Here is a 72,089-nt window from a genome sequence, read left to right as displayed (position 1 = left end):
CCCACACACTGCTAGAAGCCGAAATATTTTTTCAGAGCTAGATGCAGATAAAAATTATATTGAATTTGCAACCTGATGGAGGTCAGTATAGATGGACTAATAGAACATGTCCCACACACTGCTAGAAGCCTAAATATTTTTTCAGAGCTAGATGCAGAGAAAAAATTATATTGAATTTGCAACCTGATGGAGGTCAGTATAGATGGATTAATAGAATAAGTCCCACACACTGCTAGAAGCATAAATATTTTTTCAGAGCTAGATACAGATAAAAATTATTTTTAATTTGCAACCTGGTGGAGGTTAGTATAGATGGACTAATAGACCAAGTCCCACACACTGCTAGAAGCCTAAATATTTTTTCAGAGCTTGATGCAGAAAAAAATTATATTGAATTTGCAACCTGATGGAGGTCAGTATAGATGGACTAATAGAACAAGTCCCACACACTGCTAGAAGCCGAAATATTTTTTCAGAGCTAGATGCAGATAAAAATTATATTGAATTTGCAACCTGATGGAGGTCAGTATAGATGGACTAATAGAACAAATCCCACACACTGCTAGAAGCTGAAATATTTTTTCAGAGCTAGATGCAGAAAAAAATTATATTGAATTTGCAACCTGATGGAGGTCAGTATAGATGGACTAATAGAACAAGTCCCACACACTACTAGAGGCCTAAATATTTTTTCAGAGACAGATGCAGATAAAAATCATTTTTAATTTGCAACCTGGTGGAGGTTAGTATAGGTGGACTAATAGACCAGGTCCCACATTCTGCTAGAAGCCTAAATATTTTTTCAGAGCTAGATGCAGAAAAAAATTAGATTGAATTTGCAACCTGATGGAGCTCAGTATAGATGGACGAATAGAACAAGTCCCACACACTGCTAGAAGCCTAAATATTTTTTCAGAGCTAGATGCAGATAAAAATTATTTTTAATTTGCAACCTGGTGGAGGTTAGTATAGATGGACTAATAGACCAAGTCCCACACACTGCTAGAAGCCTAAATATTTTTTTCAGAGCTAGATGCAGAAAAAAATTATATTGAATTTGCAACCTGATGGAGGTCAGTATAGATGGACTAACAGAACAAGTCCCACACACTGCTAGAAGCTGAAATATTTTTTCAGAGCTAGATGCAGAAAAAAAATTATATTGAATTTGCAACCTGATGGAGGTCAGTATAGATGGACTAATAGAACATGTCCCACACACTGCTAGAAGCCTAAATATTTTTTCAGAGCTAGATGCAGAAAAAAAATGTATTGAATTTGCAACCTGATGGAGGTCAGTATAGATGGACAAATAGAACAAGTCCCACACACTGCTAGAAACATAAATATTTTTTCAGAGATAGATACAGTTAAAAAATATATTTAATTTGCAACCTGGTGGAGGTTAGTTAGATGGCCTAATAGACCAAGTCCCACACACTGCTAGAAGCCTAAATATTTTTTCAGAGCTTGATGCAGAAAAAAATTATATTGAGTTTGCAACCTAATGGAGGTCAGTATAGATGGACTAATAGAACAAGTCCTACACACTGCTGGAAGCTGAAATATTTTTTCAGAGCTAGATGCAGATAAAAAATATTTTTAATTTGCAACCTGGTGGAGATTAGTATAGATGGACTAATAGACCAAGTCCCACACACTGCTAGAAGCCTAAATATTTTTTCAGAGCTAGATGCAGAGAAAAAATTATATTGAATTTGCAACCTGATGGAGGTCAGTATAGATGGATTAATAGAATAAGTCCCACACACTGCTAGAAGCATAAATATTTTTTCAGAGCTAGATACAGATAAAAATTATTTTTAATTTGCAACCTGGTGGAGGTTAGTATAGATGGACTAATAGACCAAGTCCCACACACTGCTAGAAGCCTAAATATTTTTTCAGAGCTTGATGCAGAAAAAAATTATATTGAATTTGCAACCTGATGGAGGTCAGTATAGATGGACTAATAGAACAAGTCCCACACACTGCTAGAAGCCGAAATATTTTTTCAGAGCTAGATGCAGATAAAAATTATATTGAATTTGCAACCTGATGGAGGTCAGTATAGATGGACTAATAGAACAAGTCCCACACACTGCTAGAAGCTGAAATATTTTTTCAGAGCTAGATGCAGAAAAAAATTATATTGAATTTGCAACCTGATGGAGGTCAGTATAGATGGACTAATAGAACAAGTCCCACACACTACTAGAGGCCTAAATATTTTTTCAGAGACAGATGCAGATAAAAATCATTTTTAATTTGCAACCTGGTGGAGGTTAGTATAGGTGGACTAATAGACCAGGTCCCACATTCTGCTAGAAGCCTAAATATTTTTTCAGAGCTAGATGCAGAAAAAAATTAGATTGAATTTGCAACCTGATGGAGGTCAGTATAGATGGACGAATAGAACAAGTCCCACACACTGCTAGAAGCCTAAATATTTTTTCAGAGCTAGATGCAGATAAAAATTATTTTTAATTTGCAACCTGGTGGAGGTTAGTATAGATGGACTAATAGACCAAGTCCCACACACTGCTAGAAGCCTAAATATTTTTTTCAGAGCTAGATGCAGAAAAAAATTATATTGAATTTGCAACCTGATGGAGGTCAGTATAGATGGACTAATAGAACAAGTCCCACACACTGCTAGAAGCTGAAATATTTTTTCAGAGCTAGATGCAGAAAAAAAATTATATTGAATTTGCAACCTGATGGAGGTCAGTATAGATGGACTAATAGAACATGTCCCACACACTGCTAGAAGCCTAAATATTTTTTCAGAGCTAGATGCAGAAAAAAAATGTATTGAATTTGCAACCTGATGGAGGTCAGTATAGATGGACAAATAGAACAAGTCCCACACACTGCTAGAAACATAAATATTTTTTCAGAGATAGATACAGTTAAAAAATATTTTTAATTTGCAACCTGGTGGAGGTTAGTTAGATGGCCTAATAGACCAAGTCCCACACACTGCTAGAAGCCTAAATATTTTTTCAGAGCTTGATGCAGAAAAAAATTATATTGAGTTTGCAACCTGATGGAGGTCAGTATAGATGGACTAAAAGAACAAGTCCCACACACTGCTAGAAGCCTAAATATTTTTTCAGAGCTAGATGCAGAAAAAAATTATATTGAATTTGCAACCTGATGGAGGACAGTATAGATGGACTAATAGAACAAGTCCCACACACTGCTAGAAGCTGAAATATTTTTTCAGAGTTAGATGCAGAAAAAAAATTATATTGAATTTGCAACCTGATGGAGGTCAGTATAGATGGAATAATAGAACATGTCCCACACACTGCTAGAAGCCTAAATATTTTTTCAGAGCTAGATGCAGAAAACAATTATATTGCATTTGCAACCTGATGGAGGTCAGTATAGATGGAATAATAGAACAAGTCCCACACACTGCTAGAAGCTGAAATATTTTTTCAGAACTAGATGCAGAAAAAAATTATATTGAATTTGCAACCTGATGGAGGTCAGTATAGATGGACTAATAGAACAAGTCCCACACACTGCTAGAAGCCTAAATATTTTTTCAGAGCTAGATGCAGATAAAAATTATTTTTAATTTGCAACCTGGTGGAGGTTAGCATAGATCAACTAATAGACCAAGTCCCACACACTCCTAGAAGCCCAAATATTTTTTCAGAGCTAGATGCAGAAAAAAATTATATTGAATTTGCAACCTGATGGAGGTCAGTATAGATGGACTAATAGAACAAGTCCCACACACTGCTAGAAGCTGAAATATTTTTTCAGAGCTGGATGCAGATAAAAATTATTTTTAATTTGCAACCTGGTGGAGGTTAGTATAGATGGACTAATAGACCAAGTCCCACACACTGCTAGAAGCCTAAATATTTTTTTCAGAGCTAGATGCAGAAAAAAATTATATTGAATTTGCAACCTGATGGAGGTCAGTTTAGATGGACTAACAGAACAAGTCCCACACACTGCTAGAAGCTGAAATATTTTTTCAGAGCTAGATGCAGAAAAAAAATTATATTGAATTTGCAACCTGATGGAGGTCAGTATAGATGGACTAATAGAACAAGTCCCACACACTGCTAGAAGCCTAAATATTTTTTCAGAGCTAGATGCAGAAAAAAATTATATTGAATTTGCAACCTGATGGAGGTCAGTATAGATGGACTAATAGAACAAGTCCCACACACTGCTAGAAGCCTAAATATTTTTTCAGAGCTAGATGCAGATATAAATCATTTTAATTTGCAACCTTGTGGAGGTTAGTATAGATGGACTAATAGACGAAGTCCCACATTGTGCTAGAAGCCTAAATATTTTTTCAGAGTTAGATGCAGAAAAAAATTAGATTGAATTTGCAACCTGATGGAGGTCAGTATAGATTGACTAATAGAACAAGTCCCACACACTGCTAGAAGTCTAAATATTTTTTCAGAGCTAGATGCAGAAAAAAATTATATTGAATTTGCAACCTGATGGAGGTCAGTATAGATGGACTAATAGAACAAGTCCCACACACTGCTAGAAGCATAAATATTTTTTCAGAGCTAGATACAGATAAAAATTATTTTTAATTTGCAACCTGGTGGAGGTTAGTATAGATGGACTAATAGAACAAGTCCCACACAGTGCTAGAAGCCCAAATATTTTTTCACAGCTTGATGCAGAAAAAAATTATATTGAACTTGCAACCTGATGGAGGTCAGTATAGATGGACTAATAGAACAAGTCCCACACACTGCTAGAAGCTGAAATATTTTTTCAGAGCTAGATGCAGAAAAAAATTATATTGAATTTGCAACCTGATGGAGGTCAGTATAGATGGACTAATAGAACAAGTCCCACACACTGCTAGAAGCCTAAATATTTTTTCAGAGCTAGATGCAGATAAAAATCATTTTTAATTTGCTACATTGTGGAGGTTAGTATAGATGGACTAATAGACGAAGTCCCACATTGTGCTAGAAGCCTAAATATTTTTTCAGAGCTAGATGCAGAAAAAAATTATATTGAATTTGCAACCTGATGGAGGTCAGAATAGATGAACTAATAGAACAAGTCCTACACACTGCTAGAAGCTGAAATATTTTTTCAGAGCTAGATGCAGATAAAAATTATTTTTAATTTGCAACCTGGTGGAGGTTAGTATAGATAGACTAATAGACCAAGTCCCACACACTACTAGAAGCCTAAATATTTTTTTCAGAGCTAGATGCAGAAAAAAATTATATTGAATTTGCAACCTGATGGAGGTCAGTATAGATGGAGTAATAGAACAAGTCCCACACACTGCTAGAAGCTGAAATATTTTTTCAGAGCTAGATGCAGAAAAAAATTATATTGAATTTGCAACCTGATGGAGGTCAGTATAGATTGACTAATAGAACAAGTCCCACACACTGCTAGAAGCCTAAATATTTTTTCAGAGCTAGATGTAGAAAAAAAATTATATTGAATTTGCAACCTGATGGAGGTCAGTATAGATGGACTAATAGAACATGTCCCACACACTGCTAGAAGCCTAAATATTTTTTCAGAGCTAGATGCAGAAAAAAAATTATATTGAATTTGCAACCTGATGGAGGTCAGTATAGATGGACTAATAAAACAAGTCCCACACACTGCTAGAAGCATAAATATTTTTTCAGAGCTAGATACAGATAAAAATTATTTTTAATTTGCAACCTGGTGAAGGTTAGTATAGAAGGACTAATAGACCAAGTCCCACACACTGCTAGAAGCCTAAATATTTTTTCAGAGCTAGATGCAGAAAAAAATTATATTGAATTTGCAACCTGATGGAGGTCAGTATAGATGGACTAATAGAACAAGTCCCACACACTGCTAGAAGCTGAAATATTTTTTCAGAGCTAGATGAGGAAAAAAAATTATATTGAATTTGCAACCTGATGGAGGTCAGTATAGATGGACTAATAGAACATGTCCCACACACTGCTAGAAGCCTAAATATTTTTTCAGAGCTAGATGCAGAAAAAAAATATATTGAATTTGCAACCTGATGGAGGTCAGTATAGTTGGACTAATAGAACAAGTCACACACACTGCTAGAAGCATAAATATTTTTTCAGAGCTAGATACAGATAAAAATTATTTTTAATTTGCAACCTGGTGGAGGTTAGTATAGAAGGACTAATAGACCAAGTCCCACACACTGCTAGAATCCTAAATATTTTTTCAGAGCTTGATGCAGAAAAAAATTATATTGAATTTGCAACCTAATGGAGGTCAGTATAGATGGACTAAGAGAACAAGTCCTACACACTGCTGGAAGCTGAAATATTTTTTCAGAGCTAGATGCAGATAAAAATTACTTTTAATTTGCAACCTGGTGGAGGTTAGTATAGATGGACAAATAGACCCAGTCCCACACACTGCTAGAAACCTAAATATTTTTTCAGAGTTAGATGCAGAAAAAAATTATATTGAATTTGCAACCTGATGGAGGTCAGTATAGATGGAGTAATAGAACAAGTCCCACACACTGCTAGAAGCTGAAATATTTTTTCAGAGCTAGATGCAGAAAAAAATTATATTGAATTTGCAACCTGATGGAGGTCAGTATAGATTGACTGATAGAACAAGTCCCACACACTGCTAGAAGCCTAAATATTTTTTCAGAGCTAGATGCAGATAAAAAATATTTTTAATTTGCAACCTGGTGGAGATTAGTATAGATGGACTAATAGAACAAGTCCCACACACTGCTAGAAGCCTAAATATTTTTTCAGAGCTAGATGCAGAAAAAAATTATATTGAATTTGCAACCTGATGGAGGTCAGTATAGATGGACTAATAGAACAAGTCCCACACACTGCTAGAAGCCTAAATATTTTTTCAGAGCTAGATGCAGAAAAAAATTATATTGAATTTGCAACCTGATGGAGGTCAGTATAGATGGACTAATAGAACAAGTCCCACACACTGCTAGAAGCTGAAATATTTTTTCAGAGTTAGATGCCGAAAAAAAATTATATTGAATTTGCAACCTGATGGAGGTCAGTATAGATGGAATAATAGAACATGTCCCACACACTGGTAGAAGCCTAAATATTTTTTCAGAGCTAGATGCAGAAAACAATTATATTGCATTTGCAACCTGATGGAGGTCAGTATAGATGGAATAATAGAACAAGTCCCACACACTGCTAGAAGCTGAAATATTTTTTCAGAACTAGATGCAGAAAAAAATTATATTGAATTTGCAACCTGATGGAGGTCAGTATAGATGGACTAATAGAACAAGTCCCACACACTGCTAGAAGCCTAAATATTTTTTCAGAGCTAGATGCAGATAAAAATTATTTTTAATTTGCAACCTGGTGGAGGTTAGCATAGATCGAATAATAGACCAAGTCCCACACACTCCTAGAAGCCCAAATATTTTTTCAAAGCTAGATGCAGAAAAAAATTATATTGAATTTGCAACCTGATGGAGGTCAGTATAGATGGACTAATAGAACAAGTCCCACACACTGCTAGAAGCTGAAATATTTTTTCAGAGCTAGATGCAGATAAAAATTATTTTTAATTTGCAACCTGGTGGAGGTTAGTATAGATGGACTAATAGACCAAATCCCACACACTGCTAGAAGCCTAAATATTTTTTTCAGAGCTAGATGCAGAAAAAAATTACATTGAATTTGCAACCTGATGGAGGTCAGTTTAGATGGACTAATAGAATAAGTCCCACACACTGCTAGAAGCTGAATTATTTTTTCAGAGCTAGATGCAGAAAAAAAATTATATTGAATTTGAAACCTGATGGAGGTCAGTATAGAAGGACTAATAGAACAAGTCCCGCAAACTGCTAGAAGCCTAAATATTTTTTCAGAGCTAGATGCAGAAAAAAAATTATATTGAATTTGCAACCTGATGGAGGTCAGTATAGATGGACTAATAAAACAAGTCCCACACACTGCTAGAAGCATAAATATTTTTTCAGAGCTAGATACAGATAAAAATTATTTTTAATTTGCAACCTGGTGGAGGTTAGTATAGAAGGACTAATAGACCAAGTCCCACACACTGCTAGAAGCCTAAATATTTTTTCAGAGCTTGATGCAGAAAAAAATTATAATGAATTTGCAACCTGATGGAGGTCAGTATAGATGGACTAATAGAACAAGTCCCACACACTGCTAGAAGCCGAAATATTTTTTCAGAGCTAGATGCAGAAAAAAATTATATTGAATTTGCAACCTGATGGAGGTCAGTATCGATGGACTAATAGAACAAGTCCCACACACTGCTAGAAGCTGAAATATTTTTTCAGAGCTAGATGCAGAAAAAAAATTATATTGAATTTGCAACCTGATGGAGGTCAGTATAGATGGACTAATAGAACATGTCCCACACACTGCTAGAAGCCTAAATATTTTTTCAGAGCTAGATGCAGAAAAAAAATATATTGAATTTGCAACCTGATGGAGGTCAGTATAGATGGACTAATAGAACAAGTCACACACACTGCTAGAAGCATAAATATTTTTTCAGAGCTAGATAGAGATAAAAAATATTTTTAATTTGCAACCTTCGGGAGGTTAGTTAGATGGCCTAATAGACCAAGTCCCACACACTGCTAGAAGAATAAATATTTTTTCAGAGCTTGATGCAGAAAAAAATTATATTGAATTTGCAACCTAATGGAGGTCAGTATAGATGGACTAATAGAACAAGTCCTACACACTGCTGGAAGCTGAAATATTTTTTCAGAGCTAGATGCAGATAAAAATTACTTTTAATTTGCAACCTGGTGGAGGTTAGTATAGATGGACTAATAGACCCAGTCCCACACACTGCTAGAAACCTAAATATTTTTTCAGAGTTAGATGCAGAAAAAAATTATATTGAATTTGCAACCTGATGGAGGTCAGTATAGATGGAGTAATAGAACAAGTCCCACACACTGCTAGAAGCTGAAATATTTTTTCAGAGCTAGATGCAGAAAAAAATTATATTGAATTTGCAACCTGATGGAGGTCAGTATAGATTGACTAATAGAACAAGTCCCACACACTGCTAGAAGCCTAAATATTTTTTCAGAGCTAGATGCAGATAAAAATTATTTTTAATTTGCAACCTGGTGGAGGTTAGCATAGATGGACTAATAGACCAAGTCCCACACACTCCTAGAAGCCTAAATATTTTTTCAGAGCTAGATGCAGAAAAAAATTATATGGAATTTGCAACCTGATGGAGGTCAGTATAGATGAACTAATAGTACAAGTCCTACACACTGCTAGAAGCTGAAATATTTTTTCAGAGCTAGATGCAGATAAAAATTATTTTTAATTTGCAACCTGGTGGAGGTTAGTATAGATGGACTAATAAAACAAGTCCCACACACTGCTAGAAGCCTGAATATTTTTTTCAGAGCTAGATGCAGAAAAAAATTATATTGAATTTGCAACCTGATGGAGGTCAGTATAGATGGACTAATAGAACATGTCCCAAACACTGCTAGAAGCCTAAATATTTTTTCAGAGCTAGATGCAGAAAAAAATATATATTGAATTTGCAACCTGATGGAGGTCAGAATAGATGGACTAATAAAACAAGTCCCACACACTGCTAGAAGCATAAATATTTTTTCAGAGCTAGATACAAATAAAAATTATTTTTAATTTGCAACCTGGTGGAGGTTAGTATAGAAGGACTAATAGACCAAGTCCCACACACTGCTAGAAGCCTAAATATTTTTTCAGAGCTTGATGCAGAAAAAAATTATATTGAATTTGCAACCTGATGGAGGTCAGTATAGATGGACTAATAGAACATGTCCCACACACTGCTAGAAGCCGAAATATTTTTTCAGAGCTAGATGCAGAAAAAAATTATATTGAATTTGCAACCTGATGGAGGTCAGTATAGATGGACTAATAGAACATGTCCCACACACTGCTAGAAGCCTAAATATTTTTCAGAGCTTGATGCAGAAAAAAATTATATTGAATGTGCAACCTAATGGAGGTCAGAATAGATGGACTAATAGAACAAGTCCTACACACTGCTGGAAGCTGAAATATTTTTTCAGAGCTAGATGCAGATAAAAATTACTTTTAATTTGCAACCTGGTGGAGGTTAGTATAGATGGACTAATAGACCAAGTCCCACACACTGCTAGAAACCTAAATATTTTTTCAGAGTTAGATGCAGAAAAAAATTATATTGAATTTGCAACCTGATGGAGGTCAGTATAGATGGACTAATAGAACATGTCCCAAACACTGCTAGAAGCCTAAATATTTTTTCAGAGCTAGATGCAGAAAAAAATATATATTGAATTTGCAACCTGATGGAGGTCAGTATAGATGGACTAATAAAACAAGTCCCACACACTGCTAGAAGCATAAATATTTTTTCAGAGCTAGATACAAATAAAAATTATTTTTAATTTGCAACCTGGTGGAGGTTAGTATAGATGGACTAATAGACCAAGTCCCACACACTGCTAGAAGCCTAAATATTTTTTCAGAGTTAAATGCAGAAAAAAATTATATTGAATTTGCAACCTGATGGAGGTCAGTATAGATGGACTAATAGAACAAGTCCCACACACTGCTAGAAGCTGAAAGATTTTTTCAGAGCTAGATGCAGAAAAAAAATTATATTGAATTTGCAACCTGATGGAGGTCAGTATAGATGGACTAATAGAACATGTCCCACACACTGCTAGAAGCCTAAATATTTTTTCAGAGCTAGATGCAGAAAAAAATTATATTGAATTTGCAACCTGATGGAGGTCAGTATAGATGGACTAATAGAACAAGTCACACACACTGCTAGAAGCATAAATATTTTTTCAGAGCTAGATACAGATAAAAAATATTTTTAATTTGCAACCTGGTGGAGGTTAGTTAGATGTCCTAATAGACCAAGTCCCACACACTGCTAGAAGCCTAAATATTTTTTCAGAGCTTGATGCAGAAAAAAATTATATTGAATTTGCAACCTAATGGAGGTCAGTATAGATGGACTAATAGAACAAGTCCTACACACTGCTGGAAGCTGAAATATTTTTTCAGGGCTAGATGCAGATAAAAATTACTTTTAATTTGCAACCTGATGGAGGTTAGTATAGATGGACTAATAGACCCAGTCCCACACACTGCTAGAAACCTAAATATTTTTTCAGAGTTAGATGCAGAAAAAAATTATATTGAATTTGCAACCTGATGGAGGTCAGTATAGATGGAGTAATAGAACAAGTCCCACACACTGCTAGAAGCTGAAATATTTTTTCAGAGCTAGATGCAGAAAAAAATTATATTGAATTTGCAACCTGATGGAGGTCAGTATAGATGGACTAATAGAACAAGTCTCACACACTGCTAGAAGCCTAAATATTTTTTCAGAGCTAGATGCAGAAAAAAATTATATTGAATTTGCAACCTGATGGAGGTCAGCATAGATGGACTAATAGAACAAGTCCCACACACTGCTAGAAGCTGAAATATTTTTTCAGAGTTAGATGCAGAAAAAAAATTCTATTCAATTTGCAACCTGATGGAGGTCAGTATAGATGGACTAATAGAACATGTACCACACACTGCTAGAAGCCTAAATATTTTTTCAGAGCTAGATGCAGAAAAAAATTATATGGAATTTGCAACCTGATGGAGGTCAGTATAGATGAACTAATAGAACAAGTCCTACACACTGCTAGAAGCTGAAATATTTTTTCAGAGCTAGATGCAGATAAAAATTATTTTTAGTTTGCAACCTGGTGGAGGTTAGTATAGATGGACTAATAGACCGAGTCCCACACACTGCTAGAAGCCTAAATATTTTTTTCAGAGCTAGATGCAGAAAAAAATTATATTTAATTTGCAACCTGATGGAGGTCAGTATAGATGGACTAATAGAACAAGTCCCACACACTGCTAGAAGCCGAAATATTTTTTCAGAGCTAGATGCAGAAAAAAATTATATTGAATTTGCAACCTGATGAAGGTCAGTATAGATGGACTAATAGAACGTCCCACACACTGCTAGAAGCCTAAATATTTTTTCAGAGCTAGATGCAGAAAAAAATTATATTGAATTTGCAACCTGATGGAGGTCAGTATAGATTGACTAATAGAACAAGTCTCACACACTGCTAGAAGCCTAAATATTTTTTCAGAGCTAGATGCAGAAAAAAATTATATTGAATTTGCAACCTGATGGAGGTCAGCATAGATGGACTAATAGAACAAGTCCCACACACTGCTAGAAGCTGAAATATTTTTTCAGAGTTAGATGCAGAAAAAAAATTCTATTCAATTTGCAACCTGATGGAGGTCAGTATAGATGGACTAATAGAACATGTACCACACACTGCTAGAAGCCTAAATATTTTTTCAGAGCTAGATGCAGAAAAAAATTATATGGAATTTGCAACCTGATGGAGGTCAGTATAGATGAACTAATAGAACAAGTCCTACACACTGCTAGAAGCTGAAATATTTTTTCAGAGCTAGATGCAGATAAAAATTATTTTTAATTTGCAACCTGGTGGAGGTTAGTATAGATGGACTAATAGACCGAGTCCCACACACTGCTAGAAGCCTAAATATTTTTTTCAGAGCTAGATGCAGAAAAAAATTATATTTCATTTGCAACCTGATGGAGGTCAGTATAGATGGACTAATAGAACAAGTCCCACACACTGCTACAAGCCTAAATAGTTTTTCAGAGCTAGATGCAGATAAAAAATATTTTTAATTTGCAACCTGGTGGAGGTTAGTATAGATGGAGTAATAAACCAAGTCCCACACACTGCTAGAAGCCTAAATATTTTTTCAGAGCTAGATGCAGAAACAAATTATATTGAATTTGCAACCTGATGGAGGTCAGTATAGAAGGACTAATAGAACAAGTCCCACAAACTGCTAGAAGCCTAAATATTTTTTCAGAGCTAGATGCAGAAAAAAATTATATTGAATTTGCAACCTGATGAAGGTCAGTATAGATGGACTAATAGAACGTCCCACACACTGCTAGAAGCTGAAATATTTTTTCAGAGCTAGATGCAGAAAAAAATTATATTGAATTTGCAACCTGATGGAGGTCAGCATCGATGGACTAATAGAACAAGTCCCACACACTGCTAGAGGCCTAAATATTTTTTCAGAGCTAGATGCAGATAAAAATCATTTTTAATTTGCAACCTGGTGGAGGTTAGTATAGATGGACTAATAGACCAGGTCCCACATTCTGCTAGAAGCCTAAATATTTTTTCAAAGCTAGATGCAGAAAAAAATTAGATTGAATTTGCAACCTGATGGAGGTCAGTATAGATGGACTAATAGAACAAGTCCCACACACTGCTAGAAGCCTAAATATTTTTTCAGAGCTAGATGCAGATAAAAATTATTTTTAATTTGCAACCTGGTGGAGGTTAGTATAGATGGACTAATAGACCAAGTCCCACACACTGCTAGAAGCCTAAATATTTTTTCAGAGCTAGATGCAGAAAAAAATTATATTGAATTTGCAACCTGATGGAGGTCAGTAAAGATGGACTAATAGAACAAGTCACACACACTGCTAGAAGCTGAAATATTTTTTCAGAGCTAGATGCAGAAAAAAATTATATTGAATTTGCAACCTGATGGAGGTCAGTATAGATGGACTAATAGAACATGTCCCACACACTGCTAGAAGCCTAAATATTTTTTCAGAGCTAGATGCAGAAAAAAATTATATTGAATTTGCAACCTGATGGAGGTCAGTATAGATGGACTAATAGAACAAGTCACACACACTGCTAGAAGCATAAATATTTTTTCAGAGCTAGATACAGATAAAAAATATTTTTAATTTGCAACCTGGTGGAGGTTAGTTAGATGGCCTAATAGACCAAGTCCCACACACTGCTAGAAGCCTAAATATTTTTCAGAGCTTGATGCAGAAAAAAATTATATTGAATTTGCAACCTAATGGAGGCCAGAATAGATGGACTAATAGAACAAGTCCTACACACTGCTGGAAGCTGAAATATTTTTTCAGAGCTAGATGCAGATAAAAATTACTTTTAATTTGCAACCTGGTGGAGGTTAGTATAGATGGACTAATAGACCAAGTCCCACACACTGCTAGAAACCTAAATATTTTTTCAGAGTTAGATGCAGAAAAAAATTATATTGAATTTGCAACCTGATGGAGGTCAGTATAGATGGAGTAATAGAACAAGTCCCACACACTGCTAGAAGCTGAAATATTTTTTCAGAGCTAGATGCAGAAAAAAATTATATTAAATTTGCAACCTGATGGAGGTCAGTATAGATGGACTAATAGAACAAGTCCCACACACTGCTAGAAGCCTAAATATTTTTTCAGAGCTAGATGCAGAAAAAAATTATATTGAATTTGCAACCTGATTGAAGTCAGTATAGATGGACTAATAGAACAAGTCCCACACACTGCTAGAAGTCTAAATATTTTTTCAGAGCTTGATGCAGAAAAAAATTATATTGAATTTGCAACCTGATGGAGGTCAGTATAGATGGACTAATAGAGCAAGTCCCACACACTGCTAGAAGCTGAAATATTTTTTCAGAGCTAGATGCAGAAAAAAATTATTTTTGATTTGCAACCTGGTGGAGGTTAGTATGGATGGACTAATAGACCAAGTCCCACACACTGCTAAAAGCCTAAATATTTTTTCAGAGCTAGATGCAGAAAAAAATTATATTGAATTTTGCAACCTGATGGAGGTCAGTATAGATGGACTAATAGAACAAGTCCCACTTACTGCTAGAAGCTGAAATATTTTTTCAGAGCTAGATGCAGAAAAAAATTATATTGAATTTGCAACCTGATGGAGGTCAGTATAGATGGACTAATAGAACAAGTCCCACACACTGCTACAAGCCTAAATAGTTTTTCAGAGCTAGATGCAGATAAAAAATATTTTTAATTTGCAACCTGGTGGAGGTTAGTATAGATGGAGTAATAAACCAAGTCCCACACACTGCTAGAAGCCTAAATATTTTTTCAGAGCTAGATGCAGAAACAAATTATATTGAATTTGCAACCTGATGGAGGTCAGTATAGAAGGACTAATAGAACAAGTCCCACAAACTGCTAGAAGCCTAAATATTTTTTCAGAGCTAGATGCAGAAAAAAATTATATTGAATTTGCAACCTGATGAAGGTCAGTATAGATGGACTAATAGAACGTCCCACACACTGCTAGAAGCTGAAATATTTTTTCAGAGCTAGATGCAGAAAAAAATTATATTGAATTTGCAACCTGATGGAGGTCAGCATCGATGGACTAATAGAACAAGTCCCACACACTGCTAGAGGCCTAAATATTTTTTCAGAGCTAGATGCAGATAAAAATCATTTTTAATTTGCAACCTGGTGGAGGTTAGTATAGATGGACTAATAGACCAGGTCCCACATTCTGCTAGAAGCCTAAATATTTTTTCAAAGCTAGATGCAGAAAAAAATTAGATTGAATTTGCAACCTGATGGAGGTCAGTATAGATGGACTAATAGAACAAGTCCCACACACTGCTAGAAGCCTAAATATTTTTTCAGAGCTAGATGCAGATAAAAATTATTTTTAATTTGCAACCTGGTGGAGGTTAGTATAGATGGACTAATAGACCAAGTCCCACACACTGCTAGAAGCCTAAATATTTTTTCAGAGCTAGATGCAGAAAAAAATTATATTGAATTTGCAACCTGATGGAGGTCAGTAAAGATGGACTAATAGAACAAGTCACACACACTGCTAGAAGCTGAAATATTTTTTCAGAGCTAGATGCAGAAAAAAATTATATTGAATTTGCAACCTGATGGAGGTCAGTATAGATGGACTAATAGAACATGTCCCACACACTGCTAGAAGCCTAAATATTTTTTCAGAGCTAGATGCAGAAAAAAATTATATTGAATTTGCAACCTGATGGAGGTCAGTATAGATGGACTAATAGAACAAGTCACACACACTGCTAGAAGCATAAATATTTTTTCAGAGCTAGATACAGATAAAAAATATTTTTAATTTGCAACCTGGTGGAGGTTAGTTAGATGGCCTAATAGACCAAGTCCCACACACTGCTAGAAGCCTAAATATTTTTCAGAGCTTGATGCAGAAAAAAATTATATTGAATTTGCAACCTAATGGAGGTCAGAATAGATGGACTAATAGAACAAGTCCTACACACTGCTGGAAGCTGAAATATTTTTTCAGAGCTAGATGCAGATTAAAATTACTTTTAATTTGCAACCTGGTGGAGGTTAGTATAGATGGACTAATAGACCAAGTCCCACACACTGCTAGAAACCTAAATATTTTTTCAGAGTTAGATGCAGAAAAAAATTATATTGAATTTGCAACCTGATGGAGGTCAGTATAGATGGAGTAATAGAACAAGTCCCACACACTGCTAGAAGCTGAAATATTTTTTCAGAGCTAGATGCAGAAAAAAATTATATTAAATTTGCAACCTGATGGAGGTCAGTATAGATGGACTAATAGAACAAGTCCCACACACTGCTAGAAGCCTAAATATTTTTTCAGAGCTAGATGCAGAAAAAAATTATATTGAATTTGCAACCTGATTGAAGTCAGTATAGATGGACTAATAGAACAAGTCCCACACACTGCTAGAAGTCTAAATATTTTTTCAGAGCTTGATGCAGAAAAAAATTATATTGAATTTGCAACCTGATGGAGGTCAGTATAGATGGACTAATAGAGCAAGTCCCACACACTGCTAGAAGCTGAAATATTTTTTCAGAGCTAGATGCAGAAAAAAATTATTTTTGATTTGCAACCTGGTGGAGGTTAGTATGGATGGACTAATAGACCAAGTCCCACACACTGCTAAAAGCCTAAATATTTTTTCAGAGCTAGATGCAGAAAAAAATTATATTGAATTTTGCAACCTGATGGAGGTCAGTATAGATGGACTAATAGAACAAGTCCCACTTACTGCTAGAAGCTGAAATATTTTTTCAGAGCTAGATGCAGAAAAAAATTATATTGATTTGCAACCTGATGGAGGTCAGTATAGATAGACTAATAGAACATGTCCCACACACTGCTAGAAGCCTAAATATTTTTTCAGAGCTAGATGCAGCAAAAAATTATATTGAATTTGCAACCTGATGGAGGTCAGTAGAGATGGACTAATAGAACAAGTCCCACAAACTGCTAGAAGCATAAATATTTTTTCAGAGCTAGATACAGATAAAAATTATTTTTAATTTGCAACCTGGTGGAGGTTAGTATAGATGGACTAATAGACCAAGTCCCACACACTGCTAGAAGCCTAAATATTTTTTCAGAGTTTGATGCAGAAAAAAATTATATTGAATTTGCAACCTGATGGAGGTCAGTATAGATGGACTAATAGAACAAGTCCCACACACTGCTAGAAGCTGATATATTTTTTCAGAGCTAGATGCAGAAAAAAATTATATTGAATTTGCAACCTGATGGAGGTCAGTATAGATGGACTAATAGAACATGTCCCACACACTACTAGAAGCTTAAATATTTTTTCAGAGCTAGATGCAGAAAAAAATTATATTGAATTTGCAACATGATGGAGGTCAGTATAGATGGACTAATAGAACAAGTCCCACACACTGCTAGAAGCTGAAATATTTTTTCAGAGTTAGATGCAGAAAAAAAATTCTATTCAATTTGCAACCTGATGGAGGTCAGTATAGATGGACTAATAGAACATGTCCCACACACTGCTAGAAGCCTAAATATTTTTTCAGAGCTAGATGCAGAAAAAAATTATATGGAATTTGCAACCTGATGGAGGTCAGTATAGATGAAATAATAGAACAAGTCCTACACACTGCTAGAAGCTGAAATATTTTTTCAGAGCTAGATGCAGATAAAAATTATTTTTAATTTGCAACCTGTTGGAGGTTAGTATAGATGGACTAATAGACCGAGTCCCACACACTGCTAGAAGCCTAAATATTTTCTTCAGAGCTAGATGCAGAAAAAAATTATATTTAATTTGCAACCTGATGGAGGTCAGTATAGATGGACTAATAGAACAAGTCCCACACACTGCTAGAATCCTAAATATTTTTTCAGAGCTAGATGCAGATAAAAATTATTTTTAATTTGCAACCTGGTGGAGGTTAGTATAGATGGACTAATAGACCAAGTCCCACACACTGCTAGAAGCATCAATATTTTTTCAGAGCTAGATGCAGAAAAAAATTATATTGAATTTGAAACCTGATGGAGGTCAGTATAGATGGACTAATAGAACAAGTCCCACACACTGCTAGAAGCTGAAATATTTTTTCAGAGTTAGCTGCAGAAAAAAAATTCTATTCAACTTGCAACCTGATGGAGGTCAGTATAGATGGACTAATAGAACATGTCCCACACACTGCTAGAAGCCTAAATATTTTTTCAGAGCTAGATGCAGAAAAAAATTATATGGAATTTGCAACCTGATGGAGGTCAGTATAGATGAAATAATAGAACAAGTCCTACACACTGCTAGAAGCTGAAATATTTTTTCAGAGCTAGATGCAGATAAAAATTATTTTTAATTTGCAACCTGTTGGAGGTTAGTATAGATGGACTAATAGACCGAGTCCCACACACTGCTAGAAGCCTAAATATTTTTTTCAGAGCTAGATGCAGAAAAAAATTATATTTAATTTGCAACCTGATGGAGGTCAGTATAGATGGACTAATAGAACAAGTCCCACACACTGCTAGAAGCTGAAATATTTTTTCAGAGCTAGATGCAGAAAAAAATTATATTGAATTTGCAACCTGATGGAGGTCAGTATAGATGGACTAATAGAACAAGTCCCACACACTGCTAGAAGCTGAAATATTTTTTCAGAGCTCGATGCAGAAAAAAATTATATTGAATTTGCAACCTGATGGAGGTCAGCATAGATGGACTAATAGAACAAGTCCCACACACTGCTAGAGGCCTAAATATTTTTTCAGAGCTAGATGCAGATAAAAATCATTTTTAATTTGCAACCTGGTGGAGGTTAGTATAGATGGACTAATAGACCAGGTCCCACATTCTGCTAGAAGCCTAAATATTTTTTCAGAGCTAGATGCAGAAAAAAATTAGATTGAAATTGCAACCTGATGGAGGTCAGTATAGATGGACTAATAGAACAAGTCCCACACACTGCTAGAAGCCTAAATATTTTTTCAGAGCTAGATGCAGATAAAAATTATTTTTAATTTGCAACCTGGTGGAGGTTAGTATAGATGGACTAATAGATCAAGTCCCACACACTGCTAGAAGCCTAAATATTTTTTCAGAGCTTGATGCAGAAAAAAATTATATTGAATTTGCAACCTAATGGAGGTCATTATAGATGGACTAATAGAACAAGTCCTACACAATGCTGGAAGCTGAAATATTTTTTCAGAGCTAGATGCAGATAAAAATTACTTTTAATTTGCAACCTGGTGGAGGTTAGTATAGATGGACTAATAGACCAAGTCCCACACACTGCTAGAAGTCTAAATATTTTTTCAGAGCTAGATGCAGAAAAATATTATATTGAATTTGCAACCTGATGGAGGTCAGTATAGATGGACTAATAGAATAAGTCCCACACACTGCTAGAAGCCGAAATATTTTTTCAGAGCTAGATGCAGAAAAAAATTATATTGAATTTGCAACCTGATGGAGGTCAGTATAGATGGACTAATAGAGCAAGTCCCACACACTGCTAGAAGCTGAAATATTTTTTCAGAGCTAGATGCAGAAAAAAATTATTTTTGATTTGCAACCTGGTGGAGGTTAGTATGGATGGACTAATAGACCAAGTCCCACACACTGCTAAAAGCCTAAATATTTTTTCAGAGCTAGATGTAGAAAAAAATTATATTGAATTTTGCAACCTGATGGAGGTCAGTATAGATGGACTAATAGAACAAGTCCCACTTACTGCTAGAAGCTGAAATATTTTTTCAGAGCTAGATGCAGAAAAAAATATGTTGAATTTTGCAACCTGATGTAGGTCAGTATAGATGGACTAATAGAACAAGTCCCACTTACTGCTAGAAGCTGAAATATTTTTTCAGAGCTAGATGCAGAAAAAAATTATATTGAATTTGCAACCTGATGGAGGTCAGTATAGATGGACTAATAGAACAAGTCCCACACACTGCTACAAGCCTAAATAGTTTTTCAGAGCTAGATGCAGATAAAAAATATTTTTAATTTGCAACCTGGTGGAGGTTAGTATAGATGGAGTAATAGACCAAGTCCCACACACTGCTAGAAGCCTAAATATTTTTTCAGAGCTAGATGCAGAAACAAATTATATTGAATTTGCAACCTGATGGAGGTCAGTATAGAAGGACTAATAGAACAAGTCCCACAAACTGCTAGAAGCCTAAATATTTTTTCAGAGCTAGATGCAGATAAAAATTATTTTTGATTTGCAACCTGGTGGAGGTTAGTATGGATGGACTAATAGACCAAGTCCCACACACTGCTAGAAGCCTAAATATTTTTTCAGAGCTAGATGCAGAAAAAAATTATATTGAATTTTGCAACCTGATGGAGGTCAGTATAGATGGACTAATAGAACAAGTCCCACACACTGCTAGAAGCATAAATATTTTTTCAGAGCTAGATACAGATAAAAATAATTTTTAATTTGCAACCTGGTGGAGGTTAGTATAGATGGACTAATAGACCAAGTCCCACACACTGCTAGAAGCCTAAATATTTTTTCAGAGTTTGATGCAGAAAAAAATTATATTGAATTTGCAACCCGATGGAGGTCAGTATAGATGGACTAATAGAACAAGTCCCAAACACTGCTAGAAGCCGAAATATTTTTTCAGAGCTAGATGCGGAAAAAAATTATATTGAATTTGCAACCTGATGGAGGTCAGTATAGATGGACTAATAGAACAAGTCCCACACAATGCTAGAAGCTGAAATATTTTTTCAGAGCTAGATGCAGAAAAATATTAGATTGAATTTGCAACCTGATGGAGGTCAATATAGATGGACTAATAGAACAAGTACCACACACTGCTAGAAGCCTAAATATTTTTTCAGAGCTTGATGCAGATAAAAATCATTTTAATTTGCAACCTGGTGGAGGTTAGTATAGATGGACTAATAGACCCAGTCCCACACTCTGCTAGAAGCCTAAATATTTTTTCAGAGCTAGATGCAGAAAAAAATTATATTGAATTTGCAACCTGATGGAGGTCAGTATAGATTGACTAATAGAACAAGTCCCACACACTGCTAGAAGCCTAAATATTTTTTCAGAGCTAGATGCAGAAAAAAATTATATTGAATTTGCAACCTGATGGAGGTCAGTATAGATGGACTAATAGAACATGTCCCACACACTGCTAGAAGCCTAAATATTTTTTCAGAGCTAGATGCAGAAAAAAATTATATTGAATTTGCAACCTGATGGAGGTCAGTATAGATGGACTAATAGAAGAAGTCCCACACACTGCTAGAAGCATAAATATTTTTTCAGAGCTAGATACAGATAAAAATTATTTTTAATTTGCAACCTGGTGGAGGTTAGTATAGATGGACTAATAGAACAAGTCCCACACACTGCTAGAAGCCTAAATATTTTTTCAGAGCTAGATGCAGATAAAAATCATTTTTAATTTGCAACCTGGTGGAGGTTAGTATAGATGGACTAATAGACCAAGTCCCACACTCTGCTAGAAGCCTAAATATTTTTTCAGAGCTAGATGCAGATAAAAATTATTTTTGATTTGCAACCTGGTGGAGGTTAGTATAGATGGACTAATAGACCAAGTCCCACAAACTGCTAAAAGCCTAAATATTTTTTCAGAGCTAGATGCAGAAAAAATTATATTAAATTTTGCAACCTGATGGAGGTCAGTATAGATGGACTAATAGAACAAGTCCCACACATTGCTAGAAGCTGAAATATTTTTTCAGAGCTAGATGCAGAAAAAAATTATATTGAATTTGCAATCTGATGGAGGTCAGTATAGATGAACTAATAGAACAAGTCCCACACACTGCTAGAAGCCTAAATATTTTTTCAGAGCTAGATGCAGATAAAAATTATTTTTAATTTGCAACCTGGTGGAGGTTAGTATAGATGGACTAATAGTCAAAGTCCCACACACTGCTAGAAGCCTAAATATTTTTTCAGAGCTAGATGCAGAAAAAAATTATATTGAATTTGCTACCTGATGGAGGTCAGTATAGATTGACTAATAGAACAAGTCCCACACACTGCTAGAAGCTGAAATATTTTTTCAGAGCTAGATGCAGATAAAAATTATTTTTAATTTGCAACCTGGTGGAGGTTAGTATAGATGGACTAATAGACCAAGTCCCACACACTGCTAGAAGCCTAAATATTTTTTTCAGAGCTAGATGCAGAAAAAAATTATATTGAATTTGCAACCTGATGGAGGTCAGTATAGATGGACTAATAGAACAAGTCCCACACACTGCTAGAAGCTGAAATATTTTTTCAGAGCTAGATGCAGAAAAAAAATTATATTGATTTGCAACCTGATGGAGGTCAGTATAGATGGACTAATAGAACATGTCCCACACACTGCTAGAAGCCTAAATATTTTTTCAGAGCTAGATGCAGAAAAAAATTATATTGAATTTGCAACCTGATGGAGGTCAGTATAGATGGACTAATAGAACAAGTCCCACACACTGCTAGAAGCTGAAATATTTTTTCAGAGCTAGATACAGATAACAATTATTTTTAATTTGCAACCTGGTGGAGGTTAGTATAGATGGACTAATAGACCAAGTCCCACACACTGCTAGAAGCCTAAATATTTTTTCAGAGCTTGATGCAGAAAAAAATTATATTGAATTTGCAACCTGATGGAGCTCAGTATAGATGGACTAATCGAACAAGTCCTACACACTGCTGGAAGCTGAAATATTTTTTCAGAGCTAGATGCAGATAAAAATTATTTTTAATTAGCAACCTGGTGGAGGTTAGTATAGATGGACTAATAGACCAAGTCCCACACAATGCTAGAAGCTGAAATATTTTTTCAGAGCTAGATGCAGAAAAAAATTATATTGAATTTGCAACCTGATGGAGGTCAGTATAGATGGACTAATAGAACATGTCCCACACACTGCTAGAAGCTGAAATATTTTTTCAGAGCTAGATGCAGAAAAAAATTATATTGAATTTGCAACCTGATGGAGGTCAGTATAGATGGACTAATAGAACAAGTCCCACACAATGCTAGAAGCTGAAATATTTTTTCAGAGCTAGATGCAGAAAAATATTAGATTGAATTTTGCAACCTGATGGAGGTCAGTATAGATGGACTAATAGAACAAGTCCCACACACTGCTAGAAGCTGAAATATTTTTTCAGAGCTAGATGCAGAAAAAAATTATATTGAATTTGCAACCTGATGGAGGTCAGTATAGATGGACTAATAGAACATGTCCTACACACTGCTAGAAGCCTAAATATTTTTTCAGGGCTAGATGCAGAAAAAAATTATATTGCATTTGCAACCTGATGGAGGTCAGTATAGATGGACTAATAGAAGAAGTCCCACACACTGCTAGAAGCATAAATATTTTTTCAGAGCTAGATACAGATAAAAATTATTTTTAATTTGCAACCTGGTGGAGGTTAGTATAGATGGACTGATAGAACTAGTCCCACACACTGCTAGAAGCCTAAATATTTTTTCAGAGCTAGATGCAGATAAAAATCATTTTTAATTTGCAACCTGGTGGAGGTTAGTATAGATGGACTAATAGACCAAGTCCCACACACCGCTAGAAGCCCAAATATTTTTTCAGAGCTAGATGCAGAAAAAAATTTGATTGAATTTGCAACCTGATGGAGGTCACTATAGATTGACTAATAGAACTAGTCCCACACACTGCTAGAAGCTGAAATATTTTTTCAGAGCTAGATGCAGAAACAAATTATATTGAATTTGCAACCTGATGGAGGTCAGTATAGAAGGATTAATAGAACAAGTCCCATAAACTGCTAGAAGCCTAAATATTTTTTCAGAGCTAGATGCAGATAAAAATTATTTTTGATTTGCAACCTGGTGGAGTTTAGTATAGATGGACTAATAGACCAAGTCCCACACACTGCTAAAAGCCTAAATATTTTTTCAGAGCTAGATGCAGAAAAAAATTTATTGAATTTTGCAACCTGATGGAGGTCAGTATGGATGGACTAATAGAACAAGTCCCACACATTGCTAGAAGCTGAAATATTTTTTCAGACCTAGATGCAGAAAAAAATTATATTGAATTTGCAATCTGATGGAGGTCAGTATAGATGGACTAATAGAACAAGTCCTACGCACTGCTAGAAGCCTAAATATTTTTTCAGAGCTAGATGCAGATAAAAATTATTTTTAATTTGCATCCTGGTGGAGGTTAGTATAGATGGACTAATAGTCAAAGTACCACACACTGCTAGAAGCCTAAATATTTTTTCAGAGCTAGATGCAGAAAAAAATTATATTGAATTTGCTACCTGATGGAGGTCAGTATAGATGGACTAATAGAACAAGTCCCACACACTGCTAGAAGCTGAAATATTTTTTCAGAGCTAGATGCAGATAAAAATTATTTTTAATTTGCAACCTGGTGGAGGTTAGTATAGATGGACTAATAGACCAAGTCCCACACACTGCTAGAAGCCTAAATATTTTTTTCAGAGCTAGATGCAGAAAAAAATTATATTGAATTTGCAACCTGATGGAGGTCAGTATAGATGGACTAATAGAACAAGTCCCACACACTGCTAGAAGCTGAAATATTTTTTCAGAGCTAGATGCAGAAAAAAAATTATATTGAATTTGCAACCTGATGGAGGTCAGTATAGATGGACTAATAGAACATGTCCCACACACTGCTAGAAGCCTAAATATTTTTTCAGAGCTAGATGCAGAAAAAAATTATATTGAATTTGCAACCTGATGGAGGTCAGTATAGATGGACTAATAGAACAAGTCCCACACACTGCTAGAAGCTGAAATATTTTTTCAGAGCTAGATACAGATAAAAATTATTTTTAACTTGCAACCTGGTGGAGGTTAGTATAGATGGACTAATAGACCAAGTCCCACACACTGCTAGAAACCTAAATATTTTTTCAGAGTTAGATGCAGAAAAAAATTATATTGAATTTGCAACCTGATGGAGGTCAGTATAGATGGAGTAATAGAACAAGTGCCACACACTGCTAGAAGCTGAAATATTTTTTCAGAGCTAGATGCAGAAAAAAAATATATTGAATTTGCAACCTGATGGAGGTCAGTATAGATGGACTAATAGAACAAGTCCCACACACTGCTAGAAGCTGAAATATTTTTTCAGAGCTAGATGCAGAAAAAAATTATATTGAATTTGCAAACTGATGGAGGTCAGTATAGATGGACTAATAGAACAAGTCCCACACACTGCTAGAAGCTGAAATATTTTTTCAGAGCTAGATGCAGAAAAAAAATTATATTGAATTTGCAACCTGATGGAGGTCAGTATAGATGGACTAATAGAACATGTCCCACACACTGTTAGAAGCCTAAATATTTTTTCAGAGCTAGATGCAGAAAAAAAATTATATTGAATTTGCAATCTGATGGAGGTCAGTATAGATGGACTAATAGAACAAGTCCTACACACTGCTGGAAGCTGAAAGATTTTTTCAGAGCTAGATGCAGATAAAAATTATTTTTCATTTGCAACCTGGTGGAGGTTAGTATAGATGGACTAATAGACCAAGTCCCACACACTGCTAGAAACGTAAATATTTTTTCAGAGTTAGATGCAGAAAAAAATTATATTGAATTTGCAACCTGATGGAGGTCAGTATAGATGGAGTAATAGAACAAGTCCCACACACTGCTAGAAGCTGAAATATTTTTTTAGAGCTAGATGCAGAAAAAAATTATATTGAATTTGCAACCTGATGGAGGTCAGTATAGATGGACTAATAGAACAAGTCCCACAAACTGCTAGAAGCCTAAATATTTTTTCAGAGCTAGATGCAGAAAAAAATTATATTGAATTTGCAACCTGATGGAGGTCAGTATAGATGGACTAATAGAACATGTCCCACACACTGCTAGAAGCGTAAATATTTTTTCAGAGCTAGATGCAGAAAAAAATTATATTGAATTTGCAACCTGATGGAGGTCAGTATAGATGGACTAATAGAACAAGTCCCACACACTGCTAGAAGCCTAAATATTTTTTCAGAGCTTGGTGCAGAAAAAAATTATATTGAATTTGCAACCTGATGGAGGTCAGTATAGATGGACTAATAGAACATGTCCCACACACTGCTAGAAGCCTAAATATTTTTTCAGAGCTAGATGCAGAAAAAAATTATATTGAATTTGCAACCTGATGGAGGTCAGTATAGATGGACTAATAGAACAAGTCCCACAAACTGCTAGAAGCTGAAATATTTTTTCACAGCTAGATGCAGATAAAAATTATTTTTAATTTTCAACCTGGTGGAGGTTAGTATAGATGGACTAATAGACCAAGTCCCACACACTGCTAGAAGCCTAAATATTTTTTTCAGAGCTAGATGCAGAAAAAAATTATATTGAATTTGCAACCTGATGGAGGTCAGTATAGATGGACTAATAGAACAAGTCCCACACACTGCTAGAAGCTGAAATATTTTTTCAGAGCTAGATGCAGAAAAAAATTATATTGAATTTGCAACCTGATGGAGGTCAGTATAGATGGACTAATAGAACATGTCACACACTCTGCTAGAAGATTAAAAATTTTTTCAGAGCTAGATGCAGAAAAAAATTATATTGAATTTGCAACCTGATGGAGGTCAGTATAGATGGACTAATAGAACAAGTCCCACAAACTGCTAGAAGCTGAAATATTTTTTCAGAGCTAGATGCAGATAAAAATTATTTTTAATTTTCAACCTGGTGGAGCTTAGTATAGATGGACTAATAGACCAAGTCCCACACAATGCTAGAAGCCTAAATATTTTTTTCAGAGCTAGATGCAGAAAAAAATTATATTGAATTTGCAACCTGATGGAGGTCAGTATAGATGTACTAATAGAACAAGTCCCACACACTGCTAGAAGCTGAAATATTTTTTCAGAGCTAGATGCAGAAAAAAATTATATTGAATTTGCAACCTGATGGAGGTCAGTATAGATGGACTAATAGAACAAGTCCCACACACTGCTAGAAGCCTAAATATATTTTTTCAGAGCTAGATGCAGAAAAAAATTATATTGAATTTGCAACCTGATGGAGGTCAGTATAGATGGACTAATAGAACAAGTCCCACACACTGCTAGAAGCCGAAATATTTTTTCAGAGCTAGATGCAGAAAAAAATTATATTGAATTTGCAACCTGATGGAGGTCAGTATAGATGGACTAATAGAGCAAGTCCCACACACTGCTAGAAGCTGAAATATTTTTTCAGAGCTAGATGCAGAAAAAAATTATATTGAATTTGCAACCTGATGAAGGTCAGTATAGATGGACTTATAGAACATGTCCCACACACTGCTAGAAGCCTAAATATTTTTTCAGAGCTAGATGCAGAAAAAAATTATATTGAATTTGCAACCTGATGGAGGTCAGTATAGATGGACTAATAGAACAAGTCCCACACACTGCTAGAAGCCTAAATATTTTTTCAGAGCTAGATGCAGATAAAAATTATTTTTAATTTGCAACCTGGTGGAGGTTAGTATAGATGGACTAATAGACCAAGTCCCACACACTGCGAGAAGCCTAAATATTTTTTCAGATCTAGATGCAGAAAAAAATTATATTGAATTTGCAACCTGATGGAGGTCAGTATAGATGGACTAATAGAACAAGTCCCACACACTGCTAGAAGCTGAAATATTTTTTCAGAGCTAGATGCAGATAAAAATTATTTTTAATTTGCAACCTGGTGGAGGTTAGTATAGATGGACTAATAGACCAAGTCCCACACACTGCTAGAAGACTAAATATTTTGTTCAGAGCTAGATGCAGAAAAAACATTATATTGAATTTGCAACCTGATGGAGGTCAGTATAGATGGACTAATAGAACAAGTCCCACACACTGCTAGAAGCTGAAATATTTTTTCAGAGCTAGATGCAGAAAAAAAATTATATTGAATTTGCAACCTGATGGAGGTCAGTATAGATGGACTAATAGAACATGTCCCACACACTGATAGAAGCCTAAATATTTTTTCAGAGCTAGATGCAGAAAAAAATTATATTGAATTTGCAACCTGATGGAGGTCAGTATAGATGGACTAATAGAACAAGTCCCACACACTGCTAGAAGCATAAATATTTTTTCAGAGCTAGATACAGATAAAAATTATTTTTAATTTGCAACCTGGTGGAGGTTAGTATAGATGGACTAATAGACCAAGTCCAACACACTGCTGGAAGCTGAAATATTTTTTCAGAGCTAGATGCAGATAAAAATTATTTTTAATTAGCAACCTGGTGGAGGTTAGTAAAGATGGACTAATAGACCAAGTCCCACACACTGCTAGAAGCCTAAATATTTTTTCAGAGCTAGATGCAGAAAAAAATTATATTGAATTTGCAACCTGATGGAGGTCAGTATAGATGGACTAATAGAATATGTCTCACACACTGCTAGAAGCCTAAATATTTTTTCAGAGCTAGATGCAGAAAAAAATTATATTGAATTTGCAACCTGATGGAGGTCAGTATAGATGGACTAATAGACCAAGTCCCACACACTGCTAGAAGCCTAAATATTTTTTCAGAGCTAGATGCAGAAAAAAATTATATTGAATTTGCAACCTGATGGAGGTCAGTATAGATGGACTAATAGAACATGTCCCACACACTGCTAGAAGCCTAAATATTTTTTCAGAGCTAGATGCAGAAAAAAATTATATTGAATTTGCAACCTGATGGAGGTCAGTATAGATGGAGTAATAGAACAAGTCCCACACACTGCTAGAAGCTGAAATATTTTTTCAGAGCTAGATACAGATAAAAATTATTTTTAATTTGCAACCTGGTGGAGGTTAGTATAGATGGACTAATAGACCAAGTCCAACACACTGCTAGAAGCCTAAATATTTTTTCAGAGCTTGATGCAGAAAAAAATTATATTGAATTTGCAACCTGATGGAGGTCAGTATAGATGGACTAATCGAACAAGTCCTACACACTGCTGGAAGCTGAAATATTTTTTCAGAGCTAGATGCAGATAAAAATTATTTTTAATTAGCAACCTGGTGGAGGTTAGTAAAGATGGACTAATAGACCAAGTCCCACACACTGCTAGAAGCCTAAATATTTTTTCAGAGCTAGATGCAGAAAAAAATTATATTGAATTTGCAACCTGATGGAGGTCAGTATAGATGGACTAATAGAACAAGTCCCACACACTGCTAGAAGCCTAAATATTTTTTCAGAGCTAGATGCAGAAAAAAATTATATTGAATTTGCAACCTGATGGAGGTCAGCATAGATGCACTAATAGAAGTAGTCCCACACAGTGCTAGAAGCTGAAATATTTTTTCAGAGTTAGATGCAGAAAAAAAATTATATTGAATTTGCAACCTGATGGAGGTCAGTATAGATGGACTAATAGAATATGTCTCACACACTGCTAGAAGCCTAACTATTTTTTCAGAGCTAGATGCAGAAAAAAATTATATTGAATTTGCAACCTGATGGAGGTCAGTATAGATGGACTAATAGACCAAGTCCCACACACTGCTAGAAGCCTAAATATTTTTTCAGAGCTAGATGCAGAAAAAAATTATATTGAATTTGCAACCTGATGGAGGTCAGTATAGATGGACTAATAGAACATGTCCCACACACTGCTAGTAGCCTAAATATTTTTTCAGATCTAGATGCAGAAAAAAATTATATTGAATTTGCAACCTGATGGAGGTCAGTATAGATGGACTAATAGAACAAGTCCCACACACTGCTAGAAGCTGAAAAAATTTTTCAGAGCTAGATGCAGATAAAAATTATTTTTAATTTGCAACCTGGTGGAGGTTAGTATAGATGGACTAATAGACCAAGTCCCACACACTGCTAGAAACCTAAATATTTTTTCAGAGTTAGATGCAGAAAAAAATTATATTGAATTTGCAACCTGATGGAGGTCAGTTTAGATGGAGTAATAGAACAAGTCCCACACACTGCTAGAAGCTGAAATATTTTTTCAGAGCTAGATGCAGAAAAAAATTATATTGAATTTGCAACCTGATGGAGGTCAGTATAGATGGACTAATAGAGCAAGTCCCACACACTGCTAGAAGCCTAAATATTTTTTCAGAGCTAGATGCAGAAAAAAATTATATTGAATTTGCAACCTGATTGAGGTCAGCATAGATGCACTAATAGAACAAGTCCCACACACTGCTAGAAGCTGAAATATTTTTTCAAAGTTAGATGCAGAAAAAAAATTATATTGAATTTGCAACCTGATGGAGGTCAGTATAGATGAACTAATAGAACATGTCCCACACACTGCTAGAAGCCTAAATATTTTTTCAGAGCTAGATGCAGAAAAAAATTATATTGAATTTGCAACCTGATGGAGGTCAGTATAGATGGACTAATAGAAGAAGTCCCACACACTGCTAAAAGCCGAAATATTTTTTCAGAGCTAGATGCAGAAAAAAATTATATTGAATTTGCAACCTGATGGAGATCTGTATAGATGGACTAATAGAGCAAGTCCCACACACTGCTAGAAGCTGAAATATTTTTTCAGAGCTAGATGTAGAAAAAAATTATATTGAATTTGCAACCTGATGGAGGTCAGTATAGATGGACTAATAGAACATGTCCCACACACTGCTAGAAGCCTAAATATTTTTTCAGAGCTAGATGCAGAAAAAAATTATATTGAATTTGCAACCTGATGGAGGTCAGTATAGATGGACTAATAAAACAAGTCCCACACACTGCTAGAAGCATAAATATTTTTTCAGAGCTAGATACAGATAAAAATTATTTTTAATTTGCAACCTGGTGGAGGTTAGTATAGATGGACTAATAGACCAAATCCCACACACTGCTAGAAGCCAAAATATTTTTTCAGAGCTTGATGCAGAAAAAAATTATATTGAATTTGCAACCTGATGGAGGTCAGTATAGATGGACTAATAGAACAAGTCCCACACACTGCTAGAAGCTGAAATAATTTTTCAGAGCTAGATGCAGGAAAAAATTATATTGAATTTGCAACCTGATGGAGGTCAGTATAGATGGACTAATAGAACAAGTCCCACACAGTGCTAGAAGCTGAAATATTTTTTCAGAGCTAGATGCAGAAAAAAATTAGATTGAATTTGCAACCTGATGGAGTTCAGTATAGATTGACTAATAGAACAAGTCCCACACACTGCTAGAAGCCTAAATATTTTTTCAGAGCTAGATGCAGATAAAAAATATTTTTAATTTGCAACCTGGTGGAGATTAGTATAGATGGACTAATAGACCAAGTCCCACACACTGCTAGAAGCCTAAATTTTTTTTCAGAGCTAGATGCAGAAAAATATTATATTGAATTTGCAACCTGATGGAGGTCAGTACAGATGGACTAATAGAACTAGTCGGACACACTGCTAGAAGCTGAAATATTTTTTCAGAGCTAGATGCAGAAACAAATTATATTGAATTTGCAACCTGATGGAGGTCAGTATAGATGGACTAATAGAACAAGTCCCACACAATGCTAGAAGCTGAAATATTTTTTCAGAGCTAGATGCAGAAAAATATTAGATTGAATTTGCAACCTGTTGGAGTTCAGTATAGATTGACTAATAGAACAAGTCCCACACACTGCTAGAAGCATAAATATTTTTTCAGAGCTAGATACAGATAAAAATAATTTTTAATTTGCAACCTGGTGGAGGTTAGTATAGATGGACTAATAGACCAAGTCCCACACACTGCTAGAAGCCTAAATATTTTTTCAGAGTTTGATGCAGAAAAAAATTATATTGAATTTGCAACCTGATGGAGGTCAGTATAGATGGACTAATAGAACAAGTCCCAAACACTGCTAGAAGCCGAAATATTTTTTCAGAGCTAGATGCGGAAAAAAATTATATTGAATTTGCAACCTGATGGAGGTCAGTATAGATGGACTAATAGAACAAGTCCCACACAATGCTAGAAGCTGAAATATTTTTTCAGAGCTAGATGCAGAAAAATATTAGATTGAATTTGCAACCTGATGGAGGTCAATATAGATGGACTAATAGAACAAGTACCACACACTGCTAGAAGCCTAAATATTTTTTCAGAGCTTGATGCAGGTAAAAATCATTTTTAATTTGCAACCTGGTGGAGGTTAGTATAGATGGACTAATAGACCCAGTCCCACACTCTGCTAGAAGCCTAAATATTTTTTCAGAGCTAGATGCAGAAAAAAATTATATTGAATTTGCAACCTTATGGAGGTCAGTATAGATTGACTAATAGAACAAGTCCCACACACTGCTAGAAGCCTAAATATTTTTTCAGAGCTAGATGCAGAAAAAAATTATATTGAGTTTGCAACCTGATGGAGGTCAGTATAGATGGACTAATAGAACATGTCCCACACACTGCTAGAAGCCTAAATATTTTTTCAGAGCTAGATGCAGAAAAAAATTATATTGAATTTGCAACCTGATGGAGGTCAGTATAGATGGACTAATAGAAGAAGTCCCACACACTGCTAGAAGCATAAATATTTTTTCAGAGCTAGATACAGATAAAAATTATTTTTAATTTGCAACCTGGTGGAGGTTAGTATAGATGGACTAATAGAACAAGTCCCACACACTGCTAGAAGCCTAAATATTTTTTCAGAGCTAGATGCAGATAAAAATCATTTTTAATTTGCAACCTGGTGGAGGTTAGTATAGATGGACTAATAGACCAAGTCCCACACTCTGCTAGAAGCCTAAATATTTTTTCAGAGCTAGATGCAGATAAAAATTATTTTTGATTTGCAACCTGGTGGAGGTTAGTATAGATGGACTAATAGACCAAGTCCCACAAACTGCTAAAAGCCTAAATATTTTTTCAGAGCTAGATTCAGAAAAAATTATATTAAATTTTGCAACCTGATGGAGGTCAGTATAGATGGACTAATAGAACAAGTCCCACACATTGCTAGAAGCTGAAATATTTTTTCAGAGCTAGATGCAGAAAAAAATTATATTGAATTTGCAATCTGATGGAGGTCAGTATAGATGGACTAATAGAACAAGTCCCACACACTGCTAGAAGCCTAAATATTTTTTCAGAGCTAGATGCAGATAAAAATTATTTTTAATTTGCAACCTGGTGGAGGTTAGTATAGATGGACTAATAGTCAAAGTCCCACACACTGCTAGAAGCCTAAATATTTTTTCAGAGCTAGATGCAGAAAAAAATTATATTGAATTTGCTACCTGATGGAGGTCAGTATAGATGGACTAATAGAACAAGTCCCACACACTGCTAGAAGCTGAAATATTTTTTCAGAGCTAGATGCAGATAAAAATTATTTTTAATTTGCAACCTGGTGGAGGTTAGTATAGATGGACTAATAGACCAAGTCCCACACACTGCTAGAAGCCTAAATATTTTTTTCAGAGCTAGATGCAGAAAAAAATTATATTGAATTTGCAACCTGATGGAGGTCAGTATAGATGGACTAATAGAACAAGTCCCACACACTGCTAGAAGCTGAAATATTTTTTCAGAGCTAGATGCAGAAAAAAAATTATATTGATTTGCAACCTGATGGAGGTCAGTATAGATGGACTAATAGAACATGTCCCACACACTGCTAGAAGCCTAAATATTTTTTCAGAGCTAGATGCAGAAAAAAATTATATTGAATTTGCAACCTGATGGAGGTCAGTATAGATGGACTAATAGAACAAGTCCCACACACTGCTAGAAGCTGAAATATTTTTTCAGAGCTAGATACAGATAACAATTATTTTTAATTTGCAACCTGGTGGAGGTTAGTATAGATGGACTAATAGACCAAGTCCCACACACTGCTAGAAGCCTAAATATTTTTTCAGAGCTTGATGCAGAAAAAAATTATATTGAATTTGCAACCTGATGGAGCTCAGTATAGATGGACTAATCGAACAAGTCCTACACACTGCTGGAAGCTGAAATATTTTTTCAGAGCTAGATGCAGATAAAAATTATTTTTAATTAGCAACCTGGTGGAGGTTAGTATAGATGGACTAATAGACCAAGTCCTACACACTGCTAGAAACCTAAATATTTTTTCAGAGTTAGATGCAGAAAAAAATTATATTGAATTTGCAACCTGATGGAGGTCAGTATAGATGGACTAATAGAACAAGTCCCAAACACTGCTAGAAGCCGAAATATTTTTTCAGAGCTAGATGCAGAAAAAAATTATATTGAATTTGCAACCTGATGGAGGTCAGTATAGATGGACTAATAGAACATGTCCCACACACTGCTAGAAGCTGAAATATTTTTTCAGAGCTAGATGCAGAAAAAAATTATATTGAATTTGCAACCTGATGGAGGTCAGTATAGATGGACTAATAGAACAAGTCCCACACAATGCTAGAAGCTGAAATATTTTTTCAGAGCTAGATGCAGAAAAATATTAGATTGAATTTTGCAACCTGATGGAGGTCAGTATAGATGGACTAATAGAACAAGTCCCACACACTGCTAGAAGCTGAAATATTTTTTCAGAGCTAGATGCAGAAAAAAATTATATTGAATTTGCAACCTGATGGAGGTCAGTATAGATGGACTAATAGAACATGTCCCACACACTGCTAGAAGCCTAAATATTTTATCAGGGCTAGATGCAGAAAAAAATTATATTGCATTTGCAACCTGATGGAGGTCAGTATAGATGGACTAATAGAAGAAGTCCCACACACTGCTAGAAGCATAAATATTTTTTCAGAGCTAGATACAGATAAAAATTATTTTTAATTTGCAACCTGGTGGAGGTTAGTATAGATGGACTAATAGACCAAGTCCCACACACTGCTAGAAGCCTAAATATTTTTTCAGAGCTAGATGCAGAAAAAAATTATATTGAATTTGCAACCTGATGGAGGTCAGTACAGATGGACTAATAGAACTAGTCCCACACACTGCTAGAAGCTGAAATATTTTTTCAGAGCTAGATGCAGAAACAAATTATATTGAATTTGCAACCTGATGGAGGTCAGTATAGAAGGATTAATAGAACAAGTCCCATAAACTGCTAGAAGCCTAAATATTTTTTCAGAGCTAGATGCAGATAAAAATTATTTTTGATTTGCAACCTGGTGGAGTTTAGTATAGATGGACTAATAGACCAAGTCCCACACACTGCTAAAAGCCTAAATATTTTTTCAGAGCTAGATGCAGAAAAAAATTTATTGAATTTTGCAACCTGATTTAAGTCAGTATAGATGGACTAATAGAACAAGTCCCACACATTGCTAGAAGCTGAAATATTTTTTCAGACCTAGATGCAGAAAAAAATTATATTGAATTTGCAATCTGATGGAGGTCAGTATAGATGGACTAATAGAACAAGTCCCACGCACTGCTAGAAGCCTAAATATTTTTTCAGAGCTAGATGCAGATAAAAATTATTTTTAATTTGCATCCTGGTGGAGGTTAGTATAGATGGACTAATAGTCCAAGTCCCACACACTGCTAGAAGCCTAAATATTTTTTCAGAGCTAGATGCAGAAAAAAATTATATTGAATTTGCTACCTGATGGAGGTCAGTATAGATGGACTAATAGAACAAGTCCCACACACTGCTAGAAGCTGAAATATTTTTTCAGAGCTAGATGCAGATAAAAATTATTTTTAATTTGCAACCTGGTGGAGGATAGTATAGATGGACTAATAGACCAAGTCCCACACACTGCTAGAAGCCTAAATATTTTTTTCAGAGCTAGATGCAGAAAAAAATTATATTGAATTTGCAACCTGATGGAGGTCAGTATAGATGGACTAATAGAACAAGTCCCACACACTGCTAGAAGCTGAAATATTTTTTCAGAGCTACATGCAGAAAAAAAATTATATTGAATTTGCAACCTGATGGAGGTCAGTATAGATGGACTAATAGAACATGTCCCACACACTGCTAGAAGCCTAAATATTTTTTCAGAGCTAGATGCAGAAAAAAATTATATTGAATTTGCAACCTGATGGAGGTCAGTATAGATGGACTAATAGAACAAGTCCCACACACTGCTAGAAGCTGAAATATTTTTTCAGAGCTAGATACAGATAAAAATTATTTTTTAACTTGCAACCTGGTGGAGGTTAGTATAGATGGACTAATAGACCAAGTCCCACACACTGCTAGAAACCTAAATATTTTTTCAGAGTTAGATGCAGAAAAAAATTATATTGAATTTGCAACCTGATGGAGGTCAGTATAGATGGAGTAATAGAACAAGTGCCACACACTGCTAGAAGCTGAAATATTTTTTCAGAGCTAGATGCAGAAAAAAAATATATTGAATTTGCAACCTGATGGAGGTCAGTATAGATGGACTAATAGAACAAGTCCCACACACTGCTAGAAGCTGAAATATTTTTTCAGAGCTAGATGCAGAAAAAAATTATATTGAATTTGCAAACTGATGGAGGTCAGTATAGATGGACTAATAGAACAAGTCCCACACACTGCTAGAAGCTGAAATATTTTTTCAGAGCTAGATGCAGAAAAAAAATTATATTGAATTTGCAACCTGATGGAGGTCAGTATAGATGGACTAATAGAACATGTCCCACACACTGTTAGAAGCCTAAATATTTTTTCTGAGCTAGATGCAGAAAAAAAATAATATTGAATTTGCAATCTGATGGAGGTCAGTATAGATGGACTAATAGAACAAGTCCTACACACTGCTGGAAGCTGAAAGATTTTTTCAGAGCTAGATGCAGATAAAAATTATTTTTCATTTGCAACCTGGTGGAGGTTAGTATAGATGGACTAATAGACCAAGTCCCACACACTGCTAGAAACGTAAATATTTTTTCAGAGTTAGATGCAGAAAAAAATTATATTGAATTTGCAACCTGATGGAGGTCAGTATAGATGGAGTAATAGAACATGTCCCACACACTGCTAGAAGCTGAAATATTTTTTTAGAGCTAGATGCAGAAAAAAATTATATTGAATTTGCAACCTGATGGAGGTCAGTATAGATGGACTAATAGAACAAGTCCCACAAACTGCTAGAAGCCTAAATATTTTTTCAGAGCTAGATGCAGAAAAAAATTATATTGAATTTGCAACCTGATGGAGGTCAGTATAGATGGACTAATAGAACATGTCCCACACACTGCTAGAAGCGTAAATATTTTTTCAGAGCTAGATGCAGAAAAAAATTATATTGAATTTGCAACCTGATGGAGGTCAGTATAGATCGACTAATTGAACAAGTCCCACACACTGCTAGAAGCCTAAATATTTTTTCAGAGCTTGGTGCAGAAAAAAATTATATTGAATTTGCAACCTGATGGAAGTCAGTATAGATGGACTAATAGAACATGTCCCACACACTGCTAGAAGCCTAAATATTTTTTCAGAGCTAGATGCAGAAAAAAATTATATTGAATTTGCAACCTGATGGAGGTCAGTATAGATGGACTAATAGAACAAGTCCCACAAACTGCTAGAAGCTGAAATATTTTTTCACAGCTAGATGCAGATAAAAATTATTTTTAATTTTCAACCTGGTGGAGGTCAGTATAGATGGACTAATAGAACAAGTCCCACACACTGCTAGAAGCTGAAATATTTTTTCAGAGCTAGATGCAGAAAAAAAATTATATTGAATTTGCAACCTGATGGAGGTCAGTATAGATGGACTAATAGAACATGTCCCACACACTGTTAGAAGCCTAAATATTTTTTCAGAGCTAGATGCAGAAAAAAAATAATATTGAATTTGCAATCTGATGGAGGTCAGTATAGATGGACTAATAGAACAAGTCCTACACACTGCTGGAAGCTGAAAGATTTTTTCAGAGCTAGATGCAGATAAAAATTATTTTTCATTTGCAACCTGGTGGAGGTTAGTATAGATGGACTAATAGACCAAGTCCCACACACTGCTAGAAACGTAAATATTTTTTCAGAGTTAGATGCAGAAAAAAATTATATTGAATTTGCAACCTGATGGAGGTCAGTATAGATGGAGTAATAGAACAAGTCCCACACACTGCTAGAAGCTGAAATATTTTTTTAGAGCTAGATGCAGAAAAAAATTATATTGAATTTGCAACCTGATGGAGGTCAGTATAGATGGACTAATAGAACATGTCCCACACACTGCTAGAAGCGTAAATATTTTTTCAGAGCTAGATGCAGAAAAAAATTATATTGAATTTGCAACCTGATGGAGGTCAGTATAGATGGACTAATTGAACAAGTCCCACACACTGCTAGAAGCCTAAATATTTTTTCAGAGCTTGGTGCAGAAAAAAATTATATTGAATTTGCAACCTGATGGAGGTCAGTATAGATGGACTAATAGAACATGTCCCACACACTGCTAGAAGCCTAAATATTTTTTCAGAGCTAGATGCAGAAAAAAATTATATTGAATTTGCAACCTGATGGAGGTCAGTATAGATGGACTAATAGAACAAGTCCCACAAACTGCTAGAAGCTGAAATATTTTTTCACAGCTAGATGCAGATAAAAATTATTTTTAATTTTCAACCTGGTGGAGGTTAGTATAGATGGACTAATAGACCAAGTCCCACACACTGCTAGAAGCCTAAATATTTTTTTCAGAGCTAGATGCAGAAAAAAATTATATTGAATTTGCAACCTGATGGAGGTCAGTATAGATGGACTAATAGAACATGTCCCACACACTGCTAGAAGCTGAAATATTTTTTCAGAGCTAGATGCAGAAAAAAATTATATTGAATTTGCAACCTGATGGAGGTCAGTATAGATGGACTAATAGAACATGTCCCACACACTGCTAGAAGCCTAAATATTTTTTCAGAGCTAGATGCAGAAAAAAATTATATTGAATTTGCAACCTGATGGAGGTCAGTATAGATGGACTAATAGAACAAGTCCCACAAACTGCTAGAAGCTGAAATATTTTTTCAGAGCTAGATGCAGATAAAAATTATTTTTAATTTTCAACCTGGTGGAGCTTAGTATAGATGGACTAATAGACCAAGTCCCACACACTGCTAGAAGCCTAAATATTTTTTCAGAGCTAGATGCAGAAAAAAATTATATTGAATTTGCTACCTGATGGAGGTCAGTATAGATGGACTAATAGAACAAGTCCCACACACTGCTAGAAGCTGAAATATTTTTTCAGAGCTAGATGCAGATAAAAATTATTTTTAATTTGCAACCTGGTGGAGGTTAGTATAGATGGACTAATAGACCAAGTCCCACACACTGCTAGAAGCATAAATATTTTTTTCAGAGCTAGATGCAGAAAAAAATTATATTGAATTTGCAACCTGATGGAGGTCAGTATAGATGGACTAATAGAACAAGTCCCACACACTGCTAGAAGCTGAAATATTTTTTCAGAGCTAGATGCAGAAAAAAAATTATATTGATTTGCAACCTGATGGAGGTCAGTATAGATGGACTAATAGAACATGCCCCACACACTGCTAGAAGCCTAAATATTTTTTCAGAGCTAGATGCAGAAAAAAATTATATTGAATTTGCAACCTGATGGAGGTCAGTATAGATGGACTAATAGAACAAGTCCCACACACTGCTAGAAGCTGAAATATTTTTTCAGAGCTAGATACAGATAACAATTATTTTTAATTTGCAACCTGGTGGAGGTTAGTATAGATGGACTAATAGACCAAGTCCCACACAATGCTAGAAGCCTAAATATTTTTTCAGAGCTTGATGCAGAAAAAAATTATATTGAATTTGCAACCTGATGGAGCTCAGTATAGATGGACTAATCGAACAAGTCCTACACACTGCTGGAAGCTGAAATATTTTTTCAGAGCTAGATGCAGATAAAAATTATTTTTAATTAGCAACCTGGTGGAGGTTAGTATAGATGGACTAATAGACCAAGTCCTACACACTGCTAGAAACCTAAATATTTTTTCAGAGTTAGATGCAGAAAAAAATTATATTGAATTTGCAACCTGATGGAGGTCAGTATAGATGGACTAATAGAACAAGTCCCAAACACTGCTAGAAGCCAAAATATTTTTTCAGAGCTAGATGCAGAAAAAAATTATATTGAATTTGCAACCTGATGGAGGTCAGTATAGATGGACTAATAGAACATGTCCCACACACTGCTAGAAGCTGAAATATTTTTTCAGAGCTAGATGCAGAAAAAAATTATATTGAATTTGCAACCTGATGGAGGTCAGTATAGATCGACTAATAGAACAAGTCCCACACAATGCTAGAAGCTGAAATATTTTTTCAGAGCTAGATGCAGAAAAATATTAGATTGAATTTTGCAACCTGATGGAGGTCAGTATAGATGGACTAATAGAACAAGTCCCACACACTGCTAGAAGCTGAAATATTTTTTCAGAGCTAGATGCAGAAAAAAATTATATTGAATTTGCAACCTGATGGAGGTCAGTATAGATGGACTAATAGAACATGTCCCACACACTGCTAGAAGCCTAAATATTTTTTCAGGGCTAGATGCAGAAAAAAATTATATTGCATTTGCAACCTGATGGAGGTCAGTATAGATGGACTAATAGAAGAAGTCCCACACACTGCTAGAAGCATAAATATTTTTTCAGAGCTAGATACAGATAAAAATTATTTTTAATTTGCAACCTGGTGGAGGTTAGTATAGATGGACTGATAGAACTAGTCCCACACACTGCTAGAAGCCTAAATATTTTTTCAGAGCTAGATGCAGATAAAAATCATTTTTAATTTGCAACCTGGTGGAGGTTAGTATAGATGGACTAATAGACCAAGTCCCTCACTCTGGTAGAAGCCTAAATATTTTTTCAGAGCTAGATGCAGAAAAAAATTTGATTGAATTTGCAACCTGATGGAGGTCAGTATAGATTGACTAATAGAACAAGTCCCACACACTGCTAGAAGCCTAAATATTTTTTCAGAGCTAGATGCAGATAAAAAATATTTTTAATTTGCAACCTGGTGGAGATTAGTATAGATGGACTAATAGACCAAGTCCCACACACTGCTAGAAGCCTAAATATTTTTTCAGAGCTAGATGCAGAAAAAAATTATATTGAATTTGCAACCTGATGGAGGTCAGTATAGAAGGATTAATAGAACAAGTCCCATAAACTGCTAGAAGCCTAAATATTTTTTCAGAGCTAGATGCAGATAAAAATTATTTTTGATTTGCAACCTGGTGGAGTTTAGTATAGATGGACTAATAGACCAAGTCCCACACACTGCTAAAAGCCTAAATATTTTTTCAGAGCTAGATGGAGAAAAAAATTTATTGAATTTTGCAACCTGATGGAGGTCAGTATAGATGGACTAATAGAACAAGTCCCACACATTGCTAGAAGCTGAAATATTTTTTCAGACCTAGATGCAGAAAAAAATTATATTGAATTTGCAATCTGATGGAGGTCAGTATAGATGGACTAATAGAACAAGTCCCACGCACTGCTAGAAGCCTAAATATTTTTTCAGAGCTAGATGCAGATAAAAATTATTTTTAATTTGCATCCTGGTGGAGGTTAGTATAGATGGACTAATAGTCCAAGTCCCACACACTGCTAGAAGCCTAAATATTTTTTCAGAGCTAGATGCAGAAAAAAATTATATTGAATTTGCTACCTGATGGAGGTCAGTATAGATGGACTAATAGAACAAGTCCCACACACTGCTAGAAGCTGAAATATTTTTTCAGAGCTAGATGCAGATAAAAATTATTTTTAATTTGCAACCTGGTGGAGGTTAGTATAGATGGACTAATAGACCAAGTCCCACACACTGCTAGAAGCCTAAATATTTTTTTCAGAGCTAGATGCAGAAAAAAATTATATTGAATTTGCAACCTGATGGAGGTCAGTATAGATGGACTAATAGAACAAGTCCCACACACTGCTAGAAGCTGAAATATTTTTTCAGAGCTAGATGCAGAAAAAAAATTATATTGAATTTGCAACCTGATGGAGGTCAGTATAGATGGACTAATAGAACATGTCCCACACACTGCTAGAAGCCTAAATATTTTTTCAGAGCTAGATGCAGAAAAAAATTATATTGAATTTGCAACCTGATGGAGGTCAGTATAGATGGACTAATAAAACAAGTCCCACACACTGCTAGAAGCTGAAATATTTTTTCAGAGCTAGATACAGATAAAAATTATTTTTAACTTGCAACCTGGTGGAGGTTAGTATAGATGGACTAATAGACCAAGTCCCACACACTGCTAGAAACCTAAATATTTTTTCAGAGTTAGATGCAGAAAAAAATTATATTGAATTTGCAACCTGATGGAGGTCAGTATAGATGGAGTAATAGAACAAGTGCCACACACTGCTAGAAGCTGAAATATTTTTTCAGAGCTAGATGCAGAAAAAAAATATATTGAATTTGCAACCTGATGGAGGTCAGTATAGATGGACTAATAGAACAAGTCCCACACACTGCTAGAAGCTGAAAAATTTTTTCAGAGCTAGATGCAGAAAAAAATTATATTGAATTTGCAAACTGATGGAGGTCAGTATAGATGGACTAATAGAACAAGTCCCACACACTGCTAGAAGCTGAAACATTTTTTCAGAGCTAGATGCAGAAAAAAAATTATATTGAATTTGCAACCTGATGGAGGTCAGTATAGATGGACTAATAGAACATGTCCCACACGCTGTTAGAAGCCTAAATATTTTTTCAGAGCTAGATGCAGAAAAAAAATTATATTGAATTTGCAATCTGATGGAGGTCAGTATAGATGGACAAATAGAACAAGTCCTACACACTGCTGGAAACTGAAAGATTTTTTCAGAGCTAGATGCAGATAAAAATTATTTTTCATTTGCAACCTGGTGGAGGTTAGTATAGATGGACTAATAGACCAAGTCCCACACACTGCTAGAAACGTAAATATTTTTTCAGAGTTAGATGCAGAAAAAAATTATATTGAATTTGCAACCTGATGGAGGTCAGTATAGATGGAGTAATAGAACAAGTCCCACACACTGCTAGAAGCTGAAATATTTTTTTAGAGCTAGATGCAGAAAAAAATTATATTGAATTTGCAACCTGATGGAGGTCAGTATAGATGGACTAATAGAACAAGTCCCAAACACTGCTAGAAGCCAAAATATTTTTTCAGAGCTAGATGCAGAAAAAAATTATATTGAATTTGCAACCTGATGGAGGTCAGTATAGATGGACTAATAGAACATGTCCCACACACTGCTAGAAGCTGAAATATTTTTTCAGAGCTAGATGCAGAAAAAAATTATATTGAATTTGCAACCTGATGGAGGTCAGTATAGATGGACTAATAGAACAAGTCCCACACAATGCTAGAAGCTGAAATATTTTTTCAGAGCTAGATGCAGAAAAATATTAGATTGAATTTTGCAACCTGATGGAGGTCAGTATAGATGGACTAATAGAACAAGTCCCACACACTGCTAGAAGCTGAAATATTTTTTCAGAGCTAGATGCAGAAAAAAATTATATTGAATTTGCAACCTGATGGAGGTCAGTATAGATGGACTAATAGAACATGTCCCACACGCTGTTAGAAGCCTAAATATTTTTTCAGAGCTAGATGCAGAAAAAAAATTATATTGAATTTGCAATCTGATGGAGGTCAGTATAGATGGACAAATAGAACAAGTGCTACACACTGCTGGAAACTGAAAGATTTTTTCAGAGCTAGATGCAGATAAAAATTATTTTTCATTTGCAACCTGGTGGAGGTTAGTATAGATGGACTAATAGACCAAGTCCCACACACTGCTAGAAACGTAAATATTTTTTCAGAGTTAGATGCAGAAAAAAATTATATTGAATTTGCAACCTGATGGAGGTCAGTATAGATGGAGTAATAGAACAAGTGCCACACACTGCTAGAAGCTGAAATATTTTTTCAGAGCTAGATGCAGAAAAAAAATATATTGAATTTGCAACCTGATGGAGGTCAGTATAGATGGACTAATAGAACAAGTCCCACACACTGCTAGAAGCTGAAAAATTTTTTCAGAGCTAGATGCAGAAAAAAATTATATTGAATTTGCAAACTGATGGAGGTCAGTATAGATGGACTAATAGAACAAGTCCCACACACTGCTAGAAGCTGAAACATTTTTTCAGAGCTAGATGCAGAAAAAAAATTATATTGAATTTGCAACCTGATGGAGGTCAGTATAGATGGACTAATAGAACATGTCCCACACGCTGTTAGAAGCCTAAATATTTTTTCAGAGCTAGATGCAGAAAAAAAATTATATTGAATTTGCAATCTGATGGAGGTCAGTATAGATGGACAAATAGAACAAGTCCTACACACTGCTGGAAACTGAAAGATTTTTTCAGAGCTAGATGCAGATAAAAATTATTTTTCATTTGCAACCTGGTGGAGGTTAGTATAGATGGACTAATAGACCAAGTCCCACACACTGCTAGAAACGTAAATATTTTTTCAGAGTTAGATGCAGAAAAAAATTATATTGAATTTGCAACCTGATGGAGGTCAGTATAGATGGAGTAATAGAACAAGTCCCACACACTGCTAGAAGCTGAAATATTTTTTTAGAGCTAGATGCAGAAAAAAATTATATTGAATTTGCAACCTGATGGAGGTCAGTATAGATGGACTAATAGAACAAGTCCCAAACACTGCTAGAAGCCAAAATATTTTTTCAGAGCTAGATGCAGAAAAAAATTATATTGAATTTGCAACCTGATGGAGGTCAGTATAGATGGACTAATAGAACATGTCCCACACACTGCTAGAAGCTGAAATATTTTTTCAGAGCTAGATGCAGAAAAAAATTATATTGAATTTGCAACCTGATGGAGGTCAGTATAGATGGACTAATAGAACAAGTCCCACACAATGCTAGAAGCTGAAATATTTTTTCAGAGCTAGATGCAGAAAAATATTAGATTGAATTTTGCAACCTGATGGAGGTCAGTATAGATGGACTAATAGAACAAGTCCCACACACTGCTAGAAGCTGAAATATTTTTTCAGAGCTAGATGCAGAAAAAAATTATATTGAATTTGCAACCTGATGGAGGTCAGTATAGATGGACTAATAGAACATGTCCCACACACTGCTAGAAGCCTAAATATTTTTTCAGGGCTAGATGCAGAAAAAAATTATATTGCATTTGCAACCTGATGGAGGTCAGTATAGATGGACTAATAGAAGAAGTCCCACACACTGCTAGAAGCATAAATATTTTTTCAGAGCTAGATACAGATAAAAATTATTTTTAATTTGCAACCTGGTGGAGGTTAGTATAGATGGACTGATAGAACTAGTCCCACACACTGCTAGAAGCCTAAATATTTTTTCAGAGCTAGATGCAGATAAAAATCATTTTTAATTTGCAACCTGGTGGAGGTTAGTATAGATGGACTAATAGACCAAGTCCCTCACTCTGGTAGAAGCATAAATATTTTTTCAGAGCTAGATGCAGAAAAAAATTTGATTGAATTTGCAACCTGATGGAGGTCAGTATAGATTGACTAATAGAACAAGTCGCACACACTGCTAGAAGCCTAAATATTTTTTCAGAGCTAGATGCAGATAAAAAATATTTTTAATTTGCAACCTGGTGGAGATTAGTATAGATGGACTAATAGACCAAGTCCCACACACTGCTAGAAGCCTAAATATTTTTTCAGAGCTAGATGCAGAAAAAAATTATATTGAATTTGCAACCTGATGGAGGTCAGTACAGATGGACTAATAGAACTAGTCCCACACACTGCTAGAAGCTGAAATATTTTTTCAGAGCTAGATGCAGAAACAAATTATATTGAATTTGCAACCTGATGGAGGTCAGTATAGAAGGATTAATAGAACAAGTCCCATAAACTGCTAGAAGCCTAAATATTTTTTCAGAGCTAGATGCAGATAAAAATTATTTTTGATTTGCAACCTGGTGGAGTTTAGTATAGATGGACTAATAGACCAAGTCCCACACACTGCTAGAAGCTGAAATATTTTTTCAGAGCTAGATGCAGAAAAAAAATTATATTGAATTTGCAACCTGATGGAGGTCAGTATAGATGGACTAATAGAACATGTCCCACACACTGCTAGAAGCCTAAATATTTTTTCAGAGCTAGATGCAGAAAAAAATTATATTAAATTTGCAACCTGATGGAGGTCAGTATAGATGGACTAATAGAACAAGTCCCACACACTGCTAGAAGCTGAAATATTTTTTCAGAGCTAGATACAGATAAAAATTATTTTTAACTTGCAACCTGGTGGAGGTTAGTATAGATGGACTAATAGACCAAGTCCCACACACTGCTAGAAACCTAAATATTTTTTCAGAGTTAGATGCAGAAAAAAATTATATTGAATTTGCAACCTGATGGAGGTCAGTATAGATGGAGTAATAGAACAAGTGCCACACACTGCTAGAAGCTGAAATATTTTTTCAGAGCTAGATGCAGAAAAAAAATATATTGAATTTGCAACCTGATGGAGGTCAGTATAGATGGACTAATAGAACAAGTCCCACACACTGCTAGAAGCTGAAATATTTTTTCAGAGCTAGATGCAGAAAAAAATTATATTGAATTTGCAAACTGATGGAGGTCAGTATAGATGGACTAATAGAACAAGTCCCACACACTGCTAGAAGCTGAAATATTTTTTCAGAGCTAGATGCAGAAAAAAAATTATATTGAATTTGCAACCTGATGGAGGTCAGTATAGATGGACTAATAGAACATGTCCCACACACTGTTAGAAGCCTAAATATTTTTTCAGAGCTAGATGCAGAAAAAAAATTATATTGAATTTGCAATCTGATGGAGGTCAGTATAGATGGACAAATAGAACAAGTCCTACACACTGCTGGAAGCTGAAAGATTTTTTCAGAGCTAGATGCAGATAAAAATTATTTTTCATTTGCAACCTGGTGGAGGTTAGTATAGATGGACTAATAGACCAAGTCCCACACACTGCTAGAAACGTAAATATTTTTTCAGAGTTAGATGCAGAAAAAAATTATATTGAATTTGCAACCTGATGGAGGTCAGTATAGATGGAGTAATAGAACAAGTCCCACACACTGCTAGAAGCTGAAATATTTTTTTAGAGCTAGATGCAGAAAAAAATTATATTGAATTTGCAACCTGATGGAGGTCAGTATAGATGGACTAATAGAACAAGTCCCACAAACTGCTAGAAGCCTAAATATTTTTTCAGAGCTAGATGCAGAAAAAAATTATATTGAATTTGCAACCTGATGGAGGTCAGTATAGATGGACTAATAGAACATGTCCCACACACTGCTAGAAGCGTAAATATTTTTTCAGAGCTAGATGCAGAAAAAAATTATATTGAATTTGCAAACTGATGGAGGTCAGTATAGATGGACTAATAGAACAAGTCCCACACACTGCTAGAAGCCTAAATATTTTTTCAGAGCTTGGTGCAGAAAAAAATTATATTGAATTTGCAACCTGATGGAGGTCAGTATAGATGGACTAATAGAACATGTCCCACACACTGCTAGAAGCCTAAATATTTTTTCAGAGCTAGATGCAGAAAAAAATTATATTGAATTTGCAACCTGATGGAGGTCAGTATAGATGGACTAATAGAACAAGTCCCACAAACTGCTAGAAGCTGAAATATTTTTTCACAGCTAGATGCAGATAAAAATTATTTTTAATTTTCAACCTGGTGGAGGTTAGTATAGATGGACTAATAAACCAAGTCCCACACACTGCTAGAAGCCTAAATATTTTTTTCAGAGCTAGATGCAGAAAAAAATTATATTGAATTTGCAACCTGATGGAGGTCAGTATAGATGGACTAATAGAACAAGTCCCACACACTGCTAGAAGCTGAAATATTTTTTCAGAGCTAGATGCAGAAAAAAATTATATTGAGTTTGCAACCTGATGGAGGTCAGTATAGATGGACTAATAGAACATGTCCCACACACTGCTAGAAGCCTAAATATTTTTTCAGAGCTAGATGCAGAAAAAAATTATATTGAATTTGCAACCTGATGGAGGTCAGTATAGATGGACTAATAGAACAAGTCCCACAAACTGCTAGAAGCTGAAATATTTTTTTAGAGCTAGATGCAGATAAAAATTATTTTTAATTTTCAACCTGGTGGAGCTTAGTATAGATGGACTAATAGACCAAGTCCCACACACTGCTAGAAGCCTAAATATTTTTTTCAGAGCTAGATGCAGAAAAAAATTATATTGAATTTGCAACCTGATGGAGGTCAGTATAGATGGACTAATATAACAAGTCCCACACACTGCTAGAAGCTGAAATATTTTTTCAGAGCTAGATGCAGAAAAAAATTATATTGAATTTGCAACCTGATGGAGGTCAGTATAGATGGACTAATAGAACATGTCCCACACACTGCTAGAAGCCTAAATATTTTTTCAGAGCTAGATGCAGAAAAAAATTATATTGAATTTGCAACCTGATGGAGGTCAGTATGGATGCACTAATAGAACAAGTCCCACACACTGCTAGAAGCATAAATATTTTTTCAGAGCTAGATACAGATAAAAATTATTTTTAATTTGCAACCTGGTGGAGGTTAGTATAGATGGACTAATAGACCAAGTCCCACACACTGCTAGAAGCCTAAATATTTTTTCAGAGCTTGATGCAGAAAAAAATTATATTGAATTTGCAACCTGATGGAGGTCAGTATAGATGGACTAATAGAACAAGTCCTACACACTGCTGGAAGCTGAAATATTTTTTCAGAGCTAGATGCAGATAAAAATTATTTTTAATTTGCAACCTGGTGGAGGTTAGAATAGATGGACTAATAGACCAAGTCCCACACACTGCTAGAAGCCTAAATATTTTTTCAGAACTAGATGCAGAAAAAAATTATATTGAATTTGCAACCTGATGGAGGTCAGTATAGATGGACTAATAGAACATGTTCCACACACTGCTAGAAGCCTAAATATTTTTTCAGAGCTAGATGCAGAAAAAAATTAGATTGAATTTGCAACCTGATGGAGGTCAGTATAGATGGACTAATAGAACAAGTCCCACACACTGCTAGAAGCATAAATATTTTTTCAGAGCTAGATACAGATAAAAATTATTTTTAATTTGCAACCTGGTGGAGGTTTGTATAGATGGACTAATAGACCAAGTCCCACACACTGCTAGAAGCCTAAATATTTTTTCAGAGCTTGATGCAGAAAAAAATTATATTGAATTTGCAACCTGATGGAGGTCAGTATAGATGGACTAATAGAACAAGTCCCACACACTGCTAGAAGCCGAAATATTTTTTCAGAGCTAGATGCAGAAAAAAATTATATTGAATTTGCAAAATGATGGAGGTCAGTATAGATGTACTAATAGAACAAGTCCCACACACTGCTAGAAGCTGAAATATTTTTTCAGAGCTAGATGCAGAAAAAAATTATATTGAATTTGCAACCTGATGGAGGTCAGTATAGATGGACTAATAGAACAAGTCCCACACACTGCTAGAAGCCTAAATATTTTTTCAGAGCTAGATGCAGAAAAAAATTATATTGAATTTGCAACCTGATGGAGGTCAGTATAGATGGACTAATAGAACAAGTCCCACACACTGCTAGAAGCCGAAATATTTTTTCAGAGCTAGATGCAGAAAAAAATTATATTGAATTTGCAACCTGATGGAGGTCAGTATAGATGGACTAATAGAGCAAGTCCCACACACTGCTAGAAGCTGAAATATTTTTTCAGAGCTAGATGCAGAAAAAAATTATATTGAATTTGCAACCTGATGGAGGTCAGTATAGATGGACTTATAGAACATGTCCCACACACTGCTAGAAGCCTAAATATTTTTTCAGAGCTAGATGCAGAAAAAAATTATATTGAATTTGCAACCTGATGGAGGTCAGTATAGATGGACTAATAGAACAAGTCCCACACACTGCTAGAAGCCTAAATATTTTTTCAGAGCTAGATGCAGATAAAAATTATTTTTAATTTGCAACCTGGTGGAGGTTAGTATAGATGGACTAATAGACCAAGTCCCACACACTGCTAGAAGCCTAAATATTTTTTCAGAGCTAGATGCAGAAAAAAATTATATTGAATTTGCAACCTGATGGAGGTCAGTATAGATGGACTAATAGAACAAGTCCCACACACTGCTAGAAGCTGAAATATTTTTTCAGAGCTAGATGCAGATAAAAATTATTTTTAATTTGCAACCTGGTGGAGGTTAGTATAGATGGACTAATAGACCAAGTCCCACACGCTGCTAGAAGACTAAATATTTTGTTCAGAGCTAGATGCAGAAAAAACATTATATTGAATTTGCAACCTGATGGAGGTCAGTATAGATGGACTAATAGAACAAGTCCCACACACTGCTAGAAGCTGAAATATTTTTTCAGAGCTAGATGCAGAAAAAAAATTATATTGAATTTGCAACCTGATGGAGGTCAGTATAGATGGACTAATAGAACATGTCCCACACACTGATAGAAGCCTAAATATTTTTTCAGAGCTAGATGCAGAAAAAAATTATATTGAATTTGCAACCTGATGGAGGTCAGTATAGATGGACTAATAGAACAAGTCCCACACACTGCTAGAAGCATAAATATTTTTTCAGAGCTAGATACAGATAAAAATTATTTTTAATTTGCAACCTGGTGGAGGTTAGTATAGATGGACTAATAGACCAAGTCCAACACACTGCTGGAAGCTGAAATATTTTTTCAGAGCTAGATGCAGATAAAAATTATTTTTAATTAGCAACCTGGTGGAGGTTAGTAAAGATGGACTAATAGACCAAGTCCCACACACTGCTAGAAGCCTAAATATTTTTTCAGAGCTAGATGCAGAAAAAAATTATATTGAATTTGCAACCTGATGGAGGTCAGTATAGATGGACTAATAGAATATGTCTCAGACACTGCTAGAAGCCTAAATATTTTTTCAGAGCTAGATGCAGAAAAAAATTATATTGAATTTGCAACCTGATGGAGGTCAGTATAGATGGACTAATAGACCAAGTCCCACACACTGCTAGAAGCCTAAATATTTTTTCAGAGCTAGATGCAGAAAAAAATTATATTGAATTTGCAACCTGATGGAGGTCAGTATAGATGGACTAATAGAACATGTCCCACACACTGCTAGAAGCCTAAATATTTTTTCAGAGCTAGATGCAGAAAAAAATTATATTGAATTTGCAACCTGATGGAGGTCAGTATAGATGGACTAATAGAGCAAGTCCCACACACTGCTAGAAGCTGAAAAAATTTTTCAGAGCTAGATGCAGATAAAAATTATTTTTAATTTGCAACCTGGTGGAGGTTAGTATAGATGGACTAATAGACCAAGTCCCACACACTGCTAGAAACCTAAATATTTTTTCAGAGTTAGATGCAGAAAAAAATTATATTGAATTTGCAACCTGATGGAGGTCAGTATAGATGGAGTAATAGAACAAGACCCACACACTGCTAGAAGCTGAAATATTTTTTCAGAGCTAGATACAGATAAAAATTATTTTTAATTTGCAACCTGGTGGAGGTTAGTATAGATGGACTAATAGACCAAGTCCAACACACTGCTAGAAGCCTAAATATTTTTTCAGAGCTTGATGCAGAAAAAAATTATATTGAATTTGCAACCTGATGGAGGTCAGTATAGATGGACTAATCGAACAAGTCCTACACACTGCTGGAAGCTGAAATATTTTTTCAGAGCTAGATGCAGATAAAAATTATTTTTAATTAGCAACCTGGTGGAGGTTAGTAAAGATGGACTAAAAGACCAAGTCCCACACACTGCTAGAAGCCTAAATATTTTTTCAGAGCTAGATGCAGAAAAAAATTATATTGAATTTGCAAAATGATGGAGGTCAGTATAGATGGACTAATAGAACAAGTCCCACACACTGCTAGAAGCCTAAATATTTTTTCAGAGCTAGATGCAGAAAAAAATTATATTGAATTTGCAACCTGATGGAGGTCAGCATAGATGCACTAATAGAAGTAGTCCCACACAGTGCTAGAAGCTGAAATATTTTTTCAGAGTTAGATGCAGAAAAAAAATTATATTGAATTTGCAACCTGATGGAGGTCAGTATAGATGGACTAATAGAATATGTCTCACACACTGCTAGAAGCCTAACTATTTTTTCAGAGCTAGATGCAGAAAAAAATTATATTGAATTTGCAACCTGATGGAGGTCAGTATAGATGGACTAATAGACCAAGTCCCACACACTGCTAGAAGCCTAAATATTTTTTCAGAGCTAGATGCAGAAAAAAATTATATTGAATTTGCAACCTGATGGAGGTCAGTATAGATGGACTAATAGAACATGTCCCACACACTGCTAGAAGCCTAAATATTTTTTCAGATCTAGATGCAGAAAAAAATTATATTGAATTTGCAACCTGATGGAGGTCAGTATAGATGGACTAATAGAACAAGTCCCACACACTGCTAGAAGCTGAAAAAATTTTTCAGAGCTAGATGCAGATAAAAATTATTTTTAATTTGCAACCTGGTGGAGGTTAGTATAGATGGACTAATAGACCAAGTCCCACACACTGCTAGAAACCTAAATATTTTTTCAGAGTTAGATGCAGAAAAAAATTATATTGAATTTGCAACCTGATGGAGGTCAGTATAGATGGAGTAATAGAACAAGTCCCACACACTGCTAGAAGCTGAAATATTTATTCAGAGCTAGATGCAGAAAAAAATTATATTGAATTTGCAACCTGATGGAGGTCAGTATAGATCGACTAATAGAGCAAGTCCCACACACTGCTAGAAGCCTAAATATTTTTTCAGAGCTAGATGCAGAAAAAAATTATATTGAATTTGCAACCTGATTGAGGTCAGCATAGATGCACTAATAGAACAAGTCCCACACACTGCTAGAAGCTGAAATATTTTTTCAGAGTTAGATGCAGAAAAAAAATTATATTGAATTTGCAACCTGATGGAGGTCAGTATAGATGGACTAATAGAAGAAGTCCCACACACTGCTAAAAGCCGAAATATTTTTTCAGAGCTAGATGCAGAAAAAAATTATATTGAATTTGCAAAATGATGGAGATCTGTATAGATGGACTAATAGAGCAAGTCCCACACACTGCTAGAAGCTGAAATATTTTTTCAGAGCTAGATGTAGAAAAAAATTATATTGAATTTGCAACCTGATGGAGGTCAGTATAGATGGACTAATAGAACATGTCCCACACACTGCTAGAAGCCTAAATATTTTTTCAGAGCTAGATGCAGAAAAAAATTATATTGAATTTGCAACCTGATGGAGGTCAGTATAGATGGACTAATAAAACAAGTCCCACACACTGCTAGAAGCATAAATATTTTTTCAGAGCTAGATACAGATAAAAATTATTTTTAATTTGCAACCTGGTGGAGGTTAGTATAGATGGACTAATAGACCAAATCCCACACACTGCTAGAAGCCAAAATATTTTTTCAGAGCTTGATGCAGAAAAAAATTATATTGAATTTGCAACCTGATGGAGGTCAGTGTAGAATGACTAATAGAACAAGTCCCACACACTGCTAGAAGCTGAAATAATTTTTCAGAGCTAGATGCAGGAAAAAATTATATTGAATTTGCAACCTGATGGAGGTCAGTATAGATGGACTAATAGAACAAGTCCCACACAGTGCTAGAAGCTGAAATATTTTTTCAGAGCTAGATGCAGAAAAAAATTAGATTGAATTTGCAACCTGATGGAGTTCAGTATAGATTGACTAATAGAACAAGTCCCACACACTGCTAGAAGCCTAAATATTTTTTCAGAGCTAGATGCAGATAAAAAATATTTTTAATTTGCAACCTGATGGAGATTAGTATAGATGGACTAATAGACCAAGTCCCACACACTGCTAGAAGCCTAAATTTTTTTTCAGAGCTAGATGCAGAAAAATATTATATTGAATTTGCAACCTGATGGATGTCAGTACAGATGGACTAATAGAACTAGTCCCACACACTGCTAGAAGCTGAAATATTTTCTCAGAGCTAGATGCAGAAACAAATTATATTGAATTTGCAACCTGATGGAGGTCAGTATACATGGACTAATAGAACAAGTCCGACACACTGCTAGAAGCCTAAATATTTTTTCAGAGCTAGATGCAGATAAAAATTATTGTTAATTTGCAACCTGGTGGAGGTTAGTATAGATGGACTGATAGACCAAGTACCACACACTGCTAGAAGACTAAATATTTTTTCAGAGCTAGATGCAGAAAAAAATTATATTGAATTTGCAACCTGATGGAGGTTAGTATAGATGGACTAATGGAACAAGTCCCACACACTGCTAGAAGCTGAAATATTTTTTCAGAGCTAGATGCAGATAAAAATTATTTTTAATTTGCAACCTGGTGGAGGTCAGTATAGATGGACTAATAGAACATGTCCCACACACTGCTAGAAGACTAAATATTTTTTCAGAGCTAGATGCAGAAAAAAATTATATTGAATTTGCAACCTGATGGAGGTCAGTATAGATGGACTAATAGAACAAGTCCCACACACTGCTAGAAGCCGAAATATTTTTTCAGAGCTAGATGCAGAAAAAAATTATATTGAATTTGCAACCTGATGGAGGTAAGTATAGATGGACTAATAGAGCAAGTCCCACACACTGCTAGAAGCTGAAATATTTTTTCAGAGCTAGATGCAGAAAAAAATTATATTGAATTTGCAACCTGATGGAGGTCAGTATAGATGGACTAATAGAACATGTCCCACAAACTGCTAGAAGCCTAAATATTTTTTCAGAGCTAGATGCAGAAAAAAATTATATTGAATTTGCAACCTGATGGAGGTCAGTATAGATGGACTAATAGAATAAGTCCCACACACTGCTAGAAGCCTAAATATTTTTTCAGAGCTAGATGCAGATAAAATCATTTTTAATTTGTAACCTGGTGGAGGTTAGTAAGATGGACTAATAGACCAAGTCCCACACTCTGCTAGAAGCCTAAATATTTTTTCAGAGCTAGATGCAGAAAAAAATTAGATTGAATTTGCAACCTGATGGAGGTCAGTATAGATTGACTAATAGAACAAGTCCCACACACTGCTAAAAGCCGAAATATTTTTTCAGAGCTAGATGCAGAAAAAAATTATATTGAATTTGCAACCTGATGGAGATCTGTATAGATGGACTAATAGAGCAAGTCCCACACACTGCTAGAAGCTGAAATATTTTTTCAGAGCTAGATGTAGAAAAAAATTATATTGAATTTGCAACCTGATGGAGGTCAGTATAGATGGACTAATAGAACATGTCCCACACACTGCTAGAAGCCTAAATATTTTTTCAGAGCTAGATGCAGAAAAAAATTATATTGAATTTGCAACCTGATGGAGGTCAGTATAGATGGACTAATAGAACAAGTCCCACACACTGCTAGAAGCATAAATATTTTTTCAGAGCTAGATACAGATAAAAATTATTTTTAATTTGCAACCTGGTGGAGGTTAGTATAGATGGACTAATAGACCAAATCCCACACACTGCTAGAAGCCAAAATATTTTTTCAGAGCTTGATGCAGAAAAAAATTATATTGAATTTGCAACCTGATGGAGGTCAGTGTAGATGGACTAATAGAACAAGTCCCACACACTGCTAGAAGCTGAAATAATTTTTCAGAGCTAGATGCAGGAAAAAATTATATTGAATTTGCAACCTGATGGAGGTCAGTATAGATGGACTAATAGAACAAGTCCCACACAGTGCTAGAAGCTGAAATATTTTTTCAGAGCTAGATGCAGAAAAAAATTAGATTGAATTTGCAACCTGATGGAGTTCAGTATAGATTGACTAATAGAACAAGTCCCACACACTGCTAGAAGCCTAAATATTTTTTCAGAGCTAGATGCAGATAAAAAATATTTTTAATTTGCAACCTGATGGAGATTAGTATAGATGGACTAATAGACCAAGTCCCACACACTGCTAGAAGCCTAAATTTTTTTTCAGAGCTAGATGCAGAAAAATATTATATTGAATTTGCAACCTGATGGATGTCAGTACAGATGGACTAATAGAACTAGTCCCACACACTGCTAGAAGCTGAAATATTTTCTCAGAGCTAGATGCAGAAACAAATTATATTGAATTTGCAACCTGATGGAGGTCAGTATACATGGACTAATAGAACAAGTCCGACACACTGCTAGAAGCCTAAATATTTTTTCAGAGCTAGATGCAGATAAAAATTATTGTTAATTTGCAACCTGGTGGAGGTTAGTATAGATGGACTGATAGACCAAGTACCACACACTGCTAGAAGACTAAATATTTTTTCAGAGCTAGATGCAGAAAAAAATTATATTGAATTTGCAACCTGATGGAGGTTAGTATAGATGGACTAATGGAACAAGTCCCACACACTGCTAGAAGCTGAAATATTTTTTCAGAGCTAGATGCAGATAAAAATTATTTTTAATTTGCAACCTGGTGGAGGTCAGTATAGATGGACTAATAGAACATGTCCCACACACTGCTAGAAGACTAAATATTTTTTCAGAGCTAGATGCAGAAAAAAATTATATTGAATTTGCAACCTGATGGAGGTCAGTATAGATGGACTAATAGAATAAGTCCCACACACTGCTAGAAGCCGAAATATTTTTTCAGAGCTAGATGCAGAAAAAAATTATATTGAATTTGCAACCTGATGGAGGTAAGTATAGATGGACTAATAGAGCAAGTCCCACACACTGCTAGAAGCTGAAATATTTTTTCAGAGCTAGATGCAGAAAAAAATTATATTGAATTTGCAACCTGATGGAGGTCAGTATAGATGGACTAATAGAACATGTCCCACAAACTGCTAGAAGCCTAAATATTTTTTCAGAGCTAGATGCAGAAAAAAATTATATTGAATTTGCAACCTGATGGAGGTCAGTATAGATGGACTAATAGAATAAGTCCCACACACTGCTAGAAGCCTAAATATTTTTTCAGAGCTAGATGCAGATAAAATCATTTTTAATTTGTAACCTGGTGGAGGTTAGTAAGATGGACTAATAGACCAAGTCCCACACTCTGCTAGAAGCCTAAATATTTTTTCAGAGCTAGATGCAGAAAAAAATTAGATTGAATTTGCAACCTGATGGAGGTCAGTATAGATTGACTAATAGAACAAGTCCCACACATTGCTAGAAGCCTAAATATTTTTTCAGAGCTAGATGCAGATAAAAAATATTTTTAATTTGCAACCTGGTAGAGATTAGTATAGATGGACTAATAGACCAAGTCCCACACACTGCTAGAAGCCTAAATATTTTTTCAGAGCTAGATGCAGAAAAAAATTATATTGAATTTTGCAACCTGATGGAGGTCAGTAAAGATGGACTAATAGAACAAGTCCCACACACTGCTAGAAGATGAAATATTTTTTCAGAGCTAGATGCAGAAAAAAATTATATTGAATTTGCAACCTGATGGAGGTCAGTATAGATGGACTAATAGAACAAGTCCCACACACTGCTAGAAGCTGAAATATTTTTTCAGAGCTTGATGCAGATAAAAATTATTTTTAATTTGCAACCTGGTGGAGGTTAGTATAGATGGACTAATAGACCAAGTCCCACACACTGCTAGAAGCATAAATATTTTTTTCAGAGCTAGATGCAGAAAAAAATTATATTAAATTTGCAACCTGATGGAGGTCATTATAGATGGACTAATAGAACAAGTCCCACACACTGCTAGAAGCTGAAATATTTTTTCAGAGCTAGATGCAGAAAAAAATTATATTGAATTTGCAACCTGATGGAGGTCAGTATAGATGGACTAATAGAACATGTCCCACACACTGCTAGAAGCCTAAATATTTTTCAGAGCTAGGTGCAGAAAAAAATTATATTGAATTTGCAACCTGATGGAGGTCAGTATAGATGCACTAATAGAACAAGTCCCACACACTGCTAGAAGCTGAAATATTTTTTCAGAGTTCGATGCAGAAAAAAAATTATATTGAATTTGCAACCTGATGGAGGTCAGTATAGATGGACTAATAGAACATGTCCCACACACTGCTAGAAGCCTAAATATTTTTTCAGAGCTAGATCCAAAAAAAAATTATATTGAATTTGCAACCTGATGGAGGTCAGTATAGATGGACTAATAGAACAAGTCCCACACACTGCTAGAAGCCGAAATATTTTTTCAGAGCTAGATGCAGGAAAAAATTATATTGAATTTGCAACCTGATGGAGGTCAGTATAGATGGACTAATAGAACAAGTCCCACACACTGCTAGAAGCTGAAATATTTTTTCAGAGCTAGATGCAGAAAAAAATTATATTGAATTTGCAACCTGATGGAGGTCAGTAGAGATGGACTAATAGAACATGTCCCACACACTGCTAGAAGCCTAAATATTTTTTCAGAGCTAGGTGCAGAAAAAAATTATATTGAATTTGCAACCTGATGGAGGTCAGTATAGATGGACTAATAGAACAAGTCCCACACACTGCTAGAAGCATAAATAATTTTTCAGAGCTAGATACAGATAAAAATTATTTTTAATTTGCAACCTGGTGGAGGTTAGTATAGATGGACTAATAGACCAAGTCCCACACACTGCTAGAAGCCTAAATATTTTTTCAGAGCTTGATGCAGAAAAAAATTATATTGAATTTGCAACCTGATGGAGGTCAGTATAGATGGAGTAATAGAACAAGTCCCACACACTGCTAGAAGCTGAAATATTTTTTCAGAGCTAGATGCAGAAATTTTTTTTATTGAATTTCAACCTGATGGAGGTCAGTATAGGTGGACTAATAGAACAAGTCCCACACACTGCTAGAAGCCTAAATATTTTTTCAGAGATAGATGCAGATAAAAATTATTTTTGATTTGCAACCTGGTGGAGGTTAGTATAGATGGACTAATAGACCAAGTCTCACGCACTGCTAAAAGCCTAAATATTTTTTCAGAGCTAGATGCAGAAAAAAATTATATTGAATTTTGCAACCTGATGGAGGTCAGTATAGATGGACTAATAGAACAAGTCCCACCCACTGCTAGAAGCTGAAATATTTTTTCAGAGCTAGATGCAGAAAAAAATTATATTGAATTTGCATCCTGATGGAGGTCAGTATAGATGGACTAATAGAACAAGTCCCACACACTGCTAGAAGCCTAAATATTTTTTCAGAGCAAGATGCAGATAAAAAATATTTTTAATTTGCAACCTGGTGGAGGTTAGTATAGATGGACTAATAGACCAAGTCCCATACACTGCTAGAAGCCTAAATATTTTTTCAGAGCTAGATGCAGAAAAAAATTATATTGAATTTACAACCTGATGGAGTTCAGTATAGATGGACTAATAGAACAAGTCCCACACACTGCTAGAAGCTGAAATAGTTTTTCAGAGCTAGATGCAGAAAAATTTTTTTTTTTATTTTTCACCCTGGTGGAGGTTAGTATAGATGGACTAATAGACCAAGTCCCACACACTGCTAGAAGCCTAAATATTTTTTCAGAGCTAGATGCAGAAATAAATTATATTGAATTTGCAACCTGATGGAGGTCAGTATAGATGGACTAATAGAACAAGTCCCACACACTGCTAGAAGCTGAAATATTTTTTCAAAGCTAGATGCAGAAAAAAATTATATTGAATTTGCAACCTGATGGAGGTTAGTATAGATGGACTAAAAGAACAAGTCCCACACACTGCTAGAAGCCTAAATATTTTTTCAGAGCTAGATGCAGATAAAAATTATTTTTCATTTGCAACCTGGTGGAGGTTAGCATAGATGGACTAATAGACCAAGTCCCACACACTGCTAGAAGCCTCAATGTTTTTTCAGAGCTAGATGCAGAAAAAAATTATATTGAATTTGCAACCTGATGGAGGTCAGTATAGATGGACTAATAGAACAAGTCCCACACACTGCTAGAAGCCGAAATATTTTTTCAGAGCTAGATGCAGAAAAAAATTATATTGAATTTGCAACCTGATGGAGGTCAGTACAGATGGACTAATAGAACAAGTCCCACACACTGCTAGAAGCCTAAATATTTTTTCAGAGCAAGATGCAGAAAAAAATTATATTGAATTTGCAACCTGATGGAGGTCAGTATAGATGGACTAATAGAACAAGTCCCACACACTGCTAGAAGCTGAAATATTTTTTCAGAGCTAGATGCAGAAAAAAATTATATTGAATTTGCAACATGATGGAGGTCAGTATAGATGGATTAATAGAACAAGTCCCACACACTGCTAGAAGCCGAAATATTTTTTCAGAGCTAGATGCAGAAAAAATTATATTGAATTTGCAACCTGATGGAGGTCAGCATAGATGGACTAATAGAACAAGTCCCACACACTGCTAGAAGCCTAAATATTTTTTCAGAGCAAGATGCAGATAAAAATTATTTTTAATTTGCAACCTGGTGGAGGTTAGTATAGATGGACTAATAGACCAAGTCCCACACACTGCTAGAAGCCTAAATATTTTTTCAGAGCTAGATGCGGAAAAAAATTATATTGAATTTACAACCTGATGGAGGTCAGTATAGATGGACTAATAGAACAAGTCCCACACACTGCTAGAAGCTGAAATATTTTTTCAGAGCTAGATGCAGAAAATTTTTTTTTTTTTTTTTCAACCTGGTGGAGGTTAGTATAGATGGACTAATAGACCAAGTCCCACACACTGCTAGAAGCCTAAATATTTTTTCAGAGCTAGATGCAGAAAAAAATTATATTGAATTTGCAACCTGATGGAGGTCAGTATAGATGGACTAATAGAACAAGTCCCACACACTGCTAGAAGCTGAAATATTTTTTCAAATCTAGATGCAGAAAAAAATTATATTGAATTTGCAACCTGATGGAGGTTAGTATAGATGGACTAAAAGAACAAGTCCCACACACTGCTAGAAGCCTAAATATTTTTTCAGAGCTAGATGCAGATAAAAATTATTTCTCATTTGCAACCTGGTGGAGGTTAGCATAGATGGACTAATAGACCAAGTCCCACACACAGCTAGAAGCCTCAATGTTTTTTCAGAGCTAGATGCAGAAAAAAATTATATTGAATTTGCAACCTGATGGAGGTCAGTATAGATGGACTAATAGAACAAGTCCCACACACTGCTAGAAGCCGAAATATTTTTTCAGAGCTAGATGCAGAAAAAAATTATATTGAATTTGCAACCTGATGGAGGTCAGTACAGATGGACTAATAGAACAAGTCCCACACACTGCTAGAAGCTGAAATATTTTTTCAGAGCTAGATGCAGAAAAAAATTATACTGAATTTGCAACGTGATGGAGGTCAGTATAGATGGACTAATAGAACAAGCCCCACACACTGCTAGAAGCCTAAATATTTTTTCAGAGCTAGATGCAGAAAAAAATTAGATTGAATTTGCAACCTGATGGAGGTCAGTATAGATGGACTAATAGAACAAGTCCCACACACTGCTAGAAGCCTAAATATTTTTTCAGAGCTAGATGCAGATAAAAGTTATTTTTAATTTGCAACCTGGTGGAGGTTAGTGTAGATGGATTAATAGACCAAGTCCCACACACTGCTAGAAGCCTAAATATTTTTTCAGAGCTAGATGCAGAAAAAAATTATATTGAATTTGCAACCTGATGGAGGTCAGTATAGATGGACTAATAGAACAAGTCCCACACACTGCTAGAAGCTGAAATATTTTTTCAGAGCTAGATGCAGAAAAAAATTATATTGAATTTGCAACCTGATGGAGGTCAGTATAGATGGATTAATAGAACAAGTCCCACACACTGCTAGAAGCCGAAATATTTTTTCAGAGCTAGATGCAGAAAAAATTATATTGAATTTGCAACCTGATGGAGGTCAGTATAGATGGACTAATAGAACAAGTCCCACACACTGCTAGAAGCCTAAATATTTTTTCAGAGCAAGATGCAGATAAAAATTATTTTTAATTTGCAACCTGGTGGAGGTTAGTATAGATGGACTAATAGACCAAGTCCCACACACTGCTAGAAGCCTAAATATTTTTTCAGAGCTAGATGCAGAAAAAAATTATATTGAATTTACAACCTGATGGAGGTCAGTATAGATGGACTAATAGAACAAGTCACACACACTGCTAGAAGCTGAAATATTTTTTCAGAGCTAGATGCAGAAAAATTTTTTTTTTTTTATTTTTCAACCTGGTGGAGGTTAGTATAGATGGACTAATAGACCACGTCCCACACACTGCTAGAAGCCTAAATATTTTTTCAGAGCTAGATGCCGAAAAAAAATTTATTGAATTTGCAACCTGATGGAGGTCAGTATAGATGGACTAATAGAATAAGTCCCACACACTGCTAGAAGCTGAAATATTTTTTCAAAGCTAGATGCAGAAAAAAATTATATTGAATTTGCAACCTGATGGAGGTTAGTATAGATGGACTAAAAGAACAAGTCCCACACACTGCTAGAAGCCTAAATATTTTTTCAGAGCTAGATGCAGATAAAAATTATTTTTCATTTGCAACCTGGTGGAGGTTAGCATAGATGGACTAATAGACCAAGTCCCACACACTGCTAGAAGCCTCAATGTTTTTTCAGAGCTAGATGCAGAAAAAAATTATATTGAATTTGCAACCTGATGGAGGTCAGTATAGATGGACTAATAGAACAAGTCCCACACACTGCTAGAAGCCGAAATATTTTTTCAGAGCTAGATGCAGAAAAAAATTATATTGAATTTGCAACCTGATGGAGGTCAGTACAGATGGACTAATAGAACAAGTCCCACACACTGCTAGAAGCTGAAATATTTTTTCAGAGCTAGATGCAGAAAAAAATTATACTGAATTTGCAACGTGATGGAGGTCAGTATAGATGGACTAATAGAACAAGCCCCACACACTGCTAGAAGCCTAAATATTTTTTCAGAGCTAGATGCAGAAAAAAATTAGATTGAATTTGCAACCTGATGGAGGTCAGTATAGATGGACTAATAGAACAAGTCCCACACACTGCTAGAAGCCTAAATATTTTTTCAGAGCTAGATGCAGATAAAAATTATTTTTAATTTGCAACCTGGTGGAGGTTAGTGTAGATGGATTAATAGACCAAGTACCACACACTGCTAGAAGCCTAAATATTTTTTCAGAGCGAGATGCAGAAAAAAATTATATTGAATTTGCAACCTGATGGAGGTCAGTATAGATGGACTAATAGAACATGTCCCACACACTGCTAGAAGCTGAAATATTTTTTCAGAGCTAGATGCAGAAAAAAATTATATTGAATTTGCAACCTGATGGAGGTCAGTATAGATGGATTAATAGAACAAGTCCCACACACTGCTAGAAGCCGAAATATTTTTTCAGAGCTAGATGCAGAAAAAAATTATATTGAATTTGCAACCTGATGGAGGTCAGTACAGATGGACTAATAGAACAAGTCCCACACACTGCTAGAAGCTGAAATATTTTTTCAGAGCTAGATGCAGAAAAAAATTATACTGAATTTGCAACGTGATGGAGGTCAGTATAGATGGACTAATAGAACAAGCCCCACACACTGCTAGAAGCCTAAATATTTTTTCAGAGCTAGATGCAGAAAAAAATTAGATTGAATTTGCAACCTGATGGAGGTCAGTATAGATGGACTAATAGAACAAGTCCCACACACTGCTAGAAGCCTAAATATTTTTTCAGAGCTAGATGCAGATAAAAGTTATTTTTAATTTGCAACCTGGTGGAGGTTAGTGTAGATGGATTAATAGACCAAGTCCCACACACTGCTAGAAGCCTAAATATTTTTTCAGAGCGAGATGCAGAAAAAAATTATATTGAATTTGCAACCTGATGGAGGTCAGTATAGATGGACTAATAGAACAAGTCCCACACACTGCTAGAAGCTGAAATATTTTTTCAGAGCTAGATGCAGAAAAAAATTATATTGAATTTGCAACCTGATGGAGGTCAGTATAGATGGATTAATAGAACAAGTCCCACACACTGCTAGAAGCCGAAATATTTTTTCAGAGCTAGATGCAGAAAAAATTATATTGAATTTGCAACCTGATGGAGGTCAGTATAGATGGACTAATAGAACAAGTCCCACACACTGCTAGAAGCCTAAATATTTTTTCAGAGCAAGATGCAGATAAAAATTATTTTTAATTTGCAACCTGGTGGAGGTTAGTATAGATGGACTAATAGACCAAGTCCCACACACTGCTAGAAGCCTAAATATTTTTTCAGAGCTAGATGCAGAAAAAAATTATATTGAATTTACAACCTGATGGAGGTCAGTATAGATGGACTAATAGAACAAGTCACACACACTGCTAGAAGCTGAAATATTTTTTCAGAGCTAGATGCAGAAAAATTTTTTTTTTTTTATTTTTCAACCTGGTGGAGGTTAGTATAGATGGACTAATAGACCACGTCCCACACACTGCTAGAAGCCTAAATATTTTTTCAGAGCTAGATGCAGAAAAAAAATATATTGAATTTGCAACCTGATGGAGGTCAGTATAGATGGACTAATAGAATAAGTCCCACACACTGCTAGAAGCTGAAATATTTTTTCAAAGCTAGATGCAGAAAAAAATTATATTGAATTTGCAACCTGATGGAGGTTAGTATAGATGGACTAAAAGAACAAGTCCCACACACTGCTAGAAGCCTAAATATTTTTTCAGAGCTAGATGCAGATAAAAATTATTTTTCATTTGCAACCTGGTGGAGGTTAGCATAGATGGACTAATAGACCAAGTCCCACACACTGCTAGAAGCCTCAATGTTTTTTCAGAGCTAGATGCAGAAAAAAATTATATTGAATTTGCAACCTGATGGAGGTCAGTATAGATGGACTAATAGAACAAGTCCGACACACTGCTAGAAGCCGAAATATTTTTTCAGAGCTAGATGCAGAAAAAAATTATATTGAATTTGCAACCTGATGGAGGTCAGTACAGATGGACTAATAGAACAAGTCCCACACACTGCTAGAAGCTGAAATATTTTTTCAGAGCTAGATGCAGAAAAAAATTATACTGAATTTGCAACGTGATGGAGGTCAGTATAGATGGACTAATAGAACAAGCCCCACACACTGCTAGAAGCCTAAATATTTTTTCAGAGCTAGATGCAGAAAAAAATTAGATTGAATTTGCAACCTGATGGAGGTCAGTATAGATGGACTAATAGAACAAGTCCCACACACTGCTAGAAGCCTAAATATTTTTTCAGAGCTAGATGCAGATAAAAATTATTTTTAATTTGCAACCTGGTGGAGGTTAGTGTAGATGGATTAATAGACCAAGTCCCACACACTGCTAGAAGCCTAAATATTTTTTCAGAGCGAGATGCAGAAAAAAATTATATTGAATTTGCAACCTGATGGAGGTCAGTATAGATGGACTAATAGAACATGTCCCACACACTGCTAGAAGCTGAAATATTTTTTCAGAGCTAGATGCAGAAAAAAATTATATTGAATTTGCAACCTGATGGAGGTCAGTATAGATGGATTAATAGAACAAGTCCCACACACTGCTAGAAGCCGAAATATTTTTTCAGAGCTAGATGCAGAAAAAAATTATATTGAATTTGCAACCTGATGGAGGTCAGTATAGATGGACTAATAGAACAAGTCCCACACACTGCTAGAATCTGAAATATTTTTTCAGAGCTAGATGCAGAAAAAAATTATATTGAATTTGCAACGTGATGGAGGTCAGTATAGATGGACTAATAGAACAAGCCCCACACACTGCTAGAAGCCTAAATATTTTTCAGAGCTAGATGCAGATAAAAATTATTTTTAATTTGCAACCTGGTGGAGGTTAGTGTAGATGGACTAATAGACCAAGTCCCACACACTGCTAGAAGCCTAAATATTTTTTCAGAGCAAGATGCAGAAAAAAATTATATTGAATTTGCAACCTGATGGAGGTCAGTATTGATGGACTAATAGAACAAGTCCCACACACTGCTAGAGGCTGAAATATTTTTTCAGAGCCAGATGGAGAAAAAAATTATATTGAATTTGCAACCTGATGTAGGTCAGTATAGATGGACTAATAGAATATGTCCCACACACTGCTACAAGCCTAAATATTTTTTCAGAGCTAGATGCAGAAAACAATTATATTGAATTTGCAACCTGATGGAGGTCAGTATAGATGGACTAATAGAACAAGTCCCACACACTGCTAGAAGCCGAAATATTTTTTCAGAGCTAGATGCAGAAAAAAATTATATTGAATTTGCAACTAGAGATGAGCGTTGTTCTACTCGAACTGTTCGCCAATCTCAAATTCGAGCTGTTTTGGGCGGTGTTCGAGCCGGTCGGCGAACACGAACAATTTGAGAAAAATTCGGCTGTTCGAGGTTATGTTCGATAACTGTTCGTGCACCAAAATCATAACTGGATTTTTTCTCAGTAATGATGAAAATTAATGTTAATACGCAGTTTGAGTGTACAGCGGGGTGGGGGGAGGGGCAGGGGATGGATCTCTGCAGGAACAATGAAGATCTCCATTTTTTTTTCTCTTTCCCGCATTTGCAGTGGGGAGGTGCAATCTGTCAGCCTATCAGCAGCGCACACACGGAGCGAAGTGCTTTTTTTCACACAAGCAAGGGCATGTGTCATTGGCAGTGTATGTCACATGTCCTTGCCCTATAAGACCAAGCCATTTTCCCCGTCGCCACCATTTTCTCACTGCTGCAGCTGCGTGTTAGACGGCACCGCTGTTGCTGTGTGCGCTATACCTTGTTAATTTCAAGCCAATTTTCGCACAAATATACAGATAGCTTGGGAGTAGGGAATAGTTGTGATTGCAGTCCTTTTAAGGACTAGGTTACAGCATTTCCTACGACTTTTATCAGGCAGGTCTGTGCTCTTAAATAGATAGATTGTGGGAGTAAAGACTAATTGTAATTGGAGTCCTTTTCAGGACTAGGTTACATCAGTTCCTATCAGTTTTTGCCAGGCAGGTCTGTGCCAGTGCTGTGCAAGTTTTTTTCACAGCATTTGGCTGAATCTAGCAAAGCTAATCATTTTTGGCCTATTGCAGAGTGTGTTAGTCAGTGGAGTAGCCTATCTGTGTTGCAAGATAAACCACCTGTGTATAGAATACCAATTTTTTTACTGCACCTAGTGAAGTAAAATCTTTTGGGCATAGCATCATTCTATTAGTCCATCTATACTGACCTCCATCAGGTTGCAAACTGAATATAATTTTTTTCTGCATCTAGCTCTGAAAAAATATTTGGGCTTCTAGCAGTGTGTGGGACTTGGTCTATTAGTCCATCTATACTGACCTCCATCAGGTTGCAAATTAAAAATAATTTTTTTCTGCATCTAGCTCTGAAAAAATATTTGGGCTTCTAGCAGTGTGTGGGACTTGGTCTATTAGTCCATCTATACTGACCTCCATCAAGTTGCAAATTAAAAATAATTTTTTTCTGCATCTAGCTCTGAAAAAATATTTGGGCTTCTAGCAGTGTGTGGGACTTGGTCTATTAGTCCATCTATACTGACCTCCATCAGGTTGCAAATTGAATAAAAAAAATTTCTGCATCTAGCTCTGAAAAAATATTTGGGCTTCTAGCGGTGTGTGGGACTTGGTCTATTAGTCCATCTATACTGACCTCCATCAGGTTGCAAATTAAAAATATTTTTTTTCTGCATCTAGCTCTGAAAAAATATTTGGGCTTCTAGCAGTGTGTGGGACTTGGTCTATTAGTCCATCTATACTGACCTCCATCAGGTTGCAAATTAAAAATAATTTTTTTCTTCATTTAGCTCTGAAAAAATATTTGGGCTTCTAGCAGTGTGTGGGACTTGTTCTATTAGTCCTTCTATACTGACGTCCAGCAGGTTGCAAATTGAATATAATTTTTTTCTGCATCTAGCTCTGAAAAAATATTTGGGCTTCTAGCGGTGTGTGGGACTTGGTCTATTAGTCCATCTATACTGACCTCCATCAGGTTGCAAATTAAAAATAATTTTTTTCTGCATCTAGCTCTGAAAAAATATTTGGGCTTCTAGCAGTGTGTGGGACTTGGTCTATTAGTCCATCTATACTGACCTCCATCAGGTTGCAAATTAAAAATAATTTTTTTCTTCATTTAGCTCTGAAAAAATATTTGGGCTTCTAGCAGTGTGTGGGACTTGTTCTATTAGTCCTTCTATACTGACCTCCAGCAGGTTGCAAATTGAATATAATTTTTTTCTGCATCTAGCTCTGAAAAAATATTTGGGCTTCTAGCGGTGTGTGGGACTTGGTCTATTAGTCCATCTATACTGACCTCCATCAGGTTGCAAATTAAAAATAATTTTTTTCTGCATCTAGCTCTGAAAAAATATTTGGGCCTCTAGCAGTGTGTGGGACTTGGTCTATTAGTCCATCTATACTGACCTCCATCAGGTTGCAAATTAAAAATAATTTTTTTCTGCATCTAGCTCTGAAAAAATATTTGGGCTTCTAGCGGTGTGTGGGACTTGGTCTATTAGTCCATCTATACTGACCTCCATCAGGTTGCAAATTAAAAATAATTTTTTTCTGCATCTAGCTCTGAAAAAATATTTGGGCTTCTAGCGGTGTGTGGGACTTGGTCTATTAGTCCATCTATACTGACCTCCATCAGGTTGCAAATTAAAAATAATTTTTTTCTGCATCTAGCTCTGAAAAAATATTTGGGCTTCTAGCAGTGTGTGGGACTTGGTCTATTAGTCCATCTATACTGACCTCCATCAGGTTGCAAATTGAATAAAAAAATTTTCTGCATCTATCTCTGAAAAAATATTTGGGCTTCTAGCGGTGTGTGGGACTAGGTCTATTAGTCCATCTATACTGACCTCCATCAGGTTGCAAATTAAAAATAATTTTTTTCTGCATCTAACCCAGCCAATAGTTTTGGCCTAATACCACAATTTGGCCACTCAGCTCTGCTCGGTTACCATCCATTGTTTTTTTGTGCAAACAACTCCAGAGTTGTGAATTAGTTAACCACCAAAATGAGTGGAAAAAGGCCTGCTGCTGGTGGAAAGGGGAATAGGCGTGTTGGGAAGGGGAAAAAAGGTTGTGTCCGTGGGGTAGGTGTTAAAGCAACAGTAACATCTGCAGAAGAAAGACCATCTTCCAGCCAAACTAAAATGTCTACTTCTTTTAGCGGACAATGTGATAAGATCCCTTTCTTACGGCCACGCCAATCGCTACAAATTCTAGATGAGGCACAAAAACAGCAGGTGCTTCAACGGATATCAAGTGCTCCTTTAAGTGGGCTCTCCTCCACATCAACTTCAACATCACAAATACTCCAGTCCTCAAAGGTGTCACCCAAATCGCACTTGCTTCCTCACAGCTCCCAAATCTCCAGCTGCCCGTCTGAGTATGAGGTAGAACAGATGGTTGAGTCTGCAGAGCTGTTTACTCATACTATAGCCTGGGAATCAGAGGTCGACTCCAGCGCTTCTGTGAATCCAGACGAGGAAATGATCTGCACTGATGCCCAGAATCTTTATGAGTCGGATCCAGGACCAGACGCAGAAGGTTCTGACCATAATGTAGACCCTCATTCCCAAACTGTAACTCCTGTTGGTGGAGACAATGAGGAAGACGATGATAAGACTCAAATACCTGATTGGAGCGACAACTTTAGTTTTTTGTCAGGGCAGGAACAGGTTGGCTCTGAGGACGACGGGTGTGATAACGCACAGGGTGATGATGATGAGGTCGGAGATCCCACTTACTGTCAACCCACAGTCAGCCAAGAGATGAGGTCAGCAGAGGAGGTGGAGGAAGATGCTAGTGACGACGAGGTCAGGTTGCGCCTTCCTGGACAGAGACGTAGTACTGGAAGCACGTCAACAACTGCATCCTCAAACACAACTCTGCCTCTCACCACAAGTCGTGGTGGCTCTTCAGGTCGCATGGGTGCTAAGCCTTGCATAGCCTGGGCATTTTTTCAGATCGATAAAGATAACCCAACTCGTGTTATCTGTAACATTTGTCAGCAAAAGCTAAGTAGAGGCCAAAAAATACATAGTTTGAGTACTTCATGCATGAACCGGCACATGGACATGAAGCATAAGTTGCAGTGGGAAGCTCAGTGTGCTACAATGCGGTCTAGCCGGCCGGGCCAACCACCGTCTGCCATATCTTGTGCATCCGCGGCCTCTTCATCCTCTGTGACTGGGGGAACAGCAGTCACACCTGTTTTGGGGCGCAGACCTGCCACCTCTTTACCCGCAACAGCCAGCGTGATTGGCAGGTCATCATTTTCTTTGGAGGTGGTAACACCAGCTGGTGTTGAGCGCTGTCCGACATCGATAGCACCACCTTTGGATCAAGGCAACCTAACATGTCCGCCTGCATCTTCCTCACAGACCGGCAGTTTGCCGGGGACACCCTTATCAACCCCGTCTAAGCACAATAGCCAGCCCTCGGTCCCTCAGATGTGGACAAGTAAAAGACCATTTCCTCCTAGCCATGAGAAAGCTAAGAGGTTGAATTTCACCATCTGCAAGCTCTTGGCTACAGAAATGCTGCCTTTCCGCCTGGTGGACACAGAGGATTTTCGAGACCTTATGTCCGTCGCAGTGCCCCAGTACCAGATGCCCAGTCGGCACTACTTCTCAAAGAAAGGTGTGCCTGCGCTCCACCAGCATGTCGCACACAACATCACCGCTTCTTTGAGAAACTCTGTGTGTAACAGGGTGCATTTCACCACAGACACTTGGACGAGTAGGCATGGACAGGGGCGTTACATGTCGCTGACTGGGCACTGGGTATCTATGGTGACAGCAGGACAAGGGGCTGCTGTCCAAGTCTTGCCGTCCCCACGAGTTGTGCGTCAATCCTTTTTATATCATTTTTCCTCCACTGCTTCTGCCTCCTCAACCTCCTCTCGGTCTTCCACCTGCACCCAAAGGCTGTCTGGTCATGCCACAAGCTTTCTAACTGCGCAGAAGGGATCCTGCACACCTCCTTACTATGCTGGCAGTAGGGCTCAACGTCATCAGGCGGTTTTTACATTGAAATGTCTGGGAAATGTGAGTCACACAGCTGAGGAGTTGTGGTCAGCTCTGGAGAACCAATTTCATGAATGGTTGTCTCCACTGGACCTGAAACCAGGGAAGGCCGTGTGCGACAATGCTGCAAACCTGGGTGCGGCCCTTCGCCGGGGCAATGTCACACACGTGCCTTGTATGGCTCACGTGTTGAACCTGGTTGTCCAGCAATTTTTAGCCCACTATCCCAGACTAGATGGCCTTCTGCAGAGGGCACGGTCGCTGTGTGCTCACTTCCGCCGTTCGCATCCCGCAGCTCAGCGACTTACATCTCTACAGAAGTCGTTGGGCCTGCCACTTAACCGGCTAAAATGCGATGTGCCTACCCGGTGGAATTCAACTCTGCACATGTTGCAGCGACTGTGGCAGCACCGACAAGCCCTGGTGCAATACGTTCTGACGTATAGCCTGGGCCAACGAGATTCAGAGGTGGGGCAAATCACGCTGGAGGCGTGGTCTCAGATCAGGGACCTATGCACCCTTCTGCACAGTTTTGAAATGGCGACGAAGATGTTTAGTGCTGACGATGCCATTATCAGCATGACTATTCCGGTGATTTACATGCTGGAGCACATGTTAAACAGAATTCGGAGTCAGGTGGTGGCACAAGAGGAGGTGGAGGAAGTAGAGGAGGAGGAGTTGTATGCGGAAGGGCTAACATCTGCAAGGTCCAGACGGTCGGCAGCACCAAGGCGGCAGGCATGTGAGGGTGGGGGAGATGATTTTACCAGGGCGCATGGTAGCAGCCAAACTAGTGAGGAAGGTGCAGGAGCCCAGGAAGAAGTGGAGGACGAACTGATGGAAGACTCATCAGATGAGG

This window comes from Phyllobates terribilis, unplaced genomic scaffold (genome assembly GCF_046119375.1).
Source record: "Phyllobates terribilis strain yellow unplaced genomic scaffold, ASM4611937v1 Scaffold_8__6_contigs__length_399053987, whole genome shotgun sequence".
Taxonomy (NCBI): Eukaryota; Metazoa; Chordata; class Amphibia; order Anura; family Dendrobatidae; genus Phyllobates; species Phyllobates terribilis.
Note: the sequence above shows the minus strand (reverse complement) of the source record.